General features: G+C 38.9%; 3 protein-coding genes across 3 annotated transcripts; 1 reads left to right on the top strand and 2 right to left on the bottom strand.

The window, feature by feature from the left end:
• Positions 1 to 7,098: 7,098 nt before the first annotated feature.
• Positions 7,099 to 10,182, top strand: LOC140241936 (transcription factor IIIB 50 kDa subunit-like). Its single transcript, XM_072321683.1, has 2 exons — positions 7,099 to 7,362; positions 9,055 to 10,182. The coding sequence occupies exons 1-2, from the start codon at positions 7,243 to 7,245 to the stop codon at positions 10,180 to 10,182; spliced, it is 1,248 nt and encodes a 415-aa protein (XP_072177784.1). The 5' UTR covers positions 7,099 to 7,242.
• Positions 10,183 to 22,881: 12,699 nt separating this feature from the next.
• On the bottom strand, positions 22,882 to 54,983 carry LOC140242064 (fibronectin type 3 and ankyrin repeat domains 1 protein-like). Its single transcript, XM_072321826.1, has 8 exons — positions 54,750 to 54,983; positions 48,959 to 49,124; positions 41,463 to 41,587; positions 28,997 to 29,156; positions 27,560 to 27,791; positions 26,030 to 26,173; positions 25,117 to 25,239; positions 22,882 to 23,022 (listed from the first exon to the last, which is right to left on the bottom strand). Exons 1-8 carry the CDS (start codon positions 54,754 to 54,756, stop codon positions 22,966 to 22,968), a joined length of 1,014 nt encoding a protein of 337 aa, XP_072177927.1. The 5' UTR covers positions 54,757 to 54,983; the 3' UTR covers positions 22,882 to 22,965.
• Positions 54,984 to 57,459: 2,476 nt separating this feature from the next.
• LOC140241594 (probable tRNA(His) guanylyltransferase) lies at positions 57,460 to 67,762 on the bottom strand. Its single transcript, XM_072321328.1, has 7 exons — positions 67,588 to 67,762; positions 66,250 to 66,384; positions 64,356 to 64,532; positions 63,131 to 63,300; positions 61,554 to 61,642; positions 60,524 to 60,631; positions 57,460 to 59,822 (listed from the first exon to the last, which is right to left on the bottom strand). The coding sequence occupies exons 2-7, from the start codon at positions 66,351 to 66,353 to the stop codon at positions 59,676 to 59,678; spliced, it is 795 nt and encodes a 264-aa protein (XP_072177429.1). The 5' UTR covers positions 66,354 to 66,384; positions 67,588 to 67,762; the 3' UTR covers positions 57,460 to 59,675.
• Between the last annotated feature and the right edge of the window lie 4,327 nt (positions 67,763 to 72,089).

The raw sequence follows: 72,089 nt of genomic DNA, 5'->3' as shown, positions 1-72,089 counted from the left end.
GGCAGACATTTTCACGCATGAAACTACAGAGGGCAGCTGCGTGATCTTTACATACCCCGAGAAATTGAACGCATAAAAAAAAGTCCGACATACAAACGGCGACAGCGCACTACTCCGTCATCGTATCATCAGGAGATTCTGGGAGGTGATTTTTCTGCATTTTCGTGATATTCATTGAGAAATTCAGGTACGATTATGGAATAACTTCTATTAGTATTAGGCCTATGAAGTATAAGAGCATTTCAAATTTTCGTGCGCGATATCTAGACCCCTCAACCATATATATGGTATCTTTGGCTTGCGTGCCTATGCGCTGAAAGTGCGTGCTTTAGTGATTTTTGAGTGATATTTCCGTAGTTCTTGCGCAATTCATCGGTGATTTTCATCGCGTAAATCAGCGAAAATTCTCAACGGACAAGCACGCACAACCAAATTTCTTGCGTGATTCATGGGTCAATCCACGTCAAATCATCCAATTTTCAGAAAAGTTGTCACCCGACCCCCTCCTATTTTCCTTAAAATCGCACCAAATGTTCCCCAAAGTGTCTGATGGAAAATCCCAAAATATTTTGCCCCAAGGTCAATTGGTTGCTAAGATACAGCCTCACATAGCAACCGGTGCGCATTCCCAAATATTAGTTAAAAGAAAATTAGGCATTTCTGATTGACTGTTTTAGCATGGATATTAATGCAAAAATGTTCATTATCTGGAAATTTAGAGAACTTTATAGTCTTTGCAAGAAAAACTTACTGTGACGCGAAATTGACTTTTCGTTAACGTGCACGAGGTCACCGAAAATGGTGTTAAATGTTAATTTTGAAAATTTTAATGCATATTTAGAGGCTAATATCTTCCACATTTCATCACCTTAGGTTCTAAAATATTAGGATGTTGAAGGATTTGACTTGCTCAGTAATTTTGAAAAAAATCAGCGCATTCATGCGCACCGTTTTTACAGAGAGCGCCCTCAAAGTTGACAAAAATGAAAAATGTGCCAAATTCAAGGTCACGGATCACCCTTCGTCCCACCTAGGAATGGCATCAATTTTTGTGTATTGATAGACATTTACCTATATTATCTTGGGTTACCAAAGAAATTTTGCTACCGAAATGTTCAATAGCAAATCTACCCCACCGAAAATGGTCGTAAACGGCCAAATTTCCATGTAATATCACATATTGGGTTTAGAGGACATTTCAAATGTCCACACTTTCAAGATGAAAAGCACTAGCCCTGTGATATTTGCAGTAGGCATAGTCTGTTATACATATTTCAGTAATATATACCACAAAACACTTTTATTACTTAATAATGACCTTGAAATTTAATCCAAAATTTGATAAAAACAATAAATTGCTCCATTTTCCTCATTGCACTGCATATAAATACATGTTTTGAAAGACATTTCACAGAGCAATATTTCAAGAATTATGAAAGCTGAAAGCCTACCTTATTAAGGTTCTAAAGTATTTGTGCTCTTCTTTCAGATTTAGTGTCAATTTGATCATGAATGTTTTACCCTTGACCTTGAAGCCCTTCTAAAAATAGCTGTAAATTTGTTAACTACAAATTACATACACGACAGGTGTATTATGGCATGATATACTTGTGATTCTTTCACAAACACAAAAGCTTTTTATGGTGTAAATGTATATACTGGAATTCATCTACACTCATGCTTGCAAGATATGTTACGATTTATAACTTTGTTCTGACAATGACCCTCAATTTATGACCTTCAAAATCATGAGAAATGCCTATTCCTCTCCATAAAGACCTGTATTATGTACTGAATAATAGTTGATAATATGGACGTTGCGCCCAACATAATATAGATCCTTATTCTAGCCTGTGAAACGCACATTAAAAGGACTGAGAGTCTTCTTTTTCGGGGGATTTGTTCTGTACCTTATGAAAACTTCCAAAATCATTTCAATTCTTATGTATTTTCTTGTTTTTGGAATTTCTTATGTATTTCTTTGTTTTTCATTTTCTAAAGCATAACTGTGTTTTCTTTTATTGGAAATTGTCACGGGCCACTTTTCTACCATAACCAGAATAAAATTAATCAATCAAAGTGATAGATTGTAAAAATGGTCAAGTTTTTATGAGTTTCCAAACAAAGCACTGTTTTCCATAGGAAATGCACACAAAATCACAAAATATTACTGTCCCCTTTTTTGATTGAAATTGAGGGTCATTGTCAGAACAAAGTTATTAATAAATTGTAACATATCTTGCAAGCATGAGTGTAGATTAATTCCAGTATATACATTTACACCATAAAAAGCTTTTGTGTTTGTGAAAGAATCACAAGTATAGTATCATGCCATAATACACCTGTCGTGTGTGTAATTTGTAGTTAACAAATTTACAGCTATTTTTAGAAGGGCTTCAAGGTCAAGGGTAAAACATTCATGATCAAATTGACACTAAATCTGAAAGAAGAGCACAAATACTTTAGAACTTTAATAAGGTAGGCTTTCAGCTTTCATAATTCTTGAAATATTGCTCTGTGAAATGTCTTTCAAAACACATATTTATATGCAGTGCAATGAGGAAAATGGATCAATATATTGTTTTTATCAAATTTTGGATTAAATTTCAAGGTCATTATTAAGTAATAAAAGTGTTTTGTGGTATATATTACTGAAATATGTATAACAGACTATGCCTACTTCAAATATCACAGGGCTAGTGCTTTTCATCTTGAAAGTGTGGACATTTGAAATGTCCTCTAAACCCAATATGTGATATTACATGGAAATTTGGCCGTTTACGACCATTTTCGGTGGGGTAAATTTGCCATTGAACATTTCGGTAGCAAAATTTCTTTGGTAACCCGAGATAATATAGGTAAATGTCTATCAATACACAAAAATTGATGCCATTCCTAGGTGGGACGAAGGGTGATCCGTGACCTTGAATTTGGCACATTTTTCATTTTTGTCAACTTTGAGGGCGCTCTCCGTAAAAATGGTGCGCATGAATGCGCTGATTTTTTTCAAAATTACTGAGCAAGTCAAAGCCTTCAACAGTCTAATATTTTAGAACCTAAGGTGATGAAATGTGGAAGATATTAGCCTCTAAATATGTATTAAAATTTTCAAAATTAACATTTAACACCATTTTCGGTGACCTCGTGCACATTAACGAAAAGTCAATTTTGCGTCACTGTAAGTTTTTCTTGCAAAGACTATGAAGTTCTCTCAATTTCCTGATAATGAACATTTTTGCATTAATATCCATGCTAAAACAGTCAATCAAAAATGCCTAATTTTCTTTTAACTAACATTTTGTAATGCGCACCGGTTGCTATGTGAGGCTGTATCTTAGCAACCAATTGACCTTGGGGCAAAATATTTTGGGATTTTCCGTCAGACACTTTGGGGAACATTTGGTGCGATTTTTAAGAAAATCGGAGGGGGTCGGGTGACAAGCACTGGATGATTTGACATGGATTGACCCTCATGCAAACTTACGCGACTTTTGGGCAGTGTGACCGGGCGGGCCTTGGAGGGTCGGGACTTGGCCGGGGATTTCTATGCAAATATACCCGGCTTGTCGGGGAGTTGGCCGGGGATTTCTGCACAAATATTGCCCAGACTGTCGGGGAATTGGCCGGGGATTTCAACTTCAATTTTGCCCGGCCTGCCGGGGACTTAGCGGGGGATTTCCGTTAAAATTTTGCCCGACTGGTCGGAGACTTGGCCGGGTGGTGTAACATCCCAAAATTGCAAGTGTGATGCAAGTCCCGGCCATCCCCGGGTACCCAGTCCCAGGGGCCGGGACTGTGTTACAATTGACAAGTGCATATAAGCGCCACCCATAGCAATGTCAATGATACTCACCGGGCAATCTAGGGAATAGGGTCTAACAAGGTTACAGTCTCCCAGCCAGCAGACCGAGTCCAGATCAAGATCAGTCTCATACGGTTGTAAAGTAGATGACAAAGCTTAGACGAAGCCACCAACAAGTTCCATTTTTTGTGTGTAGGATGTAGTGCTGATGATAGGTAATACTAGTACAAAATGCTTGACGATATCTCTACTCAATCGCCGCTTACGGTGTACACGGTTGCTGCTTGAAGATCCTTGCGATTTTATTACTTTTGAATGATGGCCGCCGGAGACTTTTTGTTATGTTTTCGAACGCCCTCTAACAGTAACAGTGGGCCAGCTTCAACTTCAGCAGCAGGTGAATCTATTCACCGAACTAAGTGAATGCACAGAGAATGCTGTGAATGCGTCAACGTTTTCCAAACGCTCGCTCGCTCTTGGATGGACTTTGTTGTCGCCTGCTTTTCCTTGGCACTGTGGCTCAAACTCTTCGTCGCTAGCCTTCCACAATCTTACCATTCTAGGAAGAGTGGATATAGGCCCTATGTGAATTATCATTTTGCTGCAGAGCATATATACGTGGTTCTTTCGACTTTGTGCCTCATTAAATCGTAAATATAACCCATTTCTTTCTCGTTCAGGTTTGCAGTATTTTCTTAGCAGTCCCATGCCTACAAAAATGTGTTTGTGAAAGACACAGTGGGAGCTTGGGGAATTCCCAGAAGTGAGAAACATAGAGATTCTAGTCAATCTGTAGTCATATGTCAAGTCACCACCACCCATAGATGCGTATTGAATGTGCATTTTTAAGCCATCATCCTGCACTTTGATTGATTAAATGATAAAAAAATGTTGGCCCGGCAAACGATTTACTTGACCAAAGTAATGCAAAATCCAAAGATCAGTCTGTATCTGGTCGTCGCGTCGGGATCAAGGATATGTTCCGCTGACTGCGGACTGCGTCTGGCTTCACGGAGGAGAGCGATAACGTCAGAAAAATAAACAACTCCTCCGGACAGACGGATCTTTCTGTCTAGCAATTTACTTACCTAGAAACTAGACAGAATTCCGAAGATTCGTCTGTCAGCAGCTGTCCGCAGGAGTCATTTTTTATTTTTTATTTTTTGGCTTTTTTACATGAATCCAGACGCAGTCTCTGCGGAACATATCCCCGATGACCAGATACAGACTGATCTTTTGGTCAAGCACTTTAGTTACAGCCCTATTTTACTGTACGAGCTGAAATTTTCGCGAATTGCTACTTGTGTTTGGAGGACATTTTTGCGTGTTGTTCATTTCGCGGTTGCAAGTAAGGCCCTCGGGTCTAACTGAACTTAATAGACTCTAGTCAATTTTATTTGTACGTTGTTATTTTCATGGTTCAAAGGTGATTTGCGAAATTCGCAAAAATAAATCCACCGCCGAAAATTTCAGCTTGTGCAGTATTTTGAGTACCATTCATTAGGCACTGTGGGTCAATAGCATGTGTTCTAGTAATGTGTGCATTAACTATACACAGCCCAGTCGCCGCTGTACATACGTAGCGCGACAGGGCTGTACCAACGAAGCTCCAAACACGAAGAGGGTCCAACGATCGCATGCGATCGGATTGAATTTTGATACTTTAGATCATTTTTTGTCACTTCAAACTCATCTGACGAACAAAATGATAATGAGACTTCATATCTATGCTATGAATATTGAAATTTAGATTTGATAACTTACCTAAAATGATGGTTATATGCAGCATGTGTGAACGGTTCACGAACGGTACATCGTCTTTCACGCCAGGCCATTTCCAATATCCGAGGTCACATGATCTGAATGCCCTTTCAAAAGGTCGCGCTGTCGACCGTGCTGCTACACCAACACTCAAGCAGCGCATCGCACGCACGCAAAAGATTTCCGCAGAGATCAAGGCGCCATTTTGAATTCTGCAACGATGAACCCTGACGGTGTTAGGGAATCCGCCAGAAAGTATCATTTTTTGGTACCATGGACTTATCACGAGGGCTCTCAATGGACTTACGAACCTTCTGTAATACAAGCATACACTTAAGGTGAGTAACGTTTGGTAACGTGTACATTGTTTATAAAGAACGTATAAATTTTCATAAGTTTTGTAGTTGTGTTGTGGTTCCTTACTTTGTAGGTGCCCGCTCGTTGGTCTGACGCTGTATTCGCGTAGCGTATTAACAGCGTCTGGTCGGGCTATGTGTGCATATGATACACTGTATGTGTGGAATCTCGAGTTGGGATACAGTGGGTGCTTCGATGATTTGCAAGTGTCAATGCGCACGGGCATGTTAAATGAAAGCTCTTACTTTACACTAAAATACGCCACATTGTTGCTCTTATTAATGCCCTTCCCTGTGTGGCATGATATGATCCAACAGAGACATGGTCCCTGCATGCATGGCACACAACACAACTCATTGACAATGATAGCAAATTTTCGTCCTTTTATCACATTCATCATTTCAAATGAATGGATACCACTTTATGTATTGCAGAGGGCATATGTGACCCTGCATCACAAAACAAACAAAAAGTCGCCTGACATGGACTTTTAGTTAAGGGCAGATTCTGAAAGAGCAGAATCTAAGCTTTATATTGATGTATTGAACTCTCCTAAACTATCTAAATATTTTAAGGAAAGCACACACTCTGGAAAAGCGTGAACCGAGAAAAGAGGCTCTGAAGTACAGGTTCTAAGTGGGTGATTTCAAGTTCAGTGCTAGTGCTAGTGCTAGTGCTAGCTCAGCACTAGCACCAGTGATAAAACCGAACTTGAAATCACGTTGGTGTTGAAAGTTGACCTCAAAATTATGACGTATATCCGGTAGTTGGTGCTGGGCTCAGTGTTAAATGTTGTCTGCTGAACCGAGCTCTGCCGTTTGTGTTAGCGATTTATGTGCTTTTTCCCCATTGACTACTGTAAAAGTGGATATTTTTGCGGTGTTTAAATTTTCACGCATTTCGCTCAACCAGGCATTAGCGCGAAAATAAAAGCACGCAAATATTTTTGCTTGCCAAGCATTCCTGTGCGTGATGTCTTGATTCCGCGGAATTAAAAACACATGAAACTCTTCTCAACCGGCAAAGTGCGAAAAATTAGTCGCGTGAAAATATCCACTTTTAAAGTAACACAGACATGGCTATATAAATCTGAGCCTGGGAGCAAAATTCAGATATTTGTATTTTGGGGAATGGATTTTTTTTATGATGCAATCTTTAAATTTCAAGCCTCATGGCACTCTTTCACAGAATGTTCATACAGAAACAGAGCAAAAAGTGTATACGAGAGAAAATGCATGTGCTACAATGTCTGAGAAGCATACAAATAAAAATCTTGCTTTTTCTCTTCACCTGCCAAAGGTGCGTTGCTTTCAGCTGGAGAAATGGGGGACGGCAAGTGCCGCAGCTGCGGCGAAGCAAGTGTAGAGGAAGATGATGGTCAGATTGTGTGCACAGCCTGTGGTCATGTGCAAGAAGATGCCACTTCCTACCAACTGGACAGGGTTTGTTTGTTTCTTCTTCTTCTTTTTTTGTCTTTATACTTAGTGAAACACCTGAATTGCCATGTTGACTTGAATACCATTTAAAGGGGAAATCTAGTCCAAATATAAGTTAGTCTGATAAGAAAGAGTAAAATATTACGAGTTCAACAGTACAAATTTGATCAAAATCAGATGAAAAATAAGGAAATTATGACCTTTAGAAGTTTCGCTATTTTGGGTGGAAACAGTTCTTGAACAGTCAATGTGAATATAAGCAAATGGCAAAGTGAGCATGCCATTCCCTCACACCTGACCATATAGTTTGTACATAAAATTTTGAAATTTCCTGTTTTTCATTCAAGCGCAATTATGCCCAAGGCTCAAATTCTCATCTAACTGATCACTATTCTGAAATTATTCAACCAGGAATAACGCCATGTTTCAGACTTCAGTGACAGAAACATTGAATTTTCATCACTTTTTTGTACACGATCGATGCAAAATTGTGAGGGTATGATATAGTTAGCTCGTGGAACTCATTTGCATATATCCATACCCACTGTACAAGAACTGTTTTGGAAAAATTATCAGAACTTCAAAATTTGATAAATTCCTTATTTTTCATCCAATTTCAGTCAAATTTTTACCGTGGAACTCATAAGATTTTACTCTTTTTTTTATCAGGCAAATTTATATTTGGGCTGGATTTCCTCTATAAAGGTAAAACATAGTCTTTATATGACTGCAGAAACTGTTGCCTGTTTTGAACTCTAAATTCATTTGAATGTGTGAAATAACACTGGTAACACAATTTTTGTTTGGTAATGTAATGTAAGGTAATGGTCTGATAATGAAGTTTTGCAATCTCGGACCATGTTTGGTACATGATGCACTGTAATTGAGTACATTGATTACGGTATATCAGACCATAGCAATATCCTTAGGGAAAGAGTGAAAAGCCATGCAGCTTCTTTAAGTAGCTGTATGCAATTCAGTAGTACTGCTAGGGCATGATTTGATCATCATGTACTGATTATGCTCTACTTGCCCACTACTGGGAGGGAGCTTCAGGAATAAAAGCTGTGTCCTGTGATCAATATTTTTGTACCTTTTTGATTAGTAGGCCTAAATGATTAAAAAAAAGCGAAACACAACTCAATATCCTGACCAGTCACATCAGCCAGATAAGTTACTTGGTAGAACTTTTTGATATATTGCAGCCTAATTAACATACAAAACAGTTAAGACAAAAATGTCACCAAAAATTATGCAGTTGTCCAAGTTATTGTATGTTTGGCAAATTGTATGTAGTAATGTCAGTTGCAGTACACACAAGATGAGATACTAATTTCATTCTCTCATACATCTCTAATTTATCAGCACCATAAAGATTTTCTGCTCTTAAATGAGAGAAAAAAAAAATCTATTTTCCATGTCAAATTATGGCAGTGACCTTCCAATGACAACCTTAATGGCTTAATGGACAGAGGATTATACAAGAGAAAGCTGCCTGATTCTTTACCAGAGTGTCTTTTGTGATATGTGAGATGAGTAGTGTCGGCTCATTTCATGCACATACATGTACAGCATATTTTATTGCGTAATTTCTGTTTCTTTTTTGAAGGCATGTGACGCTTTACACTTTCAATGCTGATTTGGTAGTATGAATGAGGGAAAAAGAGATTAATGCTTCTAAATTTCACTTCTCTGCAGGGTTTGGAAGAATACAGTCAAGCGTGCCATTCAGGAAGTGCTTTCAGGCCTACATTTGCATCAGACAACTATCGAATGCGCAGTGCCAATCCCTCCACAAACACATGGATGCAAAAGTATATACAATGCATTCATGTCATATGTGAGCAGCTGCAGATTAGGAACAAGGAGATGCATAAGGAGGCTACCAGTGTCTTTAAGGATGCAATGAAGCATGACCACTTTCGCAAGTTGCGCACGGCAAAGAAGACAGCAGTCTGCGTATCTTGCGTCTATGTTATGTGCCGGCGTCACAATTTGCCCATGCTTATTAGCGACCTCACCAGCTTCACGGACCAACCATGCGCCTCCCTAGCGGGGCTTAGCCGCAAGCTAATGAAAGATCTAGGCATCCAGATTGACACACCCAGCATAGAGGAATACGTACCCACCTGTCTTGCAACATTCGGCGTGAAGGACAAGCAGCTGATTGACAAGACAACAAACATTGCATCCCTAGCCACGGATGCATGGCTAACCTGCGGTCGCCGTGCCGCACCTGTCGTGATTGCTGCCTGCTGCATAGCCTGGCTGACCTCGACACCTTCAAACCATAAGAAGTCCAAAGCGGAATTTCGCAGAGCAGTACTCAACCAAAAGCCTCCGTACTTTATGACGCAACGCTGCAGTGAACTCTGTAAGATCCTAAAAGAGATGGCCACACGAGTTCCATGGATATCCAAGTCAGTGCTGGCCAAGCAAAACAGTTGGATGTACTACCTGGATGACATCTTGAGATACAGGAAGAGTCTCCTACATAGCCTGGAGATGCCAGAGGATGATCCTACACCAGAGGAAGATGCTGACGTGATCCTCATCAAGGAGCAGAAGGAAACTTTTCTCGTAGCGCCGCCATGTTTTAAAGAAAACGTGAGGAAGAGACAGCTTGAAGGTGATGACGACAATGATGAAGCACGTAAAATAGCCAAGTCTGGACATATGACAGCAGAAAGCATGAACAATCCTGAGCTCAGTGAAAAGGATATCCCAGACTCAGAGCTGGGGCTTTACATCAAAACTCCTCAAGAAGTGGAAATTACCAGGGTACTATCAGCGATTACTAACGCAACAAGTGAGAAGGTTGAATGACCTTTGAACAAAATTTTAGTGCCAAAGAGACCCAAAACTTTGTAAAGAGTCAAAGAACTGAAATGTCTCTGAATCTTTTATGAGCCCTCAGAGTTAGCTACAACTTGATGTTGAATGCAGTAAGTCAGATATGCCTTCTGACAGTAAACATGTCACCATCCTGTTAGAAGGCTGTTGTCATGCAGTGATGATTGTTAAAACTTTATAATATCTAATGATTGACAAGACGTGTCAGGACATCGACATGTCTATTGGCCAAGTATTGTTTAAACATGCATGCATTGTTACACTTGTTAATTGAATGGGTCTGTAGACATTAAGGCTCATTTGTTCTGTACCTGATTTATTATTTCATTAATTTACTTCGTTTGTGTGTGCATACGGAGCCCATTGTTTCAGTGCATGTTTAATGAAGATTGAATATAGTAGGCAACCCTGATTCTACCTTCAGTTTAGCTGCATGTGATGTTTGTGTCTTTGTGAAAAACACTATGCATGTATGGCCATGTGCAATTTCCAGTCTATGCCATGTATTTAGTGCCTATATATGGACTTTATTATTTACCATAAAGTGGGATTTCCCCAGTTTTGACACATTGTTACTGTTATCAGTTGCCCTAGAGGTGGCACTGTTGTGCTAAAATGGTAAATACAATGTACCAGTGTATAGGGGGTGGGGGGGGGGGGGGATCTGAACAGCACCTGGTGAGGTCCTTTTTGTCTTGCCCACCGGAGGTGAAGGCGAGACTAAGGGATCCAAATGGCGTCCGTCCGTCGTCCGTCACAAATGTTAAAGTTTACCTGCAAGACTCTCTTATGATGCATAACTTGGCAACTGTTACAGCAATGGCAGCCACACTTGGGTGATAGAAGCACTAGGGGTATCTTCATGTCATGGTGTTGTCGGAGGTCATGTGATGATGTCAAAGGTCATTTGAGGTCATATATATTAAAGAGTATGTGCAAGACTCTCTTTTCTATGTTAAAGTTTACCTGCAAGACTCTCTTTTGACAAATAACTTCACATAAGTTGCTTGGATTACAACCTAACTTGGGTCATAGATGCACTGGGGGTACCTTCATGTTATGGTGCCGTTGGAGGTCACAGGATAAGGTCAAAGGTCATTTGAGGTCATTCGTTAAAGTTTACTTGCAAGACTCTCTTATCACACGTAACTCAACACATGTTGCTACAATGGCAATTAAACTTGGGTGATGGATGCACTGGGGGTACTTTCATGTTATGGTGCCGTAAGAGGTCACATGATAAGGTCAAAGGTCGTTTGAGGTCATATGTTAAAGTTTACTTGCAAGACTCTCTTATCACACGTAACTCAGCACATGTTGCTACAATGGCAATCAAACTTGGGTGATGGTAGATGTCTCTTGGGAAGTTGAAGGTTACCACAAGGTCAAAGGTCACAGACAGGGGTCAACGAACTTTTAGGGCCCAATGTTAAGTTTTTAGGCCGCATTTCGTTTATGGCTCATAACTTTTGATCCCTTTGTCCGTTTGTGACCAAACTTGGATGGAAGATGTCCCTTGGGGAGGTGAAGGTCGTCACAAGGTCAAAGGTCACATACAGGGGTCAACAAACTTTTAGGGCTCAATGTCATGTTTTTATGGCGCGTTTTGATTGTGGCTCATAACTTTTGATCCCTATATTCGTTTGTGACCAAACTTGGACGGTAGATGACCCTTGGGGAGTTAAAGGTCATCACAAGGTCAAAGGTCACAAAAAGGGGTCAACAAATTTTTAGGGCCCAATGTTAAGTTTTTATGGCGCATTTCGATTATAGCTCATTACTTTTGATCCCCTTGTCCGTTTGTGACCAAACTTGGATGGTAAATGTCCCTTGGGATGTTGAAGGTCACCACAAGGTCAAAGGTCATAAGCAGGTCAATTAACTTCTGGGAGTTATGAAAATATTAATTCCTTGTACGCGAATGGGCGAGACACAATTTGGCACTTGCCTTGTTTTTTCTTTTTCTTCTTTTTTTTTTGCTCAAATGAATCTTTGGGGAGTACCAGTGGAAATTATCATTATCAGGTGTTTTTATGCCTCCGCCACAAAGTGGTGCCGGAGGCATTATGTTTTCGGGTTGTCCGTCCGTCCGTACGTACGTCCGTCCGTACGTCCGTACGTACGTCCGTACGTACGTCCGTACGTCCGTCCGCTTTCGTTTACGCGATAACTTGAGTAATATTTACTGGAATTTTACCAAACTTGGTCCAAGTATGAAGTATGATGGGGCAACGATTTGATAAGATTTTGGGTGAAATCGGCTAAAGGTCAAAGGTCAAAGGTCAAGGTCAAATCATGAAATTGTATCCGTTTACGCGATAACTCAAGACTGTATGGAGCAAATTTCACCAAACTTTGTTGGAGGATGATGTATGATGGGACAATTACTTGATTAGTTTTTCAGTGAAATCGGACAGAGGTCAAAGGTCAAAGATCAAGGTCAAATCCTAAAATTTATCTGTTTATGTGATACTTCAAAACTGGATGAAGCAGCTTTCACCAAACTTGGTCCAAGGATGATGTATGATGGGACAATTAGTTGAGTAGATTCTAGTGACATTGACAAGAGGTCAAAGGTCAAAAGGTCAAGGTCAAATGCTAAAAATGTTGCTATTTCCCCCATATCTATGCAATGCCCGCAGTTATTTTCTTGAAACTTAGTGTAGACATGTACTACTGCGTAAGGATTCTCAGAGAGAGTTTCATGTCATTAGGTCAAAGGTCAAAAGGTCAAAGGTTAGGTGAAAATGTTGCAATATCACTTTTCTCGCAAATGGTTCAATGTATCTTCATGGAACATGGTACATATGCATGTACTGACTGGCAGGGATTATCTAGGGAATTTAGGGGTCATGGGTCAATAGTCAGGGGTTCAAAGGTCAAGGTCAACTCCTCAAAATGTTACTACTGTATTTCCCTCATACATGTATACTAGTATATGCAATGATTGCATTATTAGTTTTAAAAGTGTTTAATATATGTACATGTATTACTTCATGGAGATTCTCTTGGAAATTTCCAGCCAGAAGGTCAAAGGTCAAAGGTTAAGGGTCAAAGGTCAGGTTTAAATGAAAAAAAAAATATTTTGTACTGTAATTACACTCTTTCTTCATACCTTGAAAATTATACTCAATGCATAAACTTATAATAAGGTCGGTCAGAAGTTAAGTAAAAATTTTCAATTCCCCAAATATGTGTACCTGCACTCTTTAATAGACAATTATAGCAAACCCAGTTTGTGGAAAGTGAACATTCAAGATATTTCTGACAAACCTGTTATTTCGATATTTTGCCAGTTATGTGAAACTGTCATCACACATTGTCAAGACATTGTACTATACACCTATTGGGAGAATCATGCATTATGGCGGAGGCATCAGTCGCCGTAGCGACATTTCTAGTTTTTTCCATTTTTTTTTTTTTTTTTTTGTGAAAGCCAAATGTGACCCGCTACAACAAAAGGATCCTAAAGTTGCTGACAGCTGAGCCAAGAAAATCGAGTTTGAAGTCACATCATCAAAATTGGTCAAAACAATCGTTTTTCTGTTTTTGGCATAATTTTGTAGCCTAATGTTTTGTCCATCATCTGCCGAAATTTCGAAGCTAAATAATCAAAGGAAAGGCAAGAAATCAGCGTTTTTCTGGACCATGATTTTCCGACTTTCAATGTAACAGAAACGTGTCCGAGGATTTGGATTAAGTGCTGCAGCTAGACTCCGCCCCTAGCAATGAGGGAGTGATCTTATTGGTCAGTGTGTGGCATCCTGGTTATTGATTGGTCGTGCGTAGACCGCTGGCGCTAAGCTTGAATGAACATCGCCGAGGTCGCTAGGAGCATACCTTCTATTGTTAAGCGGTGAAAACTGTCTCGCCTCCCCTTGAAGCGTCGGAAGGAAAACTTTGAAGGCGTTTTTCTTGAAACTCTGATTTCCTCAACCACTTGACATGCGCTAATAAAATCATCGATATCTCCGCAACCGAGTACTTTTATGAGTTGTGTTATATATGAAATGAAAGTGGAAGAGTAAGGGAATTATGTCATGGCATTTTCAGAAAAATGTAGTCCCCCGACTTTCAGATCCTTTTGTTGTAGCGGGTCACAAATGTTGGTGGCGAGGGATGGGATCGACAGCCCTTCCTTTCCCTGTTCTGCAGTCCATGAAAACTAGTATTTAATGAGTGATTATCCAACTTGGACATTTCTCACAACAGCTTAACTTTTCTCAAGGTTTCCTACAGGAAAATGCCATAAATCTACCTCCACCTCCCCCCCCCCCCCAAAAAAAAAAGGTGGAAAATTGGTTTAAGATGAGAGGAGACATCTAAATCTTGATACTGCTTGGATATTTATGGTATCTAATATGATGAAATTCAGTTCAGGTGTTAACTTTATTCATGCAATTATGGTACGGTAAGGAGATGGTTGTTTGCTAAGGAAAAATTCTTTCAGAAAGGGGCAAGTATAGAGTCGTTGTAACATGCAATATGTTAGATCATAGTAATTTGTCTTTGGAGAAATTTTTAATAAAAAGTATCGAAAACAAACTTATCTGCATAGGGGCCATAAATGTTTTTTTTTAGGTGGGGGGGGGGGGGGAGGGGGGAGGGCGGTGGATGGATGGGGAGGGGGTCAAGGGTCAATCAATGCCCCCCACCCAACCCAACCAAACCCCTTAAAGAATCTCCTTACCAAAACCCTCTGGAGAGTCATGGGTTTTACATGACTTTCACATGCATGCGATTAGGATTAGGGTTAGGGTTATGTTTGAGGGTAGAATTTATGTTTGGCTTAGCATGCAAATATATCATTTCATGGGAGCAATTGTTGCAGAAGCAAATGTCATGGAACCAATCTGTTCACAGGGTGGAAACTGATTTTAGGTTTCGATAACAAGATGATAAAATTCCCACACTTGCAAGGCTTCAGCTGACAGCCTTCTCTTATACACCAGGATTTTTTTTTTCTTTTTTCAAATGAACCCAGTCCTCTGAGAAATATAATGCAGGTTGCATAAACTGGTGCTAAACGAAAATGGCATGGGGTGGGAGATGTGTTTATAAACACAGGCGCTGCTTGAGCAGGGGTTGATGGAGGCACTTGCACATGCCAGTTGAGTGACAAATGCTATGTTTACGTTACAAATGTGGCTCAGCTTTAAAGGTCTTTCTCAGATGACATGTCTTGACTGCTCTATTTGGCATATTTGATGTGTCATCACAATAGCCATGTAATGTTGGGAAAATACATTTTTTGTTTTGACAGATAAAAATTTGCCAGATGCAAAGCTTTTAATCGGTATGTAATTGGCATAGTTCTATTCTTTTTTTAAAGAAACAAAAACGTTAGAAAACTGTCAAGGTTTATTGCCAAAGTCGGCTTTACGTGCATTATTCTTCCTTTTATGATTCCCATCTTTATATGGAAAACATGCTAATGCACCACATATGAAGAAAGTTGCCAATTTAGTATAGGTTGTACTAGGTGTAGCATGTGAAAAGAAAATTGTATTGAATTATCATGTGCAGTTGAGTTCTTCTGACAACATACAGTCAGCCAAGGCCAGATTATTGTTGTATGTGTCAGTGTTATCCACTTCCATTCACGAATGTGTCTTACAGGGGGGCCCTCATTATAATGAGGACCTCGTAACCATGACAATTACCATTCTGTATCAGGTTTCTTGTTATATCAGGGTACAAAAACAATGAAATAAAGTGTTGACATGCAATATCACTTTGTTACCTTAAAAAACTGCTAGTATGTTTCTATACCCTGTGTGTTGTATGTATGTGTGGATGTATTGCATGTGTATGTATATGTGAACATGCATTTTATATATATATGGGCCGTGACGCGAGAAAATGGCCCTTAGGGCATTAAATACCGAAAATGAGTTTTCACCTCCACAGTGTAGAAGGAATTCTGACGTATTTAGATATGCAAACCTTTTTCGGAAAGTCCATTCCTAAATGACCCCATTACGACATTCAAAAAAGCATGTTTTGTCCAAATCCTGTCACTTTTTGAATGCGTCTAGGCATGTGCGCGCAGTTAGCTTGCTGATCTTATTTTTGCGCATATTGCTTTGTCAAACTTCCGCGCTGTTTTCTGGCGTTTACGCGCAGCGACGCTAAGGGCCCTTTTCTCGCGTCACGGCCCATATATATATATATATATATATATATATATATATACATACATATATATATATATATACATAACATATATATATATCAAAATATGAAGGTTCTGCGTCGGTGTGTAATATTTAAAAAACTAGAAATGTCGCTACGGCGACTGGTATGCCACCGCCATAATGCATGGTTCTCCTAATAGGTCTATAGTACAATGTCTTGACAATGTGTGATGACAGTTTCACACAATTGGCAAAATAATGAAATGACAAAATGTGCTGAATGTTCACTTTCCTTGAACTAGGTTCAATTGGATGAATGATTAAAATGTCAGAGTGCAGGTATTTGGGGAATTGAGGATTTTTTACTTGACTTTTGACCATTTTATGCATTAAATGGTAAAATATTATCTAAACCTGGCCTTTGACCTTTGACCTCAAAGTTTCAAAGAGAATCACTGTTAGGTAGAACATGCGTTCAAATATGTAAGTTTCATAATGATACCTTGAGTTACTTTTGAGATATGGAGGAAGAAGTGCAATTTATCACTTTCACTTGACCTTTGACCTTTTGGCAAGAAACTTCCCACAGAATATATATTGGGTAATACATGCATATATCAAGTTTCAAGAAAAATCCTTCAGGCATTGCATAAATATGAGGGAAGTAGTGACATTTTGAGGAGTTGACCTTGAACTTTGACCCCCCTGACCTTTGATCCATGATCCCCAACTTCCAGAGATAATCGCTGCTTGTCGGTACATGCATGTACTAAGTTCCACGAAGAAACCCTTGAACCATTTGCGAGATATGGAGAAAAACAAGAAATTTCAACCTTTTGACTTGACCTTTGACCCTTGACCTTGTGACCCAAAACTCTCTGGAGAATCTTTATTTGGTAGTTCATACATACACAAAGTTTCAAGAAAATACCTTCAAGCATTGCATGGATATGGGGGAAATAGTGACATTTCGAGCATTTGACCTTGACCTTTTCACCTTTGACCTTGACCATGTGCACCAAAAAGCTGATAGGCACAACTTCACCCACTCATACATATACATGCCAAGTTTCATTATGATACCTCAAACGGTTTTTTAGTTATGCTGTCCACAAAATTGATTACAGACGGAAGGACAACCCGAAAACATAATGCCGCCACGACTGAACAACGACTGTTGTTCAGACTTACTTTGATAAAGGTCTTTGACCGAAACGTCAGTCCAATTTTTTGGCTCCTGCGGTGTTTATATGACTGTTTTTACTCTTGATATCTATATATATATATATATATATATATATATATATATATATATATATACATATATATATATATATATATATATATATATATACAGTGTACTATATACACATATGTACAAATACACACACACACATGTGTATATACATGTATATATATATATATATAATATTATACACACACAAACACACACTTGTACACATACTTACATTTCTGTATACGATACTAAATACTGTACGTACCAGCCCATTCGAGGGCTTTCGAGTTTGTATCATCATATCTTTTCCACAGGGGGCCACAGATTTAGTTCATGGGGCTACAGTAACCCCTTCCTACCACCACCATCACTTCCACCTGTTTTCAAGTGCACGTATAATTGAGAGTGAAAAGCTGTACATGTACATCATGGTTTTGTAAAACATGAGAAACTACAGAATTCCACTGCTGTCTTATTTTTTTCCCCCAACCTTCTTGGTACTCTCGCTATTCTGTTTATCTTGATTCATTCATTTACAATCAACTTGAATTATGGTGGAAATAATGGCAAACACTTTCACTGATGAGACAATTGCAGTCATTCAATTGGGAAACAACATGAAACATGTCTACATAAAAAGCTCTGTTTTGATTTGTAGAATAATTTAATTTCTTCTTCTTTTTTTTTCAAGATGAATACATGAATAATCAAGGTGAATAAATGGAATGAGAACAGGAAATAGACATAGACAGATGACATCGTACAACAGATATGATACAGTAAGGTGTGTGTTTTTCCTGGATAAGCCGTGTCTGAATATCACTACGAAGAAGGTATGCCAGCAAATGCATAGATGAGTCAGGACGGATGAAAAGGTTTATGAAACAGTATTGATCACCAATTGACCCGATATAACACCATCTGAAGATACATATTAGTAGCTTGATGCATAGTGTTCATTGAGCAATAGAAAATACTTTCTACATTGGAACTTCTGCTTTTCTCGAGAAACACAATGTATGTGTGAATGCCACAATCAACATGTGGAAACACATTATACATTCACACGTTTTCTGGTTATATCCCAATACAATTCGACCTCGATTATCCGGCCTCCTGTTATCCGGAAATCTCTATTATCCGGACGCGTTCACGCAGTGAAGTACTTCTTTTTTTTTTTTTCATCCAAAAATTGAGAAAAAAACAAACAGTGACTTTAACATCTTTTCATGGATCTATTTCACTAATTTCATAAGATGTGCATGGATAGGTTTCTCAATATCTAATGAGGTAAAACATGTATGATCTTCACACCGTCATAAAGATATACTTTATTTTTGTGAAGAAGGGACTACAATTTTGCGCAGGCTAGCGTAGATTACACCACCGTTGCGGGGTACGCTATACCTGCCTAGATGCCAGTGCACTGGGACGGCAGCTTGGACGGCAGCTATATACAACATTGTGTCTCCCATATCCGGCCAATTCGCTTATCCGGATGAGCCCCGGTCCCGACATGGCCGGATAATCGAGGTCGAACTGTACAACTATGTGTACATCGCTTGAGGCAGTAATGGCTATTGCGTAGAAATGCCATGAAGGTACAACTGTATTGCGATGGAATTATAAGACTCAAAAGAGATGAAAGCACGAATTGCAGCATTAAGGTTCAATGTAACCACTTCTACATCATAAGTGGACGAAGGTGCATTTCCATATAGACATCATTATACTCTCGGGGGAAAGTTGTTTGTGTGTTGCAAAGGTTTATAATTGTCACAAACCCTGGTTTGACGGTCTTGGATCATTTCCATGTACACAGGACTTATTTATTTTAGCAAAAAATACCTTGTGATTTTCATATCTCGATCATGCTTCAACCTCTGAACATCTTCTTTGTGAAACTAATAGGGGTGCTGGGATCTGACAAGGCTGTAATAAAACAGCAGTTTGGCTATACCATTGCGGCCAACTGTTGTTGTTTTGGGTTTTTTTAATAAATGGCCAAACAACCGTATCACTCACCCATATATGTGTTAGCACACTATGACATACATGGTATTTCAAAATTTTAAGATTAAGTCCAATTTTGCTGTTCCATGCATTCAAGGAATAAGTAAAGAATTCACATATTCAACCACTCAGAGCAAAAGTCAATTCCTCAGTGTTCTTCCACCAAAATTAAACTAGCACTCGACAAGGAATTCAACTTCATCTCACAGCAAAATGGATTTTTCAATAAAACTGGAAGGAAAATGTTTTAGAAAGTAATCACATCATCTCACAGAGCAGCATACAGGTGATTTGCACCATGTATCAAAAAGAGGTTTTGAACACAGACCCTTGAGTGGGGCTATAAACATATTTATGTATTTCTGCACAGAATCTTATTTCATTTACATACATGTATTACATTTAAATTTTTCTTCATGTCTAAAGCTTATATCTGTCGACCAGCGACTTAGGTTAGAGGATTCAGAGAACTACCTGTGGAAAATCAAACATGGACATTGCCACATACGGCAGCTCTGAAATGGCAGCCCACATGTACACAATGAATACCTGTTAAACCATAATGGTGCAAATTTCACAAAGGGATTGATTTGACTAGTGTGCTGTCGCTAACGAAATCCTAAATGTACTCGTGAGCCATGAAACAACATAGAGTACAACCTTGTATCCCTGCAATTAATCACTGTAATATGAAAGAACTGCATACAGTCAAACAGGTCCATAGCTGCCCACAAAAGGGATGAAAAAAAGTAGCTGTTAAAGACAGGTGGTCACTTTAGACAAGGTCATGAACATGGCTTTTTTTTCTCTTAGGGGGAATTGTTTTACCAGTGGCCTTATATGGCAGGTGGCCACTAAGCCAGATTTGACTGTACTCAACTTCTTATTTCTTCCGCATCAAATGCATGGTATTGCCCCCAGTTTAAAAGTACATACACATGTGTCTTTTGAAGTAGTAGCCAATGCTATCCTTTAGAAGCTAATGGAGCAAGTTCCATTCATGACAACAGTTTGTCAAGGTGCATGTATTACAACTTTAACTGAAAGCTCCCTTTCAATAAAATTTGATTTCACCCCTTTGCAACAACCCAAAAAATGAAATTGTGCTACTATAATTTGTAGCCCTTCACAAGGTCAGGTATTGCAACTCAGCCAGTGCTTTCAGCACACCCTGTTTATGAATATTCTGTATTCAATACACAGCCTTCTACTTACAGAGTCAAATCGTTATGACCAAATAGAACATATCATAACAGAACAAAAATCTGACTTCTTTCTTCTTCATTTTTAGACAAAAAGTACATTATCTAGCATTACTGCTTGAGCTAGAAGGGCAAAATTTATATCTGAAAATGATGGCTTTTCATAATGTCACCGGCACAATTTTCACCGCCATTATCATCTTACAATCCTCCTTTCCTGCTTCTTTAATAGCAACAAGTCTGTTCATTTCAAGAAAAGAGCTAAAAGGGGGATGGACAAGCAACAAAGCGCACAAAGCTGATAAGTTTTTCACTTTAAGGGACTGGATTGGAAAACCAAATTTGGGCAGAAATGTTACAAGATCCAACACATGGAGTAACTTTCGTTCAAGTCCAACACACGATAAGTCTACACCTGATGATGATGTTTAAATACTGAAGAACAAAACAAAACAAAACAAAAAAAAAGAGACAGTGATTCTCCAGACAGATGTGGTTTCCTGAATTGATCTTTTGATTTTCCTTCCCATTGAGGTTTGCAGAAATACTGCTTCAAGTTAGAGAGTTCCATAACATGAACATTTTGATTCGGCAACTCCACTATATGATCTAATTTTGAAGAATTTATTTAAATTTGTAGAAGACTGTCCAAAGTCTTGTGAATACAGTACTTGTTAATATGACTAGGATGAACATACAAGAGAATAAGCATAACTTGCATGGAACATGGTAAAATGATGTTGGCATAATTTTGGTAATGTCATTCCATTTTCGATGATATTCTTCACAATACGAACAGTGTCTGATGACTATGGTATGTATCAATTTGAAGAAAATGAGTGAACATGTGAATATTATATCATGAAAACAAAGAAATATGTATCTTTTTGGTTCAATCCAAATATGGACGGAGTACATAGCAAATACACAGAACTTTTTCATAAATGTTATAAAAGTACAAATGAAAATGTAACAAGCTGAGGAATATTTGAAAAGGCAGCAATCCAAAAATATCAGTCAAACACATTTTACAATTACATATTTCAATCAATTTACACTGTGGTATGCAAATGTCAGAATAAACATTTAATAATCACTATTTCTATTGCCCTGTGAAAGATTATCATACACGCAAAATCAACTCAGTACTAGCTGCCAGAACTATCAAAGATGTATATGACATCTCCTATTTACCAATAATTCACATCCATGGCATTAAATTATGAAAGTATGGTGTGGTACACCCAAAGTAAAAATTTCACTTTGTTGCCTCAAACGATGCCCCAAATGACTACCAAAAAAACAGAAATTTTCATGGGCACGAAACTTTAGCGAAGTTAGCAAAATAACACATGAAAGTGTCTGTCAACACAATGCACTGAATGCCAGCACAATGCTGCACTGAATGCCAGCACAATGCTGTACGGCATCATGGTCGGCAATTTGCAAAAGCTTCATGCTGGAAAAGAGGCCAATTGATCCAATTCACGAAAGTTTCATACCACGGATGTGTCTGGTTTTACAGTAATTCAATTTATTGCCAGTAACGGGGCTTCTAGCACATTAATGTTTCTAGAATGGTCAAGAGTTAGAAACTTTATTGGGAAGTGCAAACTGTTTAGGCTGGATGCTCTTTCTGTGTGCCACATTTCGACACTTAACAGACCTAATTGTATGCAATGTAAATGTAGGTTGACTTGCGCTGATTTATGATACCCTAACCCTCCCCTATCTGGACAAAATAAAATCTAAATATGTGCTATATATTCTATAACAATTTTTCTACTATTTTTCTTCAGATGTGGGGGGGGGGATTGCACTGTAAGTGGTGTGGTATGTTCACCATGTGATATTCTGTACTCAAACACTATTAACAAAGTAAGGATGGCAAAAGGAAAGCATGATGTGCTACACTACTGAATTCTTTATCAAAAGCGTAAATGAAAGAACCATGAATGCCCTGCCCTAGGGTGATAAATTTTTCTGAACTTGCATAGTGCACATTACAATGTATGTCATAAAGGTACATTATATGTTTATCCCAGATCGCTGTGATTATGTGATGTGAAACTACTTTATCGTCGGAGATGAAACGGTGTGCTGCCTGTCAAGCGCTAATGGAGTATGCATTGAGTGGAAGGATGGCGGATGTCAACACTAGCTTCCTTCAAGGACGTTTGTTGGGGCTCTTCTGCAAAACCTTCTCGAAGTATTTCATCACACTCTGTACAGAAAAAAAAAGAAAACATCATGGTGAGAATTGGAGGAGAGTGACATTTTACATTAAACATTCAAGCAATCTATGCAAAGGTTTACTGCCAGTGTGCCATACAACATTTCGTACTGATCAAGAGGAATAGATCCAAAGGCAAACAAATGAATTTTTCATTGGTCTTTTTGTTCAGAAGCATGTGCAATCTCTGCGTATCAGCAATGTTACCGTCTCACACCATTATGGCCATTTTCAAGGTTTATACTGGAATTTTTCTCTTCAGTTGATGACACACTTGAGAAAGAGCTTACTGTAAAACATGATATATTTGCAGCACGAAAATTTCTTGAATTGGAGCCGACGGCCTTTCTTGCAGCACGTAATCTTTGCGAGTTGCCACTGGCATCCAATGCATATTGTGTAGGCAAGAACTTTCGAGTGCATTTTAATTTTGCGAATGTTGGTGCTCGCGAACTTCACGAAATTTAAATGCACGTGAACATTCTTCTTTTTACAGTAACTCCTCACTGAAGGAAACTGGGTTTGCCATGTGATGACTCTATGGAGAAAGAACATATCTTGTAGGAAACAAGTCGGAAATCCACTATTTTCAGAATGAACTATTAAACAATGGCACTAACTGCACATTGCTGATCTCCAATAAAAGAGGTAGCTGTGAGAATTAGGAGAAACAATCGTGAATCTGTTCATAATTCTTTGTCAGTTACAGAGCTGTCAAAACAAAAACTTTGAATTTAATTTCATTCAAAGTGGAACTATATCGAGCCAAACAAGGAAACCACAGTTATGGCAGATTCAGAGCAGAATCTAGTTGGGAGGGAAAGATATACTAACATTCAAGGTGTATTCTAGAATGTGGCAATGTGGGCGCAAAACACTGTTCCCTAATAGCTTCAATAGAGAAATGGTCCCTAACTTCAAAGGACTGATTGATCCTAAAATTGTTCCATAGAAGATCAATTCTTGCTATCGCCAATGACGTAAAAAGTATCCGGATGTGGCTTTTTCGTCAAGATTTAGTGCACTTCGTGCGGCATATTTTGCACAGCGCTAGCGTGCGCGTACGTGTACCTTACCTATAGCGCCGCGCCGGCCACGGATACTAGTACAGTATATAGGCGGCTGTACCGCCCGAGCCAGTGAGTTGCCAGGCCTGTCATACTCGTACACTGTAGCCCACAGCATGCATTGCCCTAGGCCGGCCGGCCTTGCATTATCATGCACCACCACACGCATAAGCTAACACATACCAGTACATCGTACTGCTTGATCATGCGATCGATGTGCACATCACTGATCAGTCATCTCTGCATACGCTGAAAATATGCTGGAAAATATTCACCCACCTGGATACCGTCATGGAATGCCCATCTTTTTTTAATTTGTTCTCTGTCGAAGTGTCGCGAACACAATCGGGAACGAACTGTGATCTCGAACTTATCCTGTCTCCGAAGCAATTTCTTCCAAGCAAGTACCTACTACTACTACTACTACTAGTAAGTCGCGCGCGCACGTACTGCGCTGTGGAGTCACCCGCAAACTTCACCCACGCGGCCACGTCACGTCTTGCATGCCAGTGAGGGTCCTATTTCTGTAGAATTTTTTCATTTATTGTGGTGCGAACAACACATGGCAGCTTCGCAGCAACCAATAGTCGTATTAACAGCAATTTCTTAAGAATGGAGACATTTCAAATCGTATCAAAGCTGAAATTCAAGTCGAGAAAACAGGAAGTACACGTGGAATACAATCGGTTGTGTGTGTAAATAGCATTAGTCACGTATCACGCGCGTACGAACGGAAGTGACTTTGCTACCGGACTATCCCATAATGCACCGTAAACGACGCTTAAATCAACATCCGGGTACTTTTTACGTTATTGGCGATAGCGAGAATTGAATTGAACTTGGGTCTGATTTTAAGGCCTAGCAAAACAGGCCTTCGGACACCTTTAATTTTAAAGTGATCAATTTATCAAAATTAATATCTGCACTTCTTGGTATCATACACACAAAGCCATAACACACCCACGCATTCTAATGCTACAAAGTTTGAATGCTTGTGGGCATTCAAACTTTGACTCACTTTTCTGTCAAATGACTTGGCCATCTCGTACGCTGACATGCCATGTTCCGTCCGTACCATCGGGTCGGCCCCTTTCTCCACCATCACCTGAACCAGTTTCTGGTGCCCATTTAGCGCTGCAATCTGCAGGAATTAAGAGTGAAGGTAGTTTGTTGTGCTGGTTACAGCGAATCAAAGAGGATGGTATGAAGTAAGCCTTGCTCTTAAAAAAAGAAAAAAAAAAGAACTGAATGATTTCTGAGGTTTGGTGAAGTTTATATCACAATAATTTCCTGAAAACAACAATCTATACTTTTATCAATTTGAACATGTGTGGACCCATGAAAATCTGTGGTTAAAAATGGGTACCTGTTGACATACATCATGTATGATCTTAAATTGACATACACAGTGATTGTACAAAATGTGTTCTATTCTTTAATTACAATCACATGAATATTAGAGGAGATTGTAAAATGGGGTGGGGATCCAACCTTGCTCCCCACTCCCTGTCATCGTACATCAGTTATCCTCAGTGGAGTCATTTAAAATGTCCCTCAACACATTTTTTTTTTTAACAAGCCATGCAAAAAAAAAAATAATAATAATAATTTCACAATATCATTTCACACACTTTCCTTTCCTTTTTTTAAACTCCTTAAAGCACCATGAACATTTTGTTAAATGGACTGTTGCGCGGTAGAAATGTTCACTATTATTACTACAAGACATCTCAACCTTTCTGACTGAAAAATTGGGATGATATGGCTCAAAAGTAGGAAAGAAAGAGCAGTTCCTATAGGTGTGTGTAGTAAAATCATCCAGAAAAATATGAAACTCCTGTTGAAATAAGAACTGGAAATGGTCACAATTCAGATTCTTTCCTCAAAATTCAGTATGATTGGGGAGGTCTATACTACTAATCTTCACGAACCATCAGTGGCGTCTTGTGGTCCCTGTCCTTGATGTTGACATTTGCACCAGCATTTAGGAGGACCTCTCCAATCTCATGGTTGCCTCCAATTGCAGCACAGCGCATCAATGGAGTCCAACCTGAACTCGAATCCCTGACATCAATCTGAGATGATGACAACAAACAAGGGAAAGCAAAGGTGTGCTGATTGTATAATATGCTTGAAAAAGAATACTGAACTTGCAACTGATTGACAAATTAATACTCATCACACCTGCACTTCATGTAGCATACTTTGGCTTGGTACCAAGATAATCTAATGAACAGTTTGTGTTGGATCACAATACTGAGATATGAGACAGACAGAGAGATACCCTCAAAACAATTCCCAGGCACCCATTAAAGTGAAGGCGTGACAAGAAAAAACGAAAGCACTCCAGTCATCCAGACAGTTTTATGAGTTTTCAAGATCTGCTTGCGTGAGACTCTTAAAGTTTATCCCTTTCTTTTATTTTCATTTTATTTTTGTCTTCCGCTTTGAATACAAAGAAGCAATGGCACATTCTTTTGTTCTCCCTGGTGAAGGATGTTAAAAAAAAGAAGAGACGAATGGCAAAAGAGGGAGTTTCCCTTTTCCTTCCCTTGCCTTCAGCAGGTGAATTGGAACAACAGGATTCACATGTGCAAACCCCCAAGAAAGTCACAAAGAAGCACATGTTGTGGTCTTTGTGCTCTGTGTCAGATGGATGATTTTGGTATTTGCTTTGCTCTTAATTTGTCAGGTTAATGACTTAATTAAGTGTTCTGATGATAAATGGAGCTTTGAAACAGACAAGAATTTGTTGTTAAGAAAAAAAAAATCTTGATCAGTGAAGTAGAAGGCTAGGACGATACAAAAAGCTTCACAGGGGTTCGTTAATCACTCAAGCACTAAATTATATTCTCCTTATGCTCCATTGGTCTGTGAAGGAGCTTAAAGGTCCAGTTTACCTTTGGGAGCAGTGATTTCAAAAATTTTCAAGATATCATATTTGATGCATATGTGTAGGTCTGTTGTATCATAAAACATCCTACCATATGAAATATTTGCAATAAAACCTAAAATATAAGGAGATATCAGGGTTTTTCTCAATAAACCGTAACTGTATACGGTTTAGTCTGGAAAAATTTTTATTATAACTATTGTTCACATTTTGTGTATTTAACAACACTTAACATCGATTATACGGATTCAAATTTTGACAGTGGTTGTTTCTATCCCTAACTCACATTTTAGAACTATTTTATAGCACTAATGCTTTCATCTGCAAATGGTAAATTATGCCTTTAAAATTTATCTGTGAAATAATAATACTACCTGCAGGATACAATCTTTCTCCTTTCAATTCATTTCAAAGAGAAAAGTAAGCAAACATTAATTTGTAGGTCAGTGGGAGATTTGTAAAGCAATGCCATCAGAACTCAGAACTTTATTTCATCTGCAAAATAATGGTCATTAACACCACTTTTTGTGTGCGTGAAGAAAATGTGAAACTTTTGAAAGTTTCTCACCTTTGACCCATCCATGATGGCCCATTGCACAACGTCCTTGTTACCCCCGTCCACTGCCCAGTGCAGGGCTGTGGACCCACCCAGGTCCTTGGTGTCCCATGAAGCCCCCTGGGCCCGCAGCTGCCGGACCACCTTGAGGTGCCCAGCGAAACAAGCTAGCATGAGGGCATCCTTCCCACTGCCATTCTGCATGATGACATCAGCACCATGTGATATAAGAAGCTCCACCATGCTGTAAGAGAAATCATCACAGTACACAATGGTCACAAACTTAGTGTTCTCTACATTACACTATCCAACAAGCACTGGCTGACCATCCATCTTATACACATATTTGTAAAGACTAGAACAGGAACACAGATTTACAAGTATACGCATGCAGCGACACTTAATGTACATTCAAACAATTAATTTTTATCTTGACACCTCATGTTTTCTGTAGGGATTCCTGGTGAAAGGTATACTGCAACTGATTTTGTTATGCTGACAGTACAAGCTAGCTCCATTCTGGTTATAACTTCCTATATCAGTTGCAGTGCAAAGACAAGTTGCATATCAAAGTAGAGAAAAATGTAGTCAGAGGTCTTGGATTAGAGTAGAAAAAGTGGCTATAAAAAGAAGAAATAAGTAGACCTTAGGATAAAATCCCTGAACATCATATTCCCATTTAAGTGCAGCTGTTCATGCACTTATGAAATAATACATCATATCAAAAAAGGTATGTGCACATTCTCAACCATGAGCAAGCAGGTGTGTGCAATCCTCTCATACCCAAATCACAGGTGCTATTATGTGCAAAAACTCCTAAATTTGGTACTTGCTGAAACCATAAAGTGGTTTTGAGTAGTTGTGACATAAATCTCAGCTCAAACTCACTTTCAGTGCATGAAGTTCATGACAACTGATGGGCTAATGTTCTACAGCGAACATGATGTCAGTCAAAGAGATAGCTTTGATACCTTACAAGATTATTAAAGAAGACAATAACACTACTATACTGTAAAAGTGGATATTTTCGTGCGAGTAATTTTTCGTGCTCGGCTGGGTAAGATGGATTTCATGTATTTTTGATTCCGCGGAATCAGGACATTAACTACTGGAACATATGACATGCAAAAATATTTGCGTGCTTTTATTTTTGCGCTAGCATCTGGTTGCTGCGCAAAAATTTCCACTTTTAACAGTAACATGTCAACTGTATATGAATGCTTGACCATAAAGGTTCCAATGAACAGTCAATATTACAAGCCCTTAGTCTAACTAAGGGACAATTAATGTAAGAGATCCGTGCATCTTGACATTTTTTAATCTAGTTAGCGAACTGGTTCACTCTACTTATATTTTATAAGTAAATGCCCAAATACCTCTTGCACACGGCATGGTGCACAATGATATTTCACAAAGCAAAAGCCATAAACACAACACACTCCCACTCACTCCGTGAGCCCCCTCTGGGCAGCGGCCATGAGCGGGGTGTAGCCGAATTTGTCTGGTACGTCGATGAGGACTTCCCCAGAGTCGAGAATCTCCCGCACCTTTTGGATGTCCTGGGTCAGGGTTATTGCCTTGTGTAGCTGCTCACCAGTTTGGGGCTCCTCTGTAAAAAATAAAGATGAAATTTAATTCTTAATGAAAAACACACATTCCCTTGACTTGTTACTGACATATGTTAAGGGTAATATCATTCCCCCCTGCTTTCTGAAAGAGGTTGCAAGTCAAACGCTCTTTCATTACACTAGAAAAATGAAAATGTTGAATTTTCTTTACATCTTCTCTATATTGTTGTACATGCAAGACATCATGAACTGCAGCATTATTTTCATCCTGCAATGGCAGCACTAAAACTTTAAGAATTCACAACTTTTCAATGGATTTTCCTCAAATTTTGTTGCGTTTAACTAATATTGCTGCATTCTCTCAACCCACACATTGTACGTAATCGGGTTTTGTTCTCCTTTAAATGTATTTCTACGTAATCGGGTTTTGTTCTCCTTTAAATGTATTTCTAACTTTCATTTTTAGAGTCATTCAGTGAGTGTAATAAACAGGGCACTCAGACGCAAAAATATTTATACTAGAATGGTATAGCTATACCAAAACGGTATAGCTATACGATGAATTTATACGTCTGAATGCTGACTAACGAAACGACGTATAACGAAACGACATATAACAAAACGACGTATAGTGAAACGACGGTAAGAGCATCGTTTCAAACTAGAACTCGATAACGAATCAGCATTCCGTGTGCATCTGAACGTATGGCGACCATAGAACGGTATAACTGGGCGGGGCTTAATGGGAGCACGCACGAAAGGTGACCCCACAGCTGTCACTCATGACTATAAAAACATGCACAGTGGGAAACTGCACATCTATACGACGTTTCCCAGAACGGTCAAAATTAGAGTCTGAATGGTCTGTCAGCTATATGTATACGATGATTCTTTATACATCATTTCGTTATCGAGTTTTGGTATAAAATGGCATGCGTCTGAATAGGGGGAAAGACACTGGAATGAGTCTCCTTGCTCAATGCTATTGTACTGTGTCCCCAAGCTGTGTGTCCCAACCTCAGTGGTCTGTCAATCAAACACACTTCTCTCTATGCTTTCATGCACGAGTATGGACAAATATAATGCACACACCATGGAAAAGTGTATGCATGGTCAAGTGATTGACAGCTGGATCTCCTCAATCTAGTTTACTACTGTAGGTCAAACTGTTCACCTTGAATGAAAGAGTGCACCCACAAGCAAGCTAAACCTGAGTAGGAAACACCTGGAAGGATTGCCTGAACCAGGGAAGTACAAAATTGTATAGACAAAACCTTTTTGTCTCACCTCCCTGCCTGAACTGGATACAAGAAACATGTTTTGAAACAAGGTGATGCCTTTACAAATATCTCAGTAAACACGTTTTGTAACAAAGTTCATTGTAAGTCTGAAACATCTCACAGACTGCATAATGTGCAAAGGGGACCATTTTGGAGGTCCCATGGTCTTCAGACAAAAGGAATGGCAATCAATCAAAATCCTTCACTCTCACATGTCAGAAATCATACCCTTCCCCAAAGGGATATCAACACTCTCTCCACAAATACAGAAATGCCAACAGAACATTCCCCTTCCTCTGAGAAAATGATGAATACCTACATTTCCAAGATTTCAACAACAAAAAAAGTCCTTTCTGAAGACTATCCTGTCCTGTTACATTAGCCCTTTTACACTTGTGTTTCTTAACCCCGGATTTTCTCTGACCCAGGACTATCGTTAATCCCGTATCATTTTTTTCAGCTTTTTACACTGGCCAATTAGTCCTGTACTATCTCTTATCCGGGGCTAAGGAGAAAACTGACCTTTTTACACTCGTATTTCTTAGCCCCGGACTTTCCAAACCACATGAATATTCATGATTACGCTGTGTACTGTACACGTACACGCACGCACCGGCAGCACTTGATTACCTCGTTTCTGATTGGTCAGTGAGAGTCGGACTTCGTCTTCCGTCGCTTAGCCCAGGATTATTTTTTCATTCTGTTTACACTCACTTGCGTGGCACTGCAATTGCGGTGCTAACCCTGCTATTTTGCAGGGCCAGATAGTACCGGACTATCGGTGGGGCTAGCCCACTTTGGCAAAAACGAGTGTAAACAGAAAGTGGGCTAAGGATAGTCCCGTACCAACGGTGGGGCTAAGGCCCCCCTTAGCCCCACCATTGGTACGGGACTAAGCAAAAATTTACAAGTGTAGAAAGCCCTAGAGTGTGAAACTATTCCTGTCTCCTTCACCCAACACCGTTCTGGTTCATTTCAAGAGAAAGAGATGATAGGGTTACTGCTGTTAAGTGGTGCCAACTGAGTTTACGCTTTCACAAGGAGTAGAACATCTTGTTTTCTTTTCTTTTCTCCTTTTATTAAACAGAGTGTACAGGCTTCTCAAGAATTTGATTCCTCTGCTTTGTTTTGTTTTGGGGTATGTTTCTATAGTTTTGGGCTGCAGGATAAAATGGATCCTTCACTCAGTGATTCCTCTGTGTTCTCCTCCAATGAATGCAGAGCTGAGTGTTTAAAAGTGGGTTACTGGCTAACCCTGCTTTCCTGACCTGTCCTCCTTTCCTTAATCTTTGTTTAGTGAACCACAGAGATATACTTTATGTGCCTGCTTACATTATTGGTCATTTGCAACCCTGCAAACTGCATGAAATGTCCAACTCCCATCATGTGTAAATTGTAGAAATCAACAGATTTCAAAACACAAACAGCCACATCATAATCTGGTCTGCATGCCCTGCGAATATCACTGAGAGTAATCATTTGCATTAATCCTTCCAGAGACATCTTGTGCACACATTTTAACAAACATGAATAGGCAAGTGTCGTTGCATTTCTTACATTATACATGTACATACTTCTTAGATAGGGTATACATATAGAAAAGTCAGGTTCTGGATGCATAGTACAAATGCATCTTTCATCTCTAAAAGTATACAGTGTTGTATACAATATCACTTGACTTCTTTGCATCTGGACTGGGGGCAAAGACATTTTAAATTCAGAGACTTTGGGTCAACACTAAACAGTTGCCCTGCTCTTGAGCTTCATGGAGCAACCTTAAAGGGATAGTATAGTTTTGGTTGAGACCTAATTTCAGGTTTCTAACATTGTTTGGTGAGATAATGAGAAACCTCTTGTGAAATATGAAAGAGCGTGTAATTCCATGAGGAATTCAATGTTTATTTGATGAAAATTGGTTTTGAAATGGCTGAGATATCCAAAACAAAGCGATTCTAATAAAGTGTGGGACCCACACTTTTTATGATCGCTTTGTTTTACTTTGTTTTTGGATGTTTCAGTCATTCCAAACCCGATTTTCATCAAATAAACTTTGAATTCCTCTTAAAATGGTATGCTCTGTACCATTTCATAAGTGTTTTCTTGGTATCTCACAAAAAGCTGAAAGCCCAATTCTCATCTCCACCAATACTGTACCACCCCTTTAACTGTTTTAAAATCCCTTAAGATGTATCTCTTGCCTATAAATGATTTCTTCAAAGTATAGTACCAAATGACACAGGTTGTAAAGGGCTTCACATGCATTGCATGAAAGATGGCACACAACAACAACAACAAAAGAAGAGTGATTGCATACAGACTGTAGATCACTTGAACCCTTAGCTCCTCGGTAAAGGCTAACGTTGAATATTGTGTACCTGGTACCAACTGGTACAGTAAGCTCGTCCTGAACAATTTCTTCATGAGTCGACAATGTCAGCAGTAGACAGTGCTAAACATCTGTTACCATGGCAACTCAGCACACAACATGCAGCTGTGATAATTCATGTCAAGTGTTCCTTCTCTGATTGACAGTCACAATGGGACACTTTGTCGAATGCATCTCGTCATCAACTTTTTGAAGTTCCAGCCCTGCCTCAATGCAGTCTAGCTGCTGCGTTCAAATCACATTCTATGGCTGCAGCCAAATGTTAGGCGGGCTTGCACACATTTCATAAAAATTGATTTCCGCAAAATGACACAAAAACCAACAGAACTTGTGCATAGACACAAATAAATCCCCACATATCACGATCCACATCATGATGTGAAAATTGGTCCATCTTGCTTTTTTTTACCCCTGCAGGTCATAATTTACCTCGCGCAGTGTGAGCAAACTGCACATGAAACAAAAAAATATCATTATTGTTGTATCTACTCCACGATGCCATTCACCATACTGCTTCTGTGGTGAGGGTGCTCAAATCACAATCATAGCTGGAGTCCAGGGAATTAGATTGCTTGGCTTGCGACTGGCTTAGTTTTTTGGGCCATGTGTGATTGATGACTGCAAATCAAATTGAGTTTTGCATCTTGATTAAAAACCAATTAAACTCTTGTGCATTAATGGGCCTCATCAGTTTAATGTCACATTTGTGCGCATTTCTGCTTTGTTTCATTTTATTGGGGTGGTTTTGTTTATTCCATCCTCCACCTCCCTACTCTTGCATTTTTTTTCTGTTACGATTCTCACTCATTCTCTTTGTTTAAACTATTGTCACAAATGTACACACAAGTAGTTATGTACATGTATCAAGGCTGTAGGCATGGTTGTTTAATGTGTATGTACACAGGGTGACCAGATTAATGGAGAACATTCTATATGATATAGATATAGTGCATACAGGCTGACCAGATCAGTGGAGAATTTTCTACATGGTATACAATGTAGCTACAGTACATGTATGCATGTGACAGGAAATACATTAAAGCTCACTCAATCTAGAATGATTTAACCCATTCCAGAAAATTCTAGGAAGTGCTGGCTGAGTGAGGCACTGCCCTTGTAACCCAATGTGATTGGTAGTTAATTTTGGCAATGATGTTATGCACATATTAGGCAGTGAGTCATCCAGGATTCCTGGAATTTGGACTTGCTAGTATGTTCAGGTATGTGGCCCCAGGTTGGAGAAAATTACAGAATGTACTAGAAAGGGGTGAATGGATAGTATATAAGCTGGAGAAATTCTGCAGTAGGCAGAGTACCCAACACCTCTGCTCTGAGAGTTACGTCACTTCTGGCTCTGAAGCGACTTGTTATAGTCAGTCCTGTGTTACCTGCTGACCTGCCATATAAACTGTGTTTGTGGAGATAAGGCCTGGGAGACATTTTGCCTGCAGAGAATTAATTTGCCTACACTGGAGATAGACTCCATGTTTTAGTGTCAACGGACATTGTTATGGCAAAGCTGTGACGGGCTGGATTCCTTACTGGACATTATAAAGTGAATCATCATTAAACGCATCAACTGGACGTGGTCGTCACAACGTTTGGATTCTGCGCGTTTCGCCGTGAACATTTATCGTGGATTATACCCTGGATTTATAACGCGGACTATTGTAACCTGTGCCTCTGGATTTACGTTGAAGGAATCATTCATCGGTGCATCACGGATCATTCATTTGTGCATCAAGCATCGTATTTGGACACCACCAGGAAACTGTAGGGATTTCGTGATTTAGTGAGTAAGTGATTCCATTACTGACTTATATTTGTTAGTGATCATTATTGTACTGATGTGAAAACCGATTACGAGTCTGTACCCACAATATCACTGTTAATAAACCGCCTGAACATCAGTTGATTGTTTCTTTTGTGCGATCATTCTCAGAGTGATTTTGGTCGTAACAAAATTGGGGGCTTGTCCGGGAAGTGAATTTAAAGCCAAAACTTAGAATTTGGAACGTTCCGGAATCCAGAATATTGGTACAGACAAAATACCAGTGAGTTGATTGTTCAATTGTACATTGTGTGTAATACATGTGACAATGTCAATCAGTACAATGGATGTTCAGGCATTTGTTCAGAGGACAGATTTGTCCCTCAAAGATTTGCAAAGGTTACGCAAATGTGATTTGACTGCTATTGCACAGCATTTAAATGTTGATGTTCCACAAGGTGTAAGAAAGGCAGAAATTCTTGACTTAGTAGCTGGTCACATGGAGCTCAAAGAAGAAATTGACACTCCAAATCAAGCTCAAATTTCAGATCAAACACGGCTTGAGCTTGCTAGATTGGAAATGGAGAAAGAGAAGATGAGATTAGAAATGGAAATGAAGGAAAAGGAAAGAGAAAGAGAAAGAGAGAGGGAGAAGGAACAAAAAGAACTGGAAATGAAGAAACTTGAAATGGAACAACAGAAATTTGAAGTGGAGCAACAAGTGAAATTGCGTGAGATGGAATTGACTCATGCACAGACTGTTGGAAATCGTGAAAGGGCTCCCTCTGAATTTGATTTGGCCAAGAACATTCGATTGGTGCCAAAGTTTGAAGAAAATAGAGTTGATGCATACTTTGTGTCATTTGAGAAGGTGGCTAACAGTTTGAAATGGCCACAGGAATTTTGGCCCATGCTCCTTCAAAGTGTGTTTGTTGGCAAAGCAGCTGATGTGTACTCGTCTCTCTCTGAAGAGCAATCACGTGACTATGCTACAGTCAAGAAGGCAGTGTTGAATGCTTATGAGTTGGTGCCAGAGGCGTACAGACATAAGTTCAGAAATTCGTACCGCAAACCAGGCCAGACACATGTTGAGTTTGCTCGTGAAAAAGAAATGATGTTTGATAGGTGGTACAGATCCCTGAAAGTGGATCAGGATTTTGATAACCTACGTGAGGTTGTTCTCTTGGAAGAATTCAAAAAGAGTGTTGCTTTCAGTGTGCGGTCACATTTGGATGATCACAAAGTGACAAGTTTGCATAAAGCAGCCTTGATGGCTGATGAGTATGAGCTGACCCACAGAAATGACAACAGACCACCTTTCGGAAATTTCTCTGGAAATAAGAGAGACAAAAATCAGTCGAGCAATCCAAAGAATGCTGGTTCTGAAAAAGGCACGAGTTCTGAAACTTCATCGGCACCAAAGCCTCAATCTGACAAAGGGTCCAGTACAAGTGCAAATGTCATCAGATGTTTTCATTGTCACAAGAAAGGGCACATAAAGTCGCAATGTTGGAAGTTGCAAAATGGTGCAACGAAGGAGGTAGGATTTGTTATGTCAAAAAGTGTCCTACCCGAAAATAGTGTCCCTTTCAGTGAAACACAGGCCATTGAAAGTCGATCTCCCAAGTTCAAAGATAGGACTAAGCAGGTGGATGAGAGCTATCGTAGCTTTTTGTTTGATGGTGAGGTGACCCCATGTACCTCTGGTGAGGCAGGTAAGCCAGTAGTCATCCTGCGGGATACGGGGGCCTCTCAGTCGTTGATGGTGGATGGTGGTATGACTTTTCCACCAGATAGTGCAGTGAATGCAAAAGTCTTGATTCAGACTGTTGATGGCAGTTATATGTCAGTACCACTGTATAGAGTGGATTTGAAGTGTGACCTAGTTTCTGGTCCTGTCACTGTTGGAGTTGTTCCTGAGTTGCCCATGGTAGGCATTGACTTCCTGTTGGGGAATGACTTGGCTGGGGATAAGGTGGTTGCGTCTCCAGTTGTTTCGGATAAACCAGTGGTGGTTGCTGAAACTGAGCAGTTGCAGGAGGAGTTTCCTGGGATTTTCCCAGATTGTGTTGTGACTAGGTCTCAGGCTCGTAGAGCTGTTCAAGATGATGCGGATTCTGTTGATGTGGAGGAGAATTCCGGTGTTTGGTTGGCAGAAACCTTTTTCAAGGATTTGAATGATGGGGTTGCTGTATTAGGCTCCGAGGCTAACAGTGATGGGCTGTTTAGCAAGTCTTCCTTGGTTGAAGCACAGCAGGCAGACTCTGAGTTAAAAGGCTTGTCTCAGACGGCGTGTTCTGAGGCTGAGGCTGAAAGGGTCCCTGAGTGCTATTATGTCAAAGATGGCATTTTGATGAGGAAGTGGAGACCTCCCCATAGGCCAGCTGATGAGGATTGGACGGTGGTCCGTCAAGTTGTTGTCCCTCCCTGTTACCGCGGTGAGATCTTGAGGATTGCTCACGAGTTACCAGTTGGCGGCCATTTAGGCGTCAGAAAGACAAAGGATCGGATCATGAGGCATTTCTATTGGCCAGGGTTGAATGTGGATGTGGCTGAGTTTTGCAAGACTTGTCACACATGCCAGGTGGCTGGTAAACCACAGCATTCAGTGAAGCCGGCGCCATTGATTCCGATACCTGCCTTTGAAGAACCATTCAGTCGGGTTCTAGTTGACTGTGTTGGACCTTTGCCTAGGACTAGGTCGGGTCATAAGTACCTCTTGACAATCATGGATATGTCTACACGGTTTCCAGAGGCTATCCCGTTGCGAAATATCACTGCTAAGACTGTGGTAGATGCTCTAGTGCAGTTTTTCACTAGGTATGGGTTGCCCAAGGAAGTGCAGTCTGACCAAGGGTCAAATTTCATGTCAGGCATATTTCAAGAGGTGATGTATCGTTTGGGTGTGAAGCAGCTGAAGTCGTCAGCTTATCATCCCCAATCCCAAGGTGCGTTGGAGCGCTACCACCAGACCCTAAAGACAATGATTAGGGCATTTTGTGAGGAGTATCCCGAGGATTGGGATAAGGGCATCCCTTTCCTTCTGTTCGCAACGAGGGACTCCCCAAATGAGTCGACGGGTTTCAGCCCATTTGAGTTGGTGTACGGTCATGAAGTTAGGGGCCCACTGAAGCTCATCAAAGAGAAATTCATGACTGCGGATGATGAGGTCCACCTACTTGACTATGTGTCAAAGTTCCGTGAAAGGCTTTCAAAGGCTTGTGAGGTAGCTAGGGAACACTTGAGAGTGTCACAAGACTCAATGAAGAGAAAGGCAGACAAAAATGCCAAAGCTCGAACCTTCAAACCAGGTGACAAAGTTCTTGTACTGCTGCCCATACAAGGTGAACCACTGAAAGCCAAGTTCAGTGGCCCGTACTGTGTCAAAAAGAAACTCAATGATGTGAACTATGTGATCAGCACACCAGACAGATGCAAAGAACAGAGAATGTGTCATGTCAATATGTTGAAAGAGTGTTATGACAGAAAGTCAGTTGGTGTGACATAGGTAGTGGATAGCACAGTAGAAGTTAAGGGTGAAAGGTTTTCACCTCACATTACACATACAGTGTTTAGCTTATCCATTACTGAGGTACCGGTATGTAATTTGAGTTTGACATGATTAGCTCAGAAAATTCAAGCAATATCAATGTAAATGGTATCCATGAAAAGAGAACATGGAATTAATGCAGCTATTCAAAAGGTATGTGATAGTATGTGATTATTATTGCTTGACTTGGATGTTACCTCACATTCGTTGTAAATAACAATGAGAAATTGTGAAGGTAAAAGAAACCCTTGCTACGGCAAGGCTTTCTTTTTCCCATGGGGGATGGTGTCACAAATGTACACACAAGTAGTTATGTACATGTATCAAGGCTGTAGGCATGGTTGTTTAATGTGTATGTACACAGGGTGACCAGATTAATGGAGAACATTCTATATGATATAGATATAGTGCATACAGGCTGACCAGATCAGTGGAGAATTTTCTACATGGTATACAATGTAGCTACAGTACATGTATGCATGTGACAGGAAATACATTAAAGCTCACTCAATCTAGAATGATTTAACCCATTCCAGAAAATTCTAGGAAGTGCTGGCTGAGTGAGGCACTGCCCTTGTAACCCAATGTGATTGGTAGTTAATTTTGGCAATGATGTTATGCACATATTAGGCAGTGAGTCATCCAGGATTCCTGGAATTTGGACTTGCTAGTATGTTCAGGTATGTGGCCCCAGGTTGGAGAAAATTACAGAATGTACTAGAAAGGGGTGAATGGATAGTATATAAGCTGGAGAAATTCTGCAGTAGGCAGAGTACCCAACACCTCTGCTCTGAGAGTTACGTCACTTCTGGCTCTGAAGCGACTTGTTATAGTCAGTCCTGTGTTACCTGCTGACCTGCCATATAAACTGTGTTTGTGGAGATAAGGCCTGGGAGACATTTTGCCTGCAGAGAATTAATTTGCCTACACTGGAGATAGACTCCATGTTTTAGTGTCAACGGACATTGTTATGGCAAAGCTGTGACGGGCTGGATTCCTTACTGGACATTATAAAGTGAATCATCATTAAACGCATCAACTGGACGTGGTCGTCACAACGTTTGGATTCTGCGCGTTTCGCCGTGAACATTTATCGTGGATTATACCCTGGATTTATAACGCGGACTATTGTAACCTGTGCCTCTGGATTTACGTCGAAGGAATCATTCATCGGTGCATCACGGATCATTCATTTGTGCATCAAGCATCGTATTTGGACACCACCAGGAAACTGTAGGGATTTCGTGATTTAGTGAGTAAGTGATTCCATTACTGACTTATATTTGTTTATAGTGATCATTATTGTACTGATGTGAAAACCGATTACGAGTCTGTACCCACAATATCACTGTTAATAAACCGCCTGAACATCAGTTGATTGTTTCTTTTGTGCGATCATTCTCAGAGTGATTTTGGTCGTAACACTATGTTTACAGGCAGCATTCAAATAATGCATTCCATCTTGCACCTGTCTGCATTCCTACCTATTGTTTGGCCTCTCCTATCCCATCCCACATCTATTTTTCATCCCTCTCTTTGGCATGACATCTCTCTCTCTCTCTCTATCTCTCTCCCTCTCTCTCTCTCTCTGTCTATCTATCTATCTATCTATCTATCTATCTATCTCTCTATCTATCTATCTATCTCTATATCTATGTTGGAAAGCAGGACAGAAAAAACTAGAAGTGATGACAAAGTGGTTGTGCTGTTTTAACACATGAAATTTCCACAGAGTTGTATTTGTGAATGACTAATAACACACTTTCTCATTCTTGCGTATCAATGCATGTGTGTGTACTGTATGCATCCCAATCTCTGTAACTCTGATCAGTTTAAACATAATAGATAACGTTGTGATGTCCCCATCTCTATTAGTATTACCATGACCAATAAGTAACAAATCATTTGAAACATTAAAAAATACATCTGCTTCACTTGTTTATGTATGACTTGAATTGGATTTCTATGCTGATGTATGATTCCACCTATGTTAACTGTAATTGATTGATCTTGTTTGTAGATTTACCTCTTTACAGTTGTTGCAACTGATGTGATTTTGAACAGCTGCCTCATTTCTTATTAACAGACCACATGAGAATGATGTATAATTAATTACAAAGGGATCATTTCATCCAGGTATATCAAAAAGAGTATGAGGAATAGAATTTGCAGCACATTGGACGGTGCACTCCCTAATCAACTCAATGCTATACCATCCCTCCCTTCACCTAAGTATTCTACGTCGATACACATATCCAGCTCAGAAAAGAGAAAAAAGAAATGTGAATTTCAGGGCAACCCAAGTGGGTAAAGGGCACCAGCTCTTGAAGACTCCTCTTCCTAAAAGGGCAGGGCCAACATTTGTTTTGTGCTGCGGCAGCTCAAAAGAGACATTTCACATACCCATCACCAATCAACTACACAGATGGGACTGAAATGTAATTAAGGCAGCTAGCATCGAACGATAGGGAAAGAGCTTGATGAAATAGAAAACCCTGATCAATTATTACTGTCAGAGAATCGACTGGATTACAGGTGATCACTATCATGCTAATATGTGATATGGGGAAAGACAGCATGCCCATCTAAACAATGCATTTCAGGTCACTGAAATAGGGTTACACCTTGCTTTCTGTACAAGTGGTACTGTATCATACTGTCAAAGTATTTCACTTCTTTTTTTTTTCTTCTTTTTTTTTTTTTTTTTGGGGGGGGGTCTCATTTCAGATATTTTGGTGGTTTTGAGTTTGTCAAAAGTTGGTACATGCACAAATTTGGCGATTTCCAATGGCCTTCTCAGCTGATGCGATTTGAACTATGAAACTGTAGGTGTCATCTTTTTTTTTTTTTTTTTTTTTGGGGGGGGGGGGACAAAATCTTGCCCTCCCTTGCAGAGCAAATGTCATGTGTTCAAATTCATGAAATTCTTCCGTCGAGATGTTTTCATTGCAACTGATTGACAAATTGCCCTACATCATGCTACAAGGATTAGAACCAACACTTGCTGTCGGGCGAAAGCTCGGTGGTCTAGTGGAGATGACGCCTGTCCGGTGATCAGGAGGTCGTAGGTTCGAATCCTGCTCGAGTATGTACGCCCATGATTTTTTTATCATGGCTACTACTAAAATACTGATCAATTCAGTGCTTATTTACGTCGATGTAGGGCAATTTGTCAATCAGTTGAAATGTCATGTGTATTTTCAACTTGTATGGCCTAGTCCCAGCTTGGTTCACATTTACCAGAGCTGTGAGCAATAAAAGACTGCAAAGAAATCTATTATTGAGCAGACTTTGTACTGGCACTCCTTTCATTAAAACTCAGTGACATCAGTAAATTTAGCTGTGACAGAAAATACTCACTGGTTGTTGTGACAGTGACAGCTGGACTGAATTCGCTGTTCCCGTTGTTGTTCATGACTTTGAGACGATACTTGTACTGCGAGGAAGGCTCAAGACCATCAAACACGTGATTTGTTCCGTAACCCCTGCACAAGAATTCAAGAAAAATCATACAAATGCGGAAGTTTGTAAACATCATAAAAAAAAGAAAAAAGAATATGTAGAGAGATATATTTATTTCTGAGACAGGGTTCATGCTTCATATATTATAAAGAGACAGTCATGCCATCTGGGCAAGATAAGCAATTCTCCATCCATCCCCCTTCTTTCTTTCGCTTTACATGATATTGGATACTACAGCAGCATTGTATTGTGCAGTCTTCAATCCTGTAATTCATACACTCTGCAACCCCGCACGGTGGAGTCAATAAAGTGAGATAGCATCCTTCGCACCTGCCCATGGCCTGAACCAACTTCGCTCTTCATCGATCACTCGGCAATGGCAATGAACATCCAGCCACGCACCTGTAAATTATCAGTTGAGTACCGGTACATGTGTGCTCCATAAAAAGATAAGATAATAAACTGAAATATTGGGAACTGGGGGGGGGGGGGTGAGAAAAAAAAGAAGAGAGAGAGTGATGCACCCTATGGTTTTGAAGGTAGCAGACCCAAAAGAGCATTATGCCGGTTTTATTGATTTTAACTCATAAGATAGGAAGTGTTGATGGACACTTGAGACCTGCCCAAGAAGGTGAATTCATGTAATGGACGAAAGTGTACAACTACCGTGTGCAACTACCTGTGCATGGTACATGTAACATTTGCATTACCATAGTGTTTTACAGTAATTTGCCAGCACTATTCTCATTGTTAGCAAACTACCATGGCAATAGATTCCATTGTGACTTAATCAATACTTTCCTCATTCACATAATAATGTAGGATTTCTGGTCAAGAGGTACACCTCTGTAAGGTTAAAACAAGCACTGTGAATGCACATACTAGTAGCTTCTACTGGAGAACACAGGAAGCGTGTCAGGTCACGGGAGAAATGCGGCCGCTGTATGATCTGTGGTCATCGTGACATGATTCACATTCAAATCTTGCATGCGTATTTTACGCTAAGCTTGAATTACAGATGTACCACCCTATATACCGTACTACCGTATTTTGCAATGTACACATACATGTACGTATTTCTTGGTGCATTTGCATTTTCATTGTGAATTACTGTGGTATTTCACCAGCCAGTACTGTGCATACATTTATTCTCCTACAGGAAAAAACTGGACGTGTGTTAGGTCACATCTAAAACACACAGCTGCATGATCTGTGGTCATCGTGACATGATTCAAACATAAATCTTGCATGCATATTTCACTCAAAAGGTTTAATTATCACCCCAAATACCACAGTTCGTGGCGATAGTTCTTTAGTATACAGGGTACTACAAGTATAAAACACAATTTCTACCCTTTTCTAAATTTTCTTTTTCTTTTGATTTTTCCTAAAGACAACTCCAACAGTATACACTGTTTTGTAGGTCATGAAACAATAGGCGCCGTCAGACTGGCAAAAGATCGAGAAGTTTAAGATCGCGAAGTTTGGGCCATTCGTATGCGCGCAAGAAAGAGTGCGCCGTCCAATGGCAACAATGCACATCTGTACATGACAATGGCCTTGCGCTTCGGAGGCACCGAACGCGAAGAGATCGAGAAGTTTCGCGAGAAGTTTCGTGGGAAGTTTGCGGTCACACTGGCAAAACTTCGAGATCTTAAAGATCGCAATCTTAAACTTCGCGATCTTTTGCCAGTCTGACCGCGCCTAATGAGCCTGAATCAAATCTTTTTCCTATGAAAGTTATCTCTTTACTCAATCGAAATTAAAAAGGGTACACGATATTGCACATGACAATATGCCATAGGCTCACTGTAACCTGTAAGGCTCCACAAAGAAATATCTGTGCCATGATATTGATTGGGAGTCAATGTCAGGAAGGTGAGACCTCACAGGAACACAGACTAAATGTATAACAAGCATTTCTTTGGTTCACTGAGAACCTTCCAAAGTCATTGTTGTAGCGAACGCATCCGTCTACGATGTGAAAAATCAATAAACATATTACAACTCTCTGAGAATAAAACCTTCCTCCCCTTTTTCCTCTCTCCTGACATTTGCAGTGAGGCTGAGACAGAACCCAACGGCTCCTTGCTGTGCGTCACTGCACTGAAGCAGAACAGAGCACAATTAGAGCAAGATTTCTACTCAACAAGAACAATACAGCATGCACTGTCGGCTTCATCGACCCAACACAATACACTTTTTCCAGGATATGCCAGGGGACAGCAGTTGTGAGTGTATCAGTTGGAATTGACAGCCTCTAATGGATGCTCTTCGTGACTGTTTGACACACTCGAAGTGCACCTTGCAACCACTGAATCAACACTTAAAATACACTTTAAAATCTGTGGCTTCAGAGACGGAATATAACTTAACAACAATTAGTCCATGGAGGTTGTTGTACCTGTACCTCCATGGCTAGTCTAAATCCCATGCCATAAGCTTCTTTATGCCTTTTACATGCATTTACGTATATTTTATAAATTATGTTTTCAAACTTTATACAGTATACAGCATATGCAAAGATCTATAAAGCCAAAAATATTTTCCTGTTACTGGTATTAAGGACCTGCAATTATTACCACTTACAGTTACAGTGTATACAGATGAGATGGCCTCTTCTAATTCTGATGCACCTACTGAGTTAAAATGGGTAAAAGTTGGAGCATTAAAAGTCTGAAAGTCAGACTACAATTGTAGGTAATAGCCGCCCTGGATCACCATAGATACCTGGTAGTGGTACCTACAACCACTTATCTCTGTAAAGTCCACGTACACTCAAGGATTATGCTAATTAAATGGCAGCCATTTCTATTTGCCAACCTCTTCATCTGCAGCAAATCACAATTTACTCAGACTGCAACCTTTGCTTATTGTAAAGTGAAGTATATTCATGATCCATGCAACAACAAAAAAAAAAAAAAAGGAAAATAAAAGTACTATGTCTAAATACAGCCAGCATTTACGAAAAGATCTACTATGTAAGCTTCAAAAGGAAGGGGTCCACTCAAACATGCATTTAACATGTGGCTGTTTTGTGACAGATTCTGTTTTGAGTTGTTCCTTTTTCAAGATGTGCCTTTATACATGTACACTAGGGTTTCTGTTTCACTGTCTTTCTAAGAGGGTCTTCATTCAAGCTTTGCACTGGCTTTTGATAGTCAACTCTCTACAATTGGGCCAGAAATGCACAGAAAAGCTGGCAAGAGCCCAGTACAGTGTGAAACCTAACTCAGCAAAGATGTATCAGTGGTGTTGGAAACAGAGCCACTGGTATGCAAAACCAGCAAGCCATTTGGAATACCTGAGGATATGGGGGCAGATTATCAGACGAAGTGAGGGTCTTCAATGTTCAAGCCACTTGATAGAAAAAGACTATCGGTACTTACTGACCAAAGCATGTTTCTCAAATTGCTACAAACTGTTTTCAATCTAAAGCATGCTTTATGGCTATAAAATGATAATAGATATTACAGTATCTCTTTCTGCAGGGAAAATTATCACTTTTGTTTAAAGTCATTTGTTTGATAGGTCTTAGTTTGCTTTTGTTTGTTGTTGCATTTTGGGGTGTAATTTTTTGTTTCTTGTTTGTTTGTTGTTGTTGTGTTTGTTTTTTTTGGGTTGATCTTCTGTCAATGAAGCTTGTTTGTTAACTGTACATTGTATCATAACTGCCTCATCACTGTACCACTAAAAAGTGCACTTACAATCAAAACCTCAAGGCTACTGAAACAGCATGTGTCTAACCACAGCACCAATACGAGATTCCTACATCTCAGCAAAGAACTTTTGAAAATAACATGTTAAGACACCATAAGTGAATACAACTAGCCACATGTACATTGTATAGTAACGGTACTTGGGGACATTTCTGTGGTTAAAATTCTATGGTTCTGTGGTTAACATTGGCATACTGTAAAACATGATATGTTCGCGGCATGAAAATTTCGCAGATTGGAGCTGATGGCCTTTCTCACAGTATGAAATTTTCACAAAAGGCCACTGGCATCCAATGCATATTGTGTAGGCAAGAACTTTTGCGTGCATTTTAATTTCGCGAATGTTGGCGCTCGCAAAATTTGCAAAATTGAAATGCTTGCAAACATTCCTCGTTTTACAGTTATATCTACAAAACCATGATCTCTAAGATAATGATAATAAACAAGTACACAGATGGCAGACAGTATCAGTATGTAGGCCTATATGATGTCACATGTGATACATTGTGTGAACTTGGCTGCTGCTACTACGAGTAGCTACATACAGCTGTAAGTGCAATGTCAGACAAACTTTGCACAAATGTAAATAAATGTCATTATGCTCCGCATGCTTTTTAAACTTTTGGACATAATTCATACTGTATTTTAAGACCTACAAACTTGTATCAATCAAGTAAGCCATTAGAACTGTCAAACATTGCATTTGTAACCATGGAACAATTATCCATTCCAGGGAAATCAAAATCTAGAATGACTTTCTGCTATCAACCCCACAAAAAAAACACTAATCCCATATCACGTTGCTAGGTCCATTGCCTCATCAAATTAGAAATGCAGACCATGCAACTTACCTTAGAGAAGAAGATATTCACACGAGTTATTGGAGCTGAGTGACTTTTGTCCACATCAAACCCTTTACGTCGGCCACACTTACAGTAAGTGTGTGAATCTTGGAAGCTGCCTAGTTACAATGGCATCTAATATCGTACAGCAGATATTGAGAAAAATGTCTTCCCTATTCCCCTCTCTCACCCATCCCAGCCGTTTTAGCTGCCAAACAGGATGGTGTAAAAAATATGTGACGTAGAAATCATTTCCCCCCTCATAGCTGACCAATGACAGATGAGCGCCTTTGGATCGCTCAAGAACGTTTACACCTCGTATCACAGTGTCTCATATGCAACCACTTCACGCTTCTACAAGTGAAGCATTGTGGTCGCTAAGGAAACATACGAAATGTGACGTTCGCATTATTAATTAAAGGATTAGCCATATTTAAAACTAAAAATAACAAATGCTGCCACCTGTCTTGCCTTAAACACCTCCGCAAAACAACTGAGCAGTTCATTCTTCACTCGGGGGAAAAAAAAACACTGTACATTGATAAATAGAAATCATGTGAAAAGTTCATCTGAAGGTTAATGTGGTTAAATTGCAGTTTATACTTTATGAAATCAATGTTATAAATAATCTTAATACATGCTCGCTTGACTTACACTGTGCTTTTTTAAGGGGGTGGGGAAAGTTGTGGAATTGTAATCTGAGTTGTGAATGGATGTGCACGGCATGCTGTGTCATGCTTCAGGTAGAAGTTTCCTTGGTAACAAATGTGGTTACATAATTCATTAGCTGTATCCAAGCTACACATCTGTACAGTCTTATCATAATCATGGAGTTGCGAAAATTCACCCTTTTAAAGGATGTGTACAGTTCTGGTTGAGGTGAGAATTTAGCTTTTAACGTTTTGCGAGATACTGTAAAAGTGGAAACATCTGATTTGAGTTCAGAAACCACTCTATGAGATGTCAAAGAGCATGCGATTCTAAGGCGTATCAAAAGTTTATTTGATGAAAATCAGTTTTGAAATGGCTGGGATATCCAAAAACAAGGTAAAACAAAGAGATCTTAATAAAATGCGTGGCCTGTCACCTTTTATTATTATCACTTTTTTTTGATATCTCAGCCATTTGAAAACCAATTTTCATCAAATAAACGTTGAATCCTTCACGTATGCTCTTTCAAATTTCATAAGAGGTATCTCATTATCTCACTTAGGAATGTTAAAAGCATGAATCCCCACCTCAACCAGTACTGTACAGCCTTCTTGTAATTTAAAAAAAAAAAAATGAGATAAGGCCTATTGGGGGCATGTCTCACGAAAAACATTGTATTTCTTGAAAAACGCAATAATTGCATTACAGCAGCAATCACACCCAACTGGTCCTTTCCTGGCTACTGCCAAAGCAATGACGCATGTTGCCACTTACAAATATTGCAAACATCTTTATGAAACAGGTCCCCAAACGACTTCAGACAACCTCGGGCGAACAACAACGCTATGAGAATTCCATTGAGAGCAGCTGAAACCGAGGCCAATGATCCATAACGACCACAATTTCCCCCCACAACAGCAATAAATGGTGCTGGCTGCCATTATCCTCAGAGCTGATGGTACACATTTGAATTGCTTCCAAGCAGAGCCAAAACAGAATATCCCAGACATTGCCCAGAAGGGGCACCAAGAATCCTTGAAGGTTTTATGAACTGGGAAAATGCTCCACAATAAGCACGTGAAAGATTTCAAAGTTTGTGAAAAATACATTGAATTCATTATTGTGTACAGGTCTTTTGTCAATCTGAGGCCACACACAATCCGTACATAACGAAAGCTAAACTATGTCTATTGATCTGTCCCTCATGTCATCTGAAGATTTCGTCTGTCTTTCCTGTAATGTTTCATTTCGTTTCTTCTAGAAAATCTGAAAGATCCGGAGATACACATTGCACATTAAATCAGCAAATTTTTGCATATTGACTAAATTTTATGTTACATCGGTCAGGTAAACACACACATACCCCTTGATAATCCTTTTGAAGATTATCAACTCTCTTCCTGTTCAAAATTAACACACACATACACATATGAAGTGGTTTAATATGATTTATGCTCAGAGAATACATGTTACTGACTATCTATCACTCGAATTAAAAGAGGAAACTTAGACTGTGAGAAGGGTAATACTATACTTATTGTTCATTAGGTCTGTGGCATACAAAAAACATACAACATTACTAAAATAAAACATTAATACCAAATTTCTCCCTCTCTCTCTCTCTTATGTTTGATTTTTAATGTCGTCATGGCATTTTGTCTCTTCTTTCACCTCTCTCATTCACCAAGTTCTCTCTTCTCTCTCCTTTTCTGTCTTTGGCTCTCATTACCAATCCACAAGAGATTAGTAAAGACCTTATACAACACATCTTTTAGCCAGCCCATCAAAGTACCCCACAAGTTTTCCGAGCACAATGCTCTGCTTTGACTGTTCGATCCGACACCCTTTCGAGACAAGATATCTTATTCAATGTATACGTAAAGGTTTTGCAGAGCAGCCTTGATCTTAGACTGACTTGCATACTTGTACCAAAAAGGAAAAAAAAAAAATAATGGCTCCAGTGATACTTCATGGCGGAGGCATAAAAATGGGATAAGAGGAAGTGTCTTTTGCATTCTTTGGTAAATTGGCCTTTACTAATTGGAAACAGAGGTCTGTTCAAAACAGAATTAATGACAACAAATGATGACAAAGAACAACAATAATTCAAAACACAGACAAGACGCATTGCTGTCCTATGAAAAATGGAAAATGAAACTTTTCTTTCAGCAGCTTCTCTTACGTGTAGACATTGCCCCATCCCTGGGTGAGGTCTGACTCCTGGATGATGTAGCGTAGCCTCCCATCTCCCTTGGCAACCGTATCCTGCTTGGATGCCTTTTCCCAGTACAGCTCGATGCTATGATGTGTCACCTTTCCCACGACAGGGGGGTCCGGCTTTCTGGGCACTGCAGAAATAAATCATAGGATCATACTTTAAATCACTCTCTACCATGATTGGAGTGGGAGGTGTTAGGGTTAATCTATCAAAGTACAAAGCTTTTGCACTTTGTGCCAAGGAACAAAATCAAGCATTAAATTGAATTACTTGTATGCAGTATTTCTCATTGCCAACACTGGATTGGGCGGCATATGGAAAATGACAAATTCAACCAATAAGACTGCTTGAACAACATGAGTAAGCAGCATAAATGGGGCACTTAATTTGACGATGATTACTGAAAAAATAAAAATAAAACTGCTGACAGCCTGTACTGCATAGTATGATCTCTATCAAGCACTTTGGTCATGACATGTAATGGTTGAAGCCATTGACATCACCGGCATAATCGTGATATAGTCCCCACCTCTCCATTGGGGACTATTACAATCCCACCTAGTACCTACATACCTAGTTGAGAGTGTAGCACGTATTGCGTAGTGTACAGCTGTACCAGTCTTGCGGATTTTGACGCAACTGACGTCATGATTGGTCAATAGTCGTGAGACAACACACACTAAAGTGACACACACACTCTTCATACAGTACTGTGTATCTCCGTGTATCTCCCTCTATTATATGGTCGTGATATAGTCCCCACTCTATGGGAAACTGCGTGCGAATTACACGTGGTGGGGACAATTTCACGACCATAGAGTAGCCACTCCCCCTCTGTTATGCTCGTGATATAGTCCCCACACAACGATGAACTGTGCGTGTTTTGAATGGAGGTGGGGATTATTCCAACAGTATATATACTCGTGATATGGTCCCCCCTCCACGGCGAACCGGCTGCGTTATGTATGTCAGTGGGGACAATTTCCACGATGCCTAATGCGGATCGCTACTCAGTCAAATCTCTCTCCGACATTAGCAACAATAATGTTTTAGTTCATGCATAAATCTCGCGTGGATTAGTGACGACAACGTACAATTCCAAAATCTCTAGAGAGATTTTGAGAGAACGGGATCGGAAACCTGTGCCCGTTTCTAGACACTTTACGTTTTAAACTTGATTTGAAAAATCTTTCTCCTTCCTTTTGCCGCCAAAACATGCCTATACTGACATTAGCAACAATAATGTTTTAGTTCATGCATAAATCTCGCGTGGATTAGTGACGACAACGTACAATTCCAAAATCTCTACAGAGATTTGGAGAGAACGAGATCGGAAACCTGTGCCCGTTTCTAGACACTACGTTTTAAACTTGATTTGAAAAATCAAACACAATTCCCCAAATTGCAAGTACCATTGCGATTTATATTCATTGCGTTGCTGCGAAGATATGCGTGTGAATTCGTATGATTCTGTCGAGATAATTTTTCAGTGCCGACTGAGTTGAAGTAATATGTGTGATTTTCCTTCCTTAAGTCGCATTATTTGTTTTGCTTATAAATTTCTATTGCCATACTCGGAAAATGAATTGTTCTCGCGCTCCGATTCGCAACATTTAACCGCGCTGTACGGTGCAGGCCCGTCTGAAATAAAAAAAAACAAAAGTCAAGTTTGTTAATCTGAAAACGACAACTTTCGGATTACTAGTTCGTAAAAACAAACATCTTTCCATTGTCGGACTAATAACTTTGGACTGAGATTTAAACCTTCGGCATAGCGAACTGTAACAATAACTTGCTACCTATCTTTATTGACATTTCAGGAAGCAGCATGCGTTTCGGTAGTTTGAAATGTGTAAATGTTGCGATTTCTTTCCCGTGCTAGTGCAGATTAAGTTCGGTCACGGCGAAAGTTCCTGTAGCCATTACGAAATTAAAAAAAAAAAATAATGCAAGTCTTTTCAACAATGTATAACGCACTTTCGCATAGACTTTTATTAGTTTTGTACAAAAACTGCAAGTCCGAGATTCTGCAACGCTTTTGCGTTCTAAATACAGCGTTGCGTGTGGTTTGATGGACTTGCATAATATGGACAGTTGCGTTTGAACGCAATTGAGTTTAACTGAGTTTCCTACACATAGTTTCGTACATGAATCCAAACGCAAGCCTTGACGTTCCGTGTGATTTGATGGACTTGCATTTGATTTTCAGAATGGATCTTGATTTTTAATTTTGCGTACGAAATAAAAAAACAATTAATACGAGTTTTTTCAACAATAACGCACTTCCGTTGATGTTTAGAGATGCGTTTAAACGCAGTTTCTATAGTTTCGTACAAAATCGCAAGTCTTCTCTGGCGGCTGTGCTCTTCCGTTGAAATACTAGTACAGCGTTTCGTGTGATTTGGTGGACTTGCATTTATTTTGATTAAAAAAAAACAATGCAAGTCTTTTCAACAATAACGCACTTCCGTATATATAGATGTTCAGAGATGGTTTTAAATGCAGTTTTTATAGTAGTAATTAGTAAATAAAACAAAAACAATGCAAGTCTTTTCAACAATAACGGACTTCCGTATATGTTCAGGGATGGTTTTAAACGCAGTTTCTATAGTTTTGTATGAAAACCGTACATCTCTGCAACGCTCTTGCGTTTGAATACAGCGATTTTTTTTTATTTCTAGAGTTGTCGGTAAAGGCAAATGAGTTGTGATTTCATACACCTGCATTTGATTTGGAATTTGCATTTAATTACATAGTTGCATTTTAATTAATTTTCTAGTGAAATCATGAAAACGCAAACAAAATTTCACATGACAAATACATAATCATGTGAAATAATATGTGAAGTATGCAAGTGGGGGAGACCGTTATCAATAAGAAAATCGTTTGCTTTGGACAAAGGCCTCTCAACATTATGCCTTGATTGTTACATTTTTTTTCTTTTTAACTAGAGGTACGGAACACACGTAGAACACAATACTGCATAACATAAAATCTGTTTTGTGCACAAACTGCAGCGAAAATTATGACTAAATAAATGAGATAATAAATGAATAAGAAATGAATAAAGAAATAGAATAGCTGAATCGACCCACATCAAAGCCTTAAAATTCAAAGTAGTTTTCCGTTTATTCAAAAATGTAATAACATCTATAAAAAAATAACTATAAAAATTGCATCAAAGTAAAGGGAAAATACGGAAAATGCATTTAACTGACATAATACTACAGCAATAGCAATGACATTGCATGATCATCATCCTCATTATCATCATCATAAATCAATATAAATACAACGACGCACGCACCCAACTTGAGCTTGCATGCCTCGGACGGGCCAACCGAATTCTTAATTGTTTATAGGGTAATTGAAACATTTTCTTTCCTTTTGTTCTGCTAAAAATATATTATAGGCTACTTGTTTTCATCACATTGTTCAGTGTAGTATTCTGGCGGTAATTGAGTCAGGGGTTGTTGTTTTTTTCTCCCTCTCTCTCTCTCTCTCTTCTCTCTCTCTCTCTCTCTCATTCTTCCACTCAAAGAGGAATCCGGTACAATGCTCTAAACGTGTAAAGAAGAAAAAAAATTGAAGTCACAATATTATGTAAACAAAAATCGGTAGAACATAGAAAAGGAAAATGACAAGAAAAATGATTGACGAGAGGCAATTCGAACTTCGAGAAAGTCACACAAAAACAACAACAACAACAACAAAGCAATCATTTGTCCGATAAATCCAAGCAAGATAAACCTTGTGGAAATTGTCCCCACTGCCATATATAACGCAACGGGTTCCCTGTGGAGGGGGGACTATATCACGAGTATAATACTGTTGGAATAATCCCCATCTCCATTCGAAACACGCACAGTTTATCGTTGTGTGGGGACTATATCACGAGCATAACAGAGGGAGGAGCTACTCTATGGTCGTGAAATCGTCCCCATCACCGTGTAATTCGCACACAGTTTCCATAGAGTGGGGACTATATCACGACCATAATAGACGGAGATACACGGAGATAAAACAGAGTGTGAAGACCAAGCGTCTTTGGTGAAGACAGAACTCCCGTGCGCGTTGAGGTGACCAATCAAGACGAGAGCAGGCAAGCGCAACACAGGGAGATATGTACATGTACAGTTGTGTGCAAAGGTAGCTGTTGGGATTCTATTAGTCCCCACCGGTGACGTTATACCCGAGGTGGGGACTATATCACGATTATGCCGACATCACCAAAACATGTGGAGCACTTTGTCAAAAAAGCTGGCAATGCCCACTTAGCAAGATTAATACTGGTAGTTGCAATTACCCAGTGTCAGTCATTAATATTTCTCTACTGGCCTTTTCACAGTGACGGGTGAGTCTGCATTCAAGCGCTCTCGCGCTCTCTCTCATACCCTGTGCTGCTGACATTCCGTAATCACTACCAACTAACATCCAAATCTCCAGTCAGACTGAACATACAGTCTACTTGTATGTGATAAACAATGTGTAATTGTACCAAATGAAAATTTCATATTCTTGGCAGTAACTATATTACAATGTGAATTTCATTAAGAACAGTTTTCCAATCACCTCAAAATGTATACCATGTAGCAAAACTGATATTTGAAAGATCATTAGATAAATTCACCCATTATTTTCACTTATTTGTGTCTCTCAGAGCTGATTTTCATATGACACATTTTTGTCAGAAAACTTACAATGTATTTTTTCTTTTTGAGTATACTCGGGACTCGTCCTCAACAGGTTAAAAGACTCCTCCAGACAGACTTTTTTTTTTTTTCTGTCTAGACTACGCAGCTCTACATGGGATGTTTTAAAGCAAGCTGCCCATGATTCAACCATAATCATGCAATCCAAAATTTGAGGGGGTTGGACAACTCGACCGCGGGATAACACGACCCTGGACAACTCGTCCCTACCCCTGGACGGGTCGAATTGTCCAGGGTCGGGTTTGCAATTGGACAACTCGACCCAACTTTATTTGTGCCAGATTTGTACAGAATGAAAGACATTTTTGTCATAAAAATGTATGGAAAAAGGTTTTATTCATTTTTAAGGCCATTCCATTTTATTTTCTGATGCTGCAAAGCAATATTTAACGGTATCTTCCCTGCTCTGAGAATCTTGGTGACGGAGCTTTTTCTTGTGACGACATGCGACAGCCTGTATGGTGAGGTGAAATTTGTTGAGAAATTTCCATTAAATGCTAATAACCAACAATTAAATATAGTATTTCATATAGGTACATGTGTTTTCTATCCTTGGTGTTATTTTCATGAGCAGAGGAATCATTTCTGCAAGAAAAATGAAACAAATGTCTATGTCGAATCGTTTTCGTTCGTACTCGTTCGGTTTCCATACTTTTTATTTATTGTTGGTTATTAGCATTTAGGCCTAATGAAAATTTCTTAACAAATTTAACCTTACCGTACAGGCTGTCATCACAAGAAAAAGCTCCGTCATCGAGCATCTCAGAGCATCAAAAAATAAAAAGGAATTGCCTTATGAAATACTATATTTTAGTGTTGGTTATTAGGATTTAATGGAAATTTCTCAACAAATTTCACCTTATTGTACAGGCTGTCGTCACAAGAAAGATCTCTAGGGGTGTTTCACAAAGAATATAAGTCGATCTTCAACTTTAATTTTTCGTGAAACACCCTCCTGATGTCCACATTATTAGTCCCTATTACTCTACTCTATTCTAGTCATGTTTTACCACAATTGCACAAGGGCAAGGCACAATGCCTACCTGACATGGTTTTGCAGAGTTGGTGGAAGTGTTTACAAGTCCAATTGGGAGAAATCTGCACGTAGCAAATTCGCGATATTTAGTTCATTCTCTAGCTGTGTGTCTTGTCTTCGAAAAGTTAGGATCGACCCTCTGCTCAGTAGTCTAGCGTTGTACTGACTAGCTCGCAGGATCTCTGAAGTCCCAGATAAGGCGATACGGATGTTGAGCAAACAGGTCAATACGGCTACGGAGGGGTACGGGCGGGGGCGAGGAGCGGAACCAGCGAGTGATCCGGCGGGTTGATAGGGCTAGCTTCTCGTGTGATTTGGGTACCGCGTCCGTAGCAGCGCGATAGACTGCAGCCAAACTGAATAATTTTAAGGAGGCGAAGCAGATCCCCAGGAACAACACTATCAAATCAAGATTCTTTGATGTGCCCTAGAAAGATGACAACCTTCAAGTTATAGATTCCCGTCGTGTCGTAGTACAGGTCGTTTACTTTAGATACCGCGCTTGATTTCGGCTCTTCAGTCGCAGTCGACACAGTCGCAGTCGACAGTTTTTGGTGAAGTTGTCTACGTCTCGGCAGCTCGTCGATCGTCGCGATCGCTCGAACGAACAACATATAACACGTATAAAGTGACGCGCGGAGGACCCAGTCGTTTTCAGTGATGTGTTAGTTCACAATGTGTATGAGTAACGCACATAGTGGCTGAATCACGATTTAAATACTGCTGTTACACACGTCTACAAAGTCTGAAAGTTGAATGTCATTTACTATGTGCAAGATGTATGAAACTAGTACAAAACTTCGGATACTTTTTAGAAAATATTCAAGGCATCCCTTCAGACTCTGGTCCAAGTACTCTGACACCTAGTAACAGAAAGAACATCAACAGAACTATATTTCGAGTATACTCAAAACAAGATGTGAAACACAACTAACGCCTGATATGTCAAGGGTAATATTATAGGCCTGCCTATTCCCCTGCTTTCTGCAAGATGTTATATCGTCAATCACTCTTTCATCATGCTAGCAAAACAAAAATACATGTATATTGAATTTAAAAAATATTTTCATTATAATGTTTTCCATACATGACATCTACAGTGTTGTGGTCTTCTCATCCAGTGATGGCTGTACCAAAACATTTAATCATAACTTTTGAACGTATTGTCTAATTTTCCTCAAACTTCAGTTGCCTTTATGTTCCGATATTAAACGCATTGCTGCATTCCCTAAATATACACACACTTGGGCCTGTGTAAGAAATTGAATAGATATTATTTGTACCATTGTCATGAATGGGAATAGCATAAGCAATCATAAAATCATCACTTATTGTGATTGATATATATATATATATATATATATATATATATATATATATATATATATATATATACATATATATATATATATATATATATATATATATATATATATATATATATATATATATATATATATAATATTGGATATAAAATGTTTACAAAATGTAGCAGGTACAGTTCAGAGAAAGCCAGAGGCTTGATAAAATAGAATGCACCCTTGAAAACAAATCATACACATACTGCAATTTAAACATTAAAATACCACAATAATACAATACCACAAAAACAATGTAAAACAAAGAGACCCTAATAAAAAGTGTGTCTCTGTGACTCATTTTTCATTAGGATTGCTTTGTTTTGGACATCTCAGCCATTTCAAAACAATCGTCATTTCTCTTAGAATTATATGCTCTTCCATATTTTGCAAGAGGTTTCTCACTATCTCAAAAAAGAAAAAAAAATCACCATCAAGAAACATCGGAACCATGAAGACCCATCTCAACCAAAACTGTACCATCCCTTTAAAGAGGATCCCTTACAGAAAATGTTGATGGTTCTGGTCTACTCACAGGAACTTTGATTTGTACATTAAAAGTTGGGTGTGTCAAAAATAGCATCACTACAGTAATCCGGTAAAAACTGGGTACCTGCATGACTGGTACATTACAGCGTAGATTGGTTCGTACAACCTATCGGTGTAAAGGTATGTATATGATATGAAATAAAGGAGAGTACATACTAATGGAGACTGTTTAGTACAACGTATCAGTGTGACACAAGTAGGTCTATGAAAAAATCAAGATGATTCTTGACTAGAACCGAGTTGCTAAAATCTGCATCAACCTTTGCATTTCACAGCCTGCCATCATATTCCTAATATCTCTTGCTAGGTTTTGCATAGACAGTGCTCCACACACAAAGACACACAAAGTAAAACACACTCGTTAACACATCCCGAGAAGATAGATATATACAGTACAGAAAGTGTCTATGTTCACGCCTATTCTTACTCTGAGTGCTTTATACAGTCACTGTCATTACATTCTTCTTCATATTCTTCATCTTCATTTTCATCTTCTTCTTCTTCATCATCATCTTCATCTTTATCTTCATCTGCATCATCATCATCATCATCACCATCATCTTTATCTTCATTTGCATCATCACCACCATCATCATCACCTTTTTCTTCTTTCTGTCTTTCTTTTCTTTTTCTTCTTCTCCTCTTTCTTCTTATTCTTCCTTTTCTCCTCCTCCTCCTGCTATTACTATTTCAAGACATCTCATCTGTAAATAACTGCAGTAAATATGCACTGCATGAATTTACAGCAAGTTACATCCCAATACAGAAAGTAACAACCACTTCAAGGTTGAGCTGAGACAACTTGGTCACTTTGAGTATTAAATCCTGCATTTTTAATTCATTCAAATGTTCTTACAAATATGATCAATAGTAATCATATGCGAGAACCAAGACATTTTTTTTTAAAGTATGAATAATGGGCAAAATTGGTCCAGAGAAAGTGAATGTATACACATCTACACTCTCAGCAGTAAATTAACATTGAAGAAGTCTTCATAATTCCATCTGAATGTATTCATCATACCCACATCAATCTAATGTTATGCCATACACTTGCAATGAAATTTAAATAACTTTAAAAAACTAACTGCTTTTTAATGGAAGCATGGAAAAATCACCATGATTATAATTTCAAGAGGAGTGCGGAGAGCTCAGATCACTGGGAACACAATCCTAGAAAACAAAGTATTGTTCAATCCGTAATTAATGAACTATGATCAAGGAAAATTTCATATCATATCAAACAATAAATCCATTCAAAGCAAATCTATTCAAAACATGCTTCACTAGCTTTATTAAAACTCACTTGTAATTTGCTAAAGAAAAAAAAATATGAGCCTTCATTTCAATACCAGTACATGTACTTCAGCTGAGAGTTTATGCATGGGTGTTTAAATGTAACCCCATACCATCCACGTTTACATGTAACCCGTTATAAAGCTTCCGACAAATTACATCTACGATCTGTCAATTAAAGGCATAATTTACCATTTGCAGATGAAACATAAACCCAGCATTAGTGCTTCAAAATAGTTCTCAAATGTGAGTTAGGGATAGAAACAAGCAATGTAAAAACTTGAACCAGTATAGTCGATGTCAAGTATTGTTAAATAAACAAACTGTGAACAACAGTTATAATAAAAATGTTTTCAGACTAAAACGTCTACAGTTATGGTTTAATGAGAAATATAGTGATATATCCTTATATTTTAGACTTTATTGCAAAAATTTAATATGGTAGGATGTTTTGTGATACAACTGACCTACACATATGCATCAAAAGTGATACCTTGAAAAAATTTTAAATCACTGCTCCCAAAGATAAACAGGACCTTTAAACTATAGAAATGATTGCAATCTTCATGATAGTTCTGTGACGTGGTATATGGTATACATGCTCTAGAGCAGGCACATTAAATGAGCGACTGAATTACGTGGGACATTAACATGTTTGCCAAAGTCTGAGTTACACATGTCTACATATGCATTTCTTCTAGAGCCAAAGTTTAAGAAATGCACACGTTCACAATTATTGTCAACAAACAATGGGTGATGTGTATGGAACCAAGTAGTTCCACGGTGCAAATCAGTTTAAAGCTTTTTGTACGTAATCTTGTAATCCTAAAGTTTATTATTTACGTAAATGTTTGTGATTATTAGCCTGTAGATACTCCATGATATTCCTATCACACTCTATCTGTGTACTAAATAAGAAAAATTCTGGAGGAAAAAAAAAAAATCAAGGTCATCACTAGTAGAGCAAACATTTCAGAATTTGACTGTGACTACCAAACTTAATTTAAGATTGACCAATTGTAATCACTGAAGTGCCAAAAAGCAGTTAGATGAGCACACATTGTGAGTTACTACCAAAACAAAAATGATAAATCGTATGATTGGCTTCAGTCTTTAATCCTTGATTCTGATAGCAGGTACATTACCCTGTAATTCTATAACCATATACCATGTGTAATGCAACCTCCTATTCACATCCAATAATAATCCACAGATGCATATATTGCAACTGTGATTGACATCATTGAACATTACATGATTTACTCCCCTTTGAAGCCAGTGAGGTAAATTTTTAGAGAGAATCATGTTCTTTCAGTAATATCAGCAACATCAAAGGGACAGAATGTGTGCTATTCACAACATGATACTTACTTTTTATAAGGTTTTATTAGAACATGAACAAATGCATCACTCTCTCAGAAGTCTGTTGTCAACAACACATTTTCCTAAACACTGCCCTCTATCGGCTCTCTCTATATAAATTCCTGTCTGCTTCAAGCTGTTAAATGCTCTTGATTCCTCCAAAGCATTCTGTCTTCCATGGAATGCTCCTGATCATGAAGATTGTTCACTAATCACAACAGAACTAAACTTCCAGTGCAGCTCTGATGCCTTTATATGATGCTTCATGTCTCTTATCTTCTTCACTAATCAGTCTTTTCAACACTCTTCCAGTGTCCATAGTCTCAAAATCTATGTTCTACTTCCACAGCCGAGATTAGACTCCAGCGCTATCTGTTCTCACCAAGCAGTTCCGGATGGATGCTCCAAAAGTCGTCTCCGATGATGTCACCATTGTGCTCCTCAATTTTCCTTCTTTTCCTCATTACCGTCCGCTCATGTTCTGTACCCCTACCACATGTCTCTTCTTCTTCCACCTGAAAGAAAAAGTTAGGAAATTTAATCAAATCTTGAATAGAGAGAGACAGCAACAAGCTGAGAAGGCTTTATCTTGTAATTAATTATATCACTCACTTATCAAACAATAATGTTATACATCATACAAAAAACATATCATCAAACCTAGTTTTTAAGAATTTGTTTACGAATAACATACATAAGACATACATTACCACCACACTCAGGCATTCAAAGTAACTGGACGAAACATTCATGTGGTTTATCTATCCCTCCTTGATAATAACGAGACATAATCTTCCATTTCCGTTTTTTCAAAACTGCAATCAATGCCAATTATACCCAAGAGATATCAATTCACTACATTTAAGCTTGCTGTCAACCGCAGAGTACTAAGCAATTCTAAAAAGAGCTGTAAGAGGAAGACTACAACACAGTATGGACACAGATGTCACTATTCTGTGTACACAAGGTAGAACAAGAACCACATCATTGTCACCAACTTGCCAGGTAAACAAGAAATATCTGAGACCCTACAAGAGATGAATCAGTACAACTTGGGAATCATTAACATTGTACTCAACACCCTTATGTATTGGCTATTATTCAGTCAATAGAATGATCCTTCATTCTTATCAACCTCACACAGAAAACGGGTATTTCCCAACTTGCGACACATGCTCACAGCAAATCATCGATCTAGAGAGAGCTCTGTACTCACCGTGGTCCAAATAAGAGTGGCTCCTTTGCGGAATATTTCTGGAATGTTGTTGTAGTTGATGCCAAATTGAGAGAAGAGCAGTTCATTCTTCTCCCCAGCCACAGTACCCTGTCAGTATAGGAGCACAGTTGATGCTGTTGTGGGTACATTATTCTCTTGTGCAAAGAGTACAATGTACTCTCGATACCAACATTGTTTTTACAACATAGAACATTTCAAACTTTGCCAAATACAAGCTAGTATGTCTACCAGTAAAACCAAGCAAAAATTCATAGTAATAGAGTATTGATCAACTTTCAATTCATCATCAACTTTTGATTCATCAAACAGGAATAGGGATTGGAAATGATTATGTAGACATTTGGATTTATATTCATATCTACATTGACTGTTGGACAACTACCGAATACGCCAAATATTTTGTGAGGTTTTTATTTTGGCGAATTTCGCGAGTCAGGTGCTATTCGCGAAATTAAAGACATGCCAAAAATAATGATTCTGATCCTGATATGAATGTGACGCACACGTCTGTACAGCACAGTACTCCATGATCGCAAATGTAACCACTCGCAAAATCATTCAAATTCATGAAATCCTTCCATGGAGATGTTTTCATTGCAACTGATTGACAAATTGCCGTACATCGACGTGAATATTAAAAGCACTGAATTGATCAGTGTTTTAGTAGCAGCCATGATAAAAAATCATGTGCGTACACACTTGAGCAGGATTCGAATCTACAACCTCCTGATCACTGGACAGGCATCATCTCCACTAGACCACCGAGCTTGCGCCCGACAGCAAGTGTTGGTTCTAATCCTTATAGCATGCAGCGGGTACTGCGTAATTATTCAAATTCATGAAATTCTTCCGTCGATATATTCACGTCGATGTAGGGCAATTTGTCAATCACTCGCAAAATCATCGGGAAGTGCTGATTAAGACTTGCTAAATATATGGCATGATATAGTATGTGGTGACAAACAGACATATAGATGCCCACATCAGTCTAACATAAATAGAATAATACCCTCAGTTTTTCCTCAGCCTCCTTTGGTGAGCAGTTCCCTTCCTGAACTAGAGTCCAGAAGCAAGTGTTGTACAAATTATTGATGTGACCTGAGCATGGATTGGAACAAGACAACAACACTGCCATCAACAGTTTATCTGGTTACTTTTATCCACTGTAAAGCATGGCATGCATTGTTGCAGACACATGGATAGGTTCTTGTGACCAGATCATTTTGTATTAATTCAAGATAAATATGCTGATGATTGGATCAGTTGTATATGAACTGTAAAGATACGAGAACAATGAGTGCCACAGGCCCCAAATATTTGTGTTACCAATCATTTGTAAGTTGAGATAATGGGAAAAACTAACCTACCCCCTGCAATGAAAACACAAGCATTTTAACATGATCTATGATTAACAAGTTCGCTGTAACGGTAACTCCCGTTATAGCGAAATCCTTGGGACAGTCAATTTTTTTTCGTTATATCGAAATTTTGTAATTGCTGAACATTAAAGTATGTAAAGATTTATAGATGATAATTGTAGGACCTGAATTTTTACTTCAATGTAACAAGAATTTTATTATTAAACCACATTCATCATAATGGGAGTGCACTGTCTTACCATTAACCCTAACTTACCTGGGCTATTTAGCGAGCTTGAATTCCTGGGGGGGCCATTATGGCCCCCCCTTCAGATCTCGGCCGTTGATCGCGCGATCGCCGCAAAATTTTGCATGAACATAAAGCCGGATGAAGTCTACAAGACTATTCAGTTAAATTTTCAAAAAATGTGCATTTTCTATTTTAAATCAATTAATTATGCAAATATATGCAAAAAACCTAATTTTCGTCTGTAATTGGCTTATAAAAGCTTATGGAATGCTGATTTTTGGTGTAAATATTCCTAGTGACATTCCAAACATTTGTGCGTAAAAAAAAATTCAGTATCAAACTTAATTTCTTATGTTTTTTATTGTTTTATCAATTTGTTATGTATTTCTTTGTTTTTTCGAACTATTGTTTTTGTTGTTTTTTTCAGCAGAATTTGTCATACACATTTTTTGAAGCATAATTATACTAAAATAAATTGATTTCAGCCATCCAAATTAAAAATATGAATCTTTATATAAATTAATTGAAAAAAAACAATTTGTATTGACTTTGTACACAAAATCATGTTTTTGAGCAATTTTGGGGTTGACGAAAATTTTTTGAAGGGGCGTGGCTTCGGAACGGTATGCCCGGGCGCGACAAATTTGGTCTCAAAAGTTGCGCGAGACTTGAAAGTAAAAAGTCAGCGAGCGGCGCGGTCAAAAAATTTTGCGCGCTGGAATGGTCGCGGAATTCGTCGAGGGGGGGGGGGGGCATTATGGCCCCCCCCCCCAGGTAAGTTAGGGTTAAGAGGTTTTTCACTTCTTTGGCTCCACCATACAAGTGTTTACGTCTAAATTTCACTCGAAAAATAATCATCCATGTAAGAAATTGGAATTTAAAAAAAAAATAACGTCTAGAAAATAACTTGCTTTATCAATTTGCTTCTGATCCTGCTGTGTCAAATTTGACCCTTGGCATTCCATCGATAACACTTACAGTCTGCTTGTCTCCAGCTCAGGTAATCTCTGAGGTTCTTGTCTGAGGGATAGAGGACACACCTTCCATCGAAGGCAGGTGGGTAGTGGAGAGTCTTGTCGGGGAAGACCGTGGGCCAGGAGAAGACAAAGGAGGCGGCAAAGAGGGATGAAATGGTGGTGGCCAATTTGCTGAAGAATGCAGAGGAGGTAAGAAAATTGAAGCAAAATCTTAATTAAATGATCAAGTATTAAACGGTAATCATCAGACATCCAGCATGCAGTAACATCAATTTTATCATCTCCATGATGCACAATTGTTTCTGATTAAAGGTGCCACAAATTTTGATATCGCGTATTGAGGTATAAATCTAAGGTGAAAAAGCACATTTATTTTGCTGAATTTTATGCACAGAGTTATACCAAGGGAAATAATTACTAACTAGAAAACACTCTGAGAGCACAGACCTCTGCCAAGCAACTCATTTCCACCACTCATCTTGTTCTTCCATGGAGATCAGTGATTTCCACCCATGCTGAAAATCACTTGATTTCCCAACATACAGTGTTGAAGCCTTTTGTTACGTCATCAACTTCCAGCTGAACTAGGGCATGCACTTTAGTGTGCATGTATATACCCAAACCTCAAAAAATGCAGTTTGATCTCCAAAGTTCACTGACCCTACCTGCCAAAACATCAAAAATCATTCATAAAATCCATAAACATTTCCCAAATTACTACCAAAATTTAATGATCTGTTCCTTGTGTCATTCTCAACTTTTCCTGTAAGTTTCATCCAAATCCATTCACAACTTTGTGAGCTATTTTGCACATGGACAAACAAACCAACAAACAAACCAACCAATGCTGATGAAACTTCCTCCCTTGGTGGAGGTAATGAATACAGGAAAACAGGAGAAAGGTGCCAGTATGGTGCCAGTATGGCGACAGTATGGTACCATGTAGTATTTTAACAATATGAGTTGTTGTTGTTTTTTCCTGAAAACATACCAACTTATATTACAAAGTTTCACATGATCTATGAAAATATCTTGCAATATCAAACTATTTGCATTTACAAAACACTCTATAAATGGAGCAATACCCTGATTGTGCTATAGAAGATGGGGTGATGTAAAATACTCTGTGAAACAACTTATAGTTCGTAGGAGCGCTATACAAATGTAATTATTGCAATGTATTGTATAATCAAAATGTGATTACTTTTGTGTAACTGTAGATTTACCTTGCTCTTCTTCCATATTGACTTGTGTCCTTCTTGAGAACAAAGCTGTATTCATCGCTCTGTCCATAGGCCAGAATAATGTCCTTGAATTCGGTCATCACACTGGACGCTGCCTTAGACATCAGCTGGAGTCCACTGAGGTCATTTGGCTTCTTGAAGTTGTGGACATCAGAGAATCTGTAAAAAGAATGCATACAAAGAGCCACATGTGCTTAAATATGGCAAGGATCAAGAGTACACAACACATGCACACAAAACATTAAACAAAAAATGAACAAAATATGTCATGGTTAAACAATACATACATGTGATCACATAGAATACAAGAAGAGAGAGCTCTAGAGAGAATGATAGAATAACTGATAAGACAATTTCAACTGAGCTGTCTCAGAGCAGCAGAAATTACAACGTAGTCCAACTGCTGCCAAGAACGAATAACTGCAAGTAGTAATTCAAGCAGGGCCATCAATATGGATCAAATAGGACTCTTAAAATAGCCTTTTCTGTCTTCTTACAATAAGTATTTGCATTAATTACACTTATTTTCAAAGAAACAAAACAACAAAACTTGGCACAACTAGTAGATACAAATTTAGACAGGTTTTAAGGATTATTCCTGTGTGAACATCACTAGATAATCTCACACAGCATCCTCCAAGGGTAAGGGAAAAGGTGTTCCATAAAATCCTCATTTTGGGGAGTGCAAATGGACCCAATTGAGTTTTTGCTTCAAATTGAGAGAAATAATCATTTATTCATGCAGAGATAAAGACGAATATTGAAGATACATGAGACTGCAAAAGATCAGTGTGGGTAGAGGTTTCTGGTTACAAACACAAACCAAATAGCATCCCTATAAAAGATATAGGAAATATACATATGTACCCACAACAATTCAACGATAAACATGTCATCCCTTCTGCTTGTTTTGTGCTGACACATATGTACAGAATATATGTGCCATGTAATTGGTCCAGTAGGGTAATTAACTTTCAAACTTGCAGATTAAACATATACAGTAAAATGAGTGTGGTAGATTGCGAATATATGTTTCTATTGGGATATGAGGATACATTGTAACATGCTGATATCTGCACAATAACTGTCCATCGGAGAAACTTACTGAAAATTTTATCATTTTGTACATGCAATACATATCACAAGATTTCACAAGAATTGGAATCTTGGTAAATCTGCCTCTTGGACCCCGTTTACAGTGCGAGGCTCGGCCGCGGCTCGGCCGCGGCCGTGCCCAGCCCCGCTTCAGTGTAAACGCGCAAAAGGCCAAATGCGAGGCCAAAATTGGCCTCGCATTTGGCCTCGCTCTGGAGGTGGTCTCGGCCGCGGCCGAGCCGCGGCCGAGCCTGGCCTTTTCTTGGTGTAAACGCAAACTGGGCCAAATGCGCGGCCAATTGCGCGGCCAGTTTTAATCTGGCTTCCAAACCCTCTGCCTGTATCTTTCGCTATTCAGGATATTAACCCCCTCAACGCCGAAAACTAGTATAGTTTAAGGTGGTTTTGTCCTGCAAAGGATTCTTTCCTCCGGCAAAGGCCTTTGCCGAACGGCGACTTCGTCGTCACGGAATTCATTTGGCAAAGGGTCCGAAAACCAGACAATACCAAATTGCATTTGTTTACAAGCAGAGCGCCACCTTTACGACAAAATATTGAAAGGTTTGAATCAAAAGCGCGGCCGAGCCCGGCAGTGTAAACGGACAAAATTGCGGGGCCCGGCCTCGCAATTGAGGCTGGGCTCGGCCGCGGCTCGGCCCAGCCCCGCACTGTAAACGGGGTCCTTGAGCTAAAATGCTGATTGGTCAACCTGGCTGCTGGAAACTGTCTGCAAATGGAAGTATTAAAAAACAACATGATTATCAGCTTAATTAGAACTTACTTGTGAAAATTCTTCCCATCAATCCTGACAACAATCCAACAGTTTGGTAGACATCGGTCCTGGGTCTCAAACTGACGAACATATTCAAATTTACTCTTTGCCATTGACAGATCTCAGCAACACAATTGGCCAACTCTGAAAAGAGGGGGAAACAAAAGGACAAATAGGTACCTGGTATGCTCCCACGAATCCCTGGCTGTAGATCATATATTTCTCAAATTATTGCAGATTTAAGTTTCAGTTTTCGTGGAAATGCCCTTATCTTTCTTTTCACCTATGCTTTACATGCTTTGCCCATGCATGTCTTCAGTGATCGGCAGATGTTTTATTCTATTCAGATACATTCATTATAGTCATTAACTGAATCAACAAATGGAAAGCATGGTTTTGGAACCTTAAATTAAAGGGACTGTATAGTACTGGTTGAGGTGAGGATTCAGCTTGTAACATTTTGCAAGATATTTAGAAACCACTCTATGAAATGTGATAGAGCATACAAATCCAAGGGGAATCAAAAGTTTATTTGATGAAAATAGGTTTTGAAACGACTGAGATATCTAAGAACAAGGTAAAACAAAGAGATCCTCATGAAAGTTGTGGCCTGTCGCATTTTATTAGGATTGCTTTTTTGGATATCTCAGCCATCTCAAGGCCAATTTTCATCAAATAAACATTGAATCCTTCTTGAAATTACATGCTCTTTCATATTTTATGAGGTTTCTCATTATCTCACTTAGGCCTAGTAAAAATGTTATAAACCTGAATCCTTACCTCAACCAGTACTGCACAGTCCCTCAGAGAACACACTTTATTCAACTTGACGTAAATTTTCTTGACAGTATTTTGAACCCTCGCCACAAATGAGAAAATGTGAAATATTTGTCAAAAGGCGAATTAAACATTATTTGTTATCACACTTGTAATCATATGGGACCCAGGTAATCAGCACAATATATATATATTTTTTTAATTTGTTCAGTAAATTAATTTAGTTGTACAACTATTCCCAACACTTAACACACATCATTATGAACTAGATCTGTATCTTAACTCACAGTAACAGTAGATCATCATTAGTAGATGTCTACAAATCCTTAATTTACAATACATTATACAGGAAATTACAGTGGTTGATAAAAATTTACGTGTGTAACTTGCTAGTCATAACACAACACTACTAGAACTACTCCTAGCAATATTAAACCCCGGCGCGGGGCACTGTAACCACCCTACGTTTACACAGACTTCGTTTCTTTCAGACACAATCAACAGACCAGTGGGCAGTGAGTGTAACAGAAACAGTTCATGAGTGAGTTTATACACAGTTACTGTACTTACACTACAGTTACTGAGTTACAGTTGTATACGTCTCGTCTGCTTGTTGTACGGATTTCACCATGTCAATCGATGAACTGCCAATTACCACCTGTGCACCAGTGCCAATCCCCTGACTCGGCTCTGGCCTGGTAGTGGTCAACAAGGCAAGGTCCAGGTACCTAGGTGGTGGAAGTTCTTGCTATGTGGAGTATGATTCATTCAGTACACGTCTTATTTGCTACCGGCTTATGCCCGCGATGCTACCAGCTACATACATGCACCACACGTTTCATAGGAATAATAGGATAGGAAGTTTTCACCAACACCGTGCACGCACAGCATGCAGCAGACTACGCTAGCTCGTGTATCCTATGGTATCTTTAAATCGAGAGCACGGGGGAAAAACACTTTTTTTTTTCAATTATATTTTATTGATTTCTTCTTCTTCTTCTTCTTCCAGTCTGGTACAGTCCGCCTCTGGCGTATTATCGTACCTTGTGCTTGTCGAGTGCTGGGTGTACAGTGTGCAGGTAAAAATCCTCTACAAAAATTTCTATGTGCAGCTAAAAAACAAGATGAGAGCTCATCGGAGCTTTACAAGTTGCACCTCCTTCTTGAAGCTCTCCAAGGAGGTGCAGCTAATGGTGGAATCATAAATCAACCCATTCTGGGTGTAACATGAATATAAAAACCGTACAAATGCCATTCAAAATACAAATCCATTACCAACTTATACTGCCAATGAGAAAGTATTGACATGTACAAAAAAATATATATATATATATCTTTGACTATGGTATACTTATACTGCCAATTATCTCTCTTTAACATAACAACTCGATTGTAAATAATAATAATAATAATAATAATAATAATAATAATTGCATTTATATGGCGCTTCATACTGACGTTTCTAAGCGCACTTTGCTACTCATACAAATAGACTAGGAAACACAATAACATTAACAAAATTAACGTTAACAGTAACAAAAGAAGAAGAAAGAAAAGAAAAGAAAAGAAAAATACATGTGATACAATGGTACAATAATTGATAACTGTGTGCGCCTCCAGGAGAAAAAAAACTTACAACTGATTAAACAGGTGAGTTTTAAGAAGAATTTTAAATGATTCGACAGATGAGGCATTCTGAATATAAAGAGGGAGTTTATTCCAAAGAGTGGGAGCAATGGAAGAGAAGGCTCGGTCACCATAACGGGTTTTTGTACGTGGGCCATGAAGTAATTGGAGAGAGGAAGATGAACGGAGGGGTCTGGCAGAAGAGGAGGAGCGGAGAGAGACTAGGTTTTGAAGATATATGGGTGCAAGATTACGTGTGATTTTGTACGTCAGAAGTAGGATCTTGAAAGTAATACGGGAATGTACTGGAAGCCCAATGGAGTGAGCGGAGAACAGGAGATATATGGTCATCGAGTATATAAGGGTATATATATATATATATATATATACACAAGGGTATATATAAAAAAGCAACAAAAATACGTTATACAAAACTAGAATGAAATCATTTCATTGAAAATCAAATACCCATCCCCACCAACCCCGATGCACTCAAACCTATCCCACACCCCCACCACAATCCCAAACACATACATCCACAACCACCACACACATACACCCCAAACACCAACACACATACACACCAACACCAAAAACACACATACACACATACACCCCATACACAAAACACACCCGAAGCGATACCACCTTCCTTCCTAATGAAAACGACTTCCAAATGTTGATTGATACGTACAACATACAAGCGTGTAATGGCCGTATGCAGAAAAGCATCGTCCGCCCGCACCCAAATACCGCTCCAAATACCCATTCAAATTCACCAAACAAAACTCATCAAACTCCCAGCTGCGGACAAAATCCTATAACTTTTACACTACCAAAAACTTATCCCTCCCCGCGCTCGGCCAATGACACATTATATTGCCTTCACCACTGATAACTACACTGTAACGTTACTAATAAAAAGAAAAAGAAAACAAAACAATACTTAAGCTCTCGTTTCAAAAATCATTTTCCCATTTCAGAAAATGTAATCCCAACTTATTTCTTTTTATAGCAATTTCTTTTTCTTCATCCCGAAAACTTATTATTCTTTTACAAATTTCCTCCAAAGTAGGAATTTTTTCCTCCGACCTAGATCTAAAAATGATATATTTCAAGATGAAAATTATTGTATTATAAAATTTTACTTTTGGATCCCTTCCCGTAACACCAAAATGAACATCTCTCCACTCTATATTTCGAAGATCTGCCATCTCAAACCTATCTATCACTTCCTGCCACAAATTCTTAACATACACACAATCCCAAAATAAATGTTTGTATCTTTCTCCCGATTGCTCACAAAAATAACACCGGTTATTTGCAACGAAACCAAACTCAAAAAGATTTTCCTTTGTATAAACAACTCCATGTAATAATTTGTACTGAGATTCCCTAAGTTTTGCTAGAAGTGTTGTCATTCTTGGTCTTAAAAATATATGTGTAATTTCCTTTTTCGAAAACAAAACAAAACACACACACACAACACACACACACACACACACACACACGCACACGCACACACACGCACACACACACACACACATACATACACGCACACACTTTTTTTGTTTTTCAACGATGTTTATTCTGTTCCATTCAAAGTAATAGAAAAAAAATAACAATTTTCATTTGCTACAATTGAAATGACAAAAATATACATTTGTGATCATAATAGCAAATTTGCTATTGCTGTACATAATGACATAACAAAAATTACATTTTCATGAACAATTATCAATTTACATACAGTCACTTCCCCTATGCTCTCAAAAAAAATTGCTTAAATTTAACAGTGATAATTCAATTCTTCTAGCATTAATCTTAATAATCATCCAAATGAATTATGCAGCAAAATTATACAGTAATAAATAATGGAACCATATTATTTATCAACCAATACCCGCCCACCTACTAACTCATATCCCTTACTGAGTCCCTATGACCACCCCCACCAGTTCCCTCCCTTCCTGTTTCCTCCCCCACCCTATCTGTACACATGCAACACACAAACACACACAAACACACCCATACACACACACATACACATGCACCTAATTTGGTTAACTGCTCTTGCCTACACATCACAATATAGTAAATATAGTTATATAATCAGCCCGCCAACAGGCTGACAGGAACGCATGGGAAAGGAGGGGGAGAAAAGAGAAAAAAAAAAAGGGGGGAGAAAAGAGTGGGATACTATGGAAACATTACTATTTTCATAAAAGTCACAGACGTTGCACGTAGCTTCAGACTGGTTTATTCAACGAAGTCTCAAAATATTCCCATTTTTGTAAATGTACATGTAGCTTCCCAGCCTTGGTCGCAAGGATTTTTTCCTCATTTATTAATTCAACAATAATCTTTTGCATCTTTTCTCCAGTGGGTAACTTATTTCCCGTTCTAGATTTAAAAATGACACACACACACACACGCACACACACGCACACACACGCACACACACACACACACACACACGCACATACACACACACACGCACACACACACAACCAAAATAACGAAGTGAACATGATAAGGAACGTTTCAGTCAATATGATGTCGATAAAAATCTTCTGATGGTGAAGACTACGACGACAATAGTATATTATGAAAACTGCGATGGTGACGATGACAATTTACACTAATCACTTTCATCAGGATCATCGTCGCATTCATTATGTTTTCAGTTCCATCTCGTTATAGGCCTATTCCGAAGGTTCGTTCGTTCGACTCTACCCACTAGGCCTTATTGTTTTCATAATCATATTCGCTATGGAACCTTCCGCCCAGCGAACATTTTCAGTGAATTAATATACCTTATTTCATTCTCGCTATAAACGGACTTCAGAATAATGAAGCTTGTCTGGAATAACGCCACAAATGATTCATGTTCGGATTAACGGACTCTATTTCATTTTCAAACCAATTAAGGTAAGGGGAATTTGTGTGCCAGTTGGAATAACGAACCTTCGGAACAACGACTCACCTCACCCCGACGAATACATTGTACATGTAATACATTATACAAGCTCTCTAATATTGTGCATTACTAGTTTCAAATTAGCAAACTTATTTCTCACCGGACACGCACTAATTTTCCCACTGGAATAACTACCCCACAAAAAAGTAATAAATAAACAAGGGACTGCTTTTATGTTTAAAGAAGACTATAGACGATTAAAAACACACACACACACTCACATACACACACACACACACACATACACACATAATTTCTTCATTTCGAAGTCATCATCGATAACCCGGGAGAATAACCTTCGTCCCGGACCTTCAGTATAGATTATAAAACATATAGTGCATGAAACCCGTTATACACAAAGGGCGGGGGTTCAAAACAAAACAAATAGCCCTATCTCAATCCTTATCTGTTATTGTCTCCCCTTCAAGTCACAGTGGCCTCAAAAGTAGCCTAGGCCTATAGGACC

Source organism: Diadema setosum, chromosome 18, assembly GCF_964275005.1.
Source record: "Diadema setosum chromosome 18, eeDiaSeto1, whole genome shotgun sequence".
NCBI classification, from domain to species: Eukaryota; Metazoa; Echinodermata; class Echinoidea; order Diadematoida; family Diadematidae; genus Diadema; species Diadema setosum.
Note: the sequence above shows the minus strand (reverse complement) of the source record. Positions and strands in the feature narration are given on the sequence as shown.

Excerpts from the sequence above, each read along its gene's own strand:
- LOC140241594 (XM_072321328.1), bottom strand. The coding sequence starts at position 66,353 with ATGGCAAAGAGTAAATTTGAATATGTTCGTCAGTTTGAGACCCAGGAC. Across the intron at positions 63,301-64,355 it reads CAATATGGAAGAAGAGCAAG|CAAATTGGCCACCACCATTT; the intron begins GTAAATCTACAG and ends TGCATTCTTCAG. Across the intron at positions 61,643-63,130 it reads GAGCTGGAGACAAGCAGACT|GTCACATCAATAATTTGTAC; the intron begins GTAAGTGTTATC and ends ATCCATGCTCAG.
- LOC140242064 (XM_072321826.1), bottom strand. Across the intron at positions 27,792-28,996 it reads GCCCAGAGGGGGCTCACGGA|CATGGTGGAGCTTCTTATAT; the intron begins GTGAGTGGGAGT and ends TTTCTCTTACAG. Across the intron at positions 23,023-25,116 it reads CCAAGTCATTTGACAGAAAA|AGTGTGATGAAATACTTCGA; the intron begins GTGAGTCAAAGT and ends TTTTCTGTACAG.
- LOC140241936 (XM_072321683.1), top strand. The coding sequence starts at position 7,243 with ATGGGGGACGGCAAGTGCCGCAGCTGCGGCGAAGCAAGTGTAGAGGAA. Across the intron at positions 7,363-9,054 it reads CTTCCTACCAACTGGACAGG|GGTTTGGAAGAATACAGTCA; the intron begins GTTTGTTTGTTT and ends ACTTCTCTGCAG.